The sequence below is a fragment of the Dendrobates tinctorius genome, unplaced genomic scaffold (assembly GCF_039654945.1).
Source record: "Dendrobates tinctorius isolate UK_male_01 unplaced genomic scaffold, ASM3965494v1 ptg000177l, whole genome shotgun sequence".
In the NCBI taxonomy this organism is placed as follows: Eukaryota; Metazoa; Chordata; class Amphibia; order Anura; family Dendrobatidae; genus Dendrobates; species Dendrobates tinctorius.
Genome location: NW_027361844.1, coordinates 6,209,662 through 6,267,500, shown reverse-complemented (window position 1 = coordinate 6,267,500; position 57,839 = coordinate 6,209,662). Strand labels below are relative to the sequence as shown.

Genomic DNA, 57,839 nt, shown 5'->3' with positions numbered 1-57,839 from the left:
CTGTCTTGGTGGTCATACTTGATTCAGAGCTTTCAATCGCCCCCCACATCCGAGATCACTGGTTCGCTCTTGTTATCTGCACCTCAAAGACATTTCTCGAATTCGACCTTTTCTTACTTTCAACTCCGCAAAAACTCTTACTGTTTCTCTTATTCATTCTCATCTGGACTACTGTAACTCTTCTAATTGGTCTCCCTCTTACCAAACTCTCCACCCTCCAATCTGTCTTGAATGCTGCAGTCAGGATCATATTCCTCGCCAATTGTTACACCGATGCCTGTACCTTGTGCCAGTCATTACACTGGCTACCCATCCACTCCAGAATCCACTACAAACTTATTATCCTCACCCACAAAGCACTCCATGGCTCAGCACCACCCTCCATCTCCTCCCTCATCTCAGTCTACCACCCTACCCGTGCCCTCCGTTCTGCTGATGACCTGATGATCCTCAATCAGAACCTCCCACTCCCGTCTCCAAGACTATACACGTGCTGCGCCAATTCTTTGGAATGAAATTCCCAGGTCAATACGATTAGTCCCCAATCCCTACAATTTTAAGCCTGCCCTAAAACCACATTTATTCAGACTGGTCTGCCACCTCAACACACTAACCTAACTATCCCTGTGTGGCACAGTCAAAAGTTTTACCATAACCAGGTTCCCCGCATCATGTTCCCACATGCTTTATGCATCTATTAGCCCTCTGTGTCTGTACTGTTACACACGTAACATTATGGCTGGTCTGAACAATGAAGGCAATTGTTACCACCCACCTTTCCTGTCTACTCTTTTTCCCTCAGATTGTAAGCTTGCGAGCAGGGCCCTCATTCCTCTTGGTATCCGTTACGATCTACCAAGATGTGATTATTGAAATGCTGTAATGTCTATCGTCTGTACAAGTCCCCTCTGAAATGTAAAGTGCTACAGAATATGTCGGCGCTATAGAAATAAATTATTGACACTGTCCCCGATAGGGCCCACAATCTAGATTCCCTTTCAGTAGGTCTTTGGAACGAGGGAGGAAACCCACGCAAACACAGGGAGAACATACAAACTCCTTGCAGATGTTGTCATTGGTGGGATTTGATCCCAGGACCCCAGCACTGCAGTGGTAACCACTGAGCTACTGTGCTGCCAGTATACAGTCATATGTAGCTCCTCTTGTTTTTATTTGTGTTCATTTAAATATATATTTATTGTGCTGTTGTATACATACAGTATAGTTCTTCAAAATTAAGCACACTTTTTATGAGTTTCACGAGTTCCTGGGACGGACATACTAGTGCAAAGGTATATACCCATTTATGGTTACTTGAGTGGGTCTTTCATCCATGTCCTTCATCTGGACAAGGTAGACGTGCATACAGTTCCTTCCTTTCAGCCTGAAGTGGTCTCCTCTTTCCATATTTATGATATGGTTTTACCTTCATTCTGTCCTTCTCCCTCTCAACACACTGAGTGATCTTTACACGAGTTGGACCTGGCCAGAGCTGTGCATCAATACTTGTAGGTGAAAACTCTTTCATACAGATATTCAGACTCTTTGTAAGCTCTGGAGGTCATCATAGAGGTCTCACCACCTCCAAAGCTACCATCGCTCGCTGGATTCGTTCCATTCCATTTTGAAAGCGTATCTGACAAAGGACATGGCGCCCCAATTCTGGGTTGCTGCTTACTCCACGCAGGCAGTGGGGCTTTCCTGGACTATTTACCATCAAACTTCTGGTTTTGTAGATCTGTAAGGCAGCTACCTGCTCCTCTGTCCACTTATGACTGCAAAAGGAGAACTGTAGGAATATCCATTTAGTCATTTATCTGCTCTCAGCCAGTTAGCATCAAAAGGAATGGTGTCAGCAGTAACAATCGGCTGAGAGCAACTAAGTGACAGTCTCCTCTCATATGTCCTCTTCAGCTGGCAGACAGTCACTATGTTACCACAGCCATACTGGTGAGAAACAACGGGAGATAGGGTTCAAACCCCAACCCCAAATTTATCCTCTGCTTCTATGGAGAAAAAGATTTTTGCGACCAAACCCCCCCTCACCCCCAATTACATGCATGACCAACTTACCACATATTAAAAATGTGACTTCTCTTGTCATCACTTCAGTGTCCATTGCTGTCCACCAAAAGGATTACAACTATGCATAAAACTGGTTTCAATGCAATTTAATACACATCACAAACAATATTACAGAATATACAATCTTCTACCATAGAAAAATTTATCCATCTGATTTACCCAACAGACAAGAACCTCCATATTTGCGGATAACAATGGCTGACACTTAGGTTTACCCACTAAAGTTGGAGGACTGCTTAACACTGCTGCCTCCTCACTGTTCTCTTCCAATGGCAGCTTGTAACAGCCTCAGACTGCTGTAAAATTAAGTGATGCTGCAATCAGAGGTTGCTGGTGCCACATCTAAACCTGACCAGGAACGTGCAGTTCTCGTCTCACTTTAGAAGGTTATGTCTGTCGTCTCTTCTGATCTGGTAACACAAACTCCATCATGTCCACCTTAGTGTTCAGCTCATCCTCCGTCGCTTTCTAGAATAAACATTTATATGTATGCAAAAAAAAAAAAAAAAGTGAAAGAGCTGAAAACATGATTCTGCAATAAATGTCGATAAAATGAGTTTCAGGTCCCCATAAACACAGGATTATCAGAGGCACGTTGTAAAGCACCCATGGATAATATATGATACTATGCAACCACTAGCAGCACTAGAATATATAGTGAACTGTGACTTGCATCCAGCTGAAAAGGAATTGAAAGGAAATCATTTCTTATCACTCTGCCAATCAGCATCACCAGGAATGGCATCAGTATTAACATTTGGTTTAGAGCAAGTAACAACTCCCAATGTTCCTATCATATATCATTTTGAGCTGAATGCCAGGCACAAATAAGTACATCTTGTGATTTTAGCAGCTTCAGTGTAAAATGACTGTACATATCAGCCACAGCTCCACACTGCTGACATACTGGCGAGAAAGAATGGGAAACAGAGGTAAAGCCCTAATCTAACATTTATCATCGGCCTTGTTGATAAATGGTATGCTTTTTTCAGTTGTATTAATAAAATATAGTAGCACTCTGTATAGTTATAGCATGCAAACATGAAATGTGAATTGCATTACTGCCCTAGAAAATATGAAAAAAATGAGAATGCTTAGTGCATAATTTGGCCGATTCATGTGTGCCCAGCAGCCGCAATAAGGTGATTAACGTAACTGGGACCTATCCTGTGGGGACGCCTCATCAGCTGACGCCTCATCAGCGGCCAAAACCGCTGCGGAACCGCAGCAAAATCCACAGCGTGTGCACACAGCCTTATATTGTTATTCTCACCTTCCGACGTCCCGCGCAGCCTTCCCGCCTCTCTCCACGCTCCCAGTCCCAGTAATCCTTTGCGACAATTACCACGATGACGTCCATTCTCGCGGGATCGCGACGTTTCGCGGTCATTCGCGAGGACGCCGCGAGACTTCGCGATCCCATGAGAACGGACGTCATCGCTCGCAAAGGCTTACTGGGACCGGGAGCGTGGAGAGAGGAGGGAAGGCTGCGCGGGACGTCAGAAGGTGAGAATAACAATATTTTTTATTTTAAATTCTATTTTTTTTTTACAGGGATATGGTACCCAAAGCCCGGAGGACAGTCTCCTCTCCTCCAGACCGTGGGTACCATCCGCAAATGTTCTGCTTACTTTTCGCATGGTGTGCACAGCCACATGCGGAAAGTAAGCAGAACAATGCATTCCTATGGGTGCGGGATCGCCGCGATTCCGCGAAATTAATGAGCATGCTGCGTTTACCACGAAGCAATTCCGCCACTGTAAAAACCGCAGCATTAGCACAGTATTGCGGAATCCCATAGGAATGCATGGGATGCTTATTTTTCACATTTTCGCAGCAAAATTGCGCGATTAAAACCGCCGTGGAAACGCGAAAAAAGCCACGTGTGAACTCAGCCTAACTCCAACCCTAACGTCAACACACCCCCTAACCCCAATTCCAACCCCAATTCCACCCCCAACGGCCATGGCTGGATTGTAATATTTCATCAAATTTCATTGATGAAATATTACTATCGCTCTGATTGGCTGTTGGAAGTGAAACAGCCAATCAGGGCGACTGCAGCCACGGGGGGGGGGGGCGAAGCAACACCCCCTGGGGTGAAGTACAAGGCCCCGTGTACCTGCGGGTCGGGTGACCTTTCATTGACCCTGGTCACCCGATCCGCAAGGGGGCTTTCAAGTCATGACACAGGATATGAGTCATTGGTCAGATTGGCACCGACTTTCATGACGCATACTCTGTCACTGGTCGGGAAGGGGTTGAAGTGATTTCCCAAACAATCCAGATTATTTATCAACGCATTTACCAAAAATAACCAATCGCTGTTCTCTGCCATCACTCCATAGACAATTAAGTGAGCGGAGCTGCAGAGTCCTTTTATTATAATTGGTGGGACACCAAGAGGTCAGACCCCCAGCAATCAGCAAATGATCACCCATCAAATAGATAAGAGTTGGTTATTCCTCTAGGAAACACCTTTAAGGGCCCCGTCACACGTAGCGACTCACCAGCGATCCCGACAACGATATGAACTTGTCAGGATCGCTGGTGTGTCGCTACATGATCGCTGGTGAGCTGCCAAACAGGCAGGTCTCAGCAGCGATCAGGACAGCGACACGCTGGTAACAAGCGACGCACGTCGCTTAGTTACCCGCAGTGCACGTTAAGATACCAGCGCGCTGGTGCAGGGAGCCTGTAACCAAGGTAAACATCGGGTTTCTAAGCGCCGCCCGGCGCTTAGAAACCCGATGTTTACCTTGGATACCAGCTCCCTGCACCAGCGCGCTGGTATCTAACGTACACATCTGGTTTCTAAGCGCCGCGCTTAGAAATCCAATGTTTACCTTGGTTACCAGCTCCCTGGTATCCAATGTACACATCTGGTTTCTAAGCGCCGTGCGGCGCTTAGAAACCCAATGTTTACCTTGGTTACCAGCTCCAGCTCGCTGGTCTCCCGCCTGCCACACACAACGATGCGTGCTGGCCAGCGGGAGACCATCAAAAAAATGCCCAGGTCATTCGAGCACAATCAGCGATACCCGGCAGGGGGGCCGGTCGCTGATACCTCTCACACACAGCGATCTCGCTGGTGAGATCGCTGTTGCGTCACAAAACTTTAGTCTATATAAACTACTAGATTATGGCCCGATGCTATCGCATCGGGAGGATGCGATAGCATCACACCTCTTGCCATGTTAACCCTCAACACACACTCCTCTCACCTTTCACTCCACATACGACCCCTTCTCTCACTCCGTCTCTCATGCTCACGCCGTCATCGCCGCTGCTCCACGATCCCCGACATCATCTTATGCCGGCGCCATCCTGGATCCAGACGTTGTCCACGCCGGCGACGCCATCTTGAGTATCGTGAAATCCCGCGATAATCAAGATGGCGTCGCCGGAAGAACATGTCGCCGGAGTGGACGACGTCGGGATCCAAAATGGCGTTGGCGAAATCTCACGAGTTTTCGTTGACGCCATTTTGGATCCCGACGTCGTCCTCGCCGGCGACATGTTCTTGCGGCGACGCCATCTTGAGTATCGCGGGATTTCGCCGATCCAAAATAGCGTCGCCGCAATAACATGTCGCCGGCGTGGAGGACGTCTGGATCCAGGATGGCGCCGACGGAAGAAGATGTCGGGGATCGTGGATCAGCGGCGATGACGGCGTGAGTATGAGAGACAGAGTGAGAGAAACGGTCGTATGTGGAGTGAAAGAGTGAGTGGACGTGAGTGGAGATGGTGAAAGGTGAGAGGAGTGTGTGTTGAGGAGGAGTGGTGTGTTGAGGGTTAACATGGAAAGAGGTGTGCGGTGACGTCACCGGTTACAAATGGACGGAAGTTGTTACAACCGGAAGCTGCTTAGGGCATTTATTATTATAGATTAAAAAGGTGACATCTCATGTCATCACTTGGCTGCTCATAAGTGTCTGTTGAGGTAGCTTTCTAACATGGATAACATTACTACTTACAAGCTCTCGCTTTGCTTCCTCGATCTTCACTTTCACCAGAGAAGGATTCTGTAAGATAAAAATTCAGGTGAGACAACAGTGTAGTGGTAGCGACGCTGAAACAATTCAAAAGGGCACCAATGTGTTGCCCTCTAAAGCTGAATGTGGGTGGGATAGTATTGTGATTGACAGCTTCTCCGTGTCAAATCAAGCCAAATTATTATTTTTGCCCATCTGCATTTTAGACGCCTTAACTTTACTGCTGTGGCTGTATGAGCGACAAATGAGAGCCAGCGATCAAATGTCGCGTGCCTGTCGGCACAGCAGAGCTGTGGGGTATTGGGTATGCACGTGACTGTAATAACCTGGAAATTTAATTAAAATTTTATTTGGTGTTAAATGTGAACAGAAAACAAAAATAATTTAATGCTAAACCAATTTTTTTATTTTGTATATTTGAGTAGAAAAAAAACAAAAAAAAAAAAAAAACAAAACACTCCGCACCAAACAATTTAAGAGGAGCTGTCACCAGGTACAAAGTGGCCAAATTTGGCACCCCACTGTTCCAAAGTTTTTGTTTTCCTCGTTTTATAAAACGAACACAAGGTTCCAGAGATATGGGACTTTTCATTTTATGCTGATTGTTTTGGTCTTCATCCAGGGGGCCGTGACTCATAAGGTAATTGTGCAGCCTAATGACACACCCCAGAAGAACCATGTAAACCATGCCCCCGTAGTCAAAACCATAAAAACTTACACTAAATGGCAAATTTTTAAAAAGTAAAAATACAGAATACAGAGAACAGTGGGAATAAAATAAGAGCCACTTTGCCCTGGTGACAGCTCCTGTTTAATTTCCTCAGATGTATTTTTCTCCCACTTGACTCAGTTTTTGGTTTCCTTCAATGCTTTATTGTTCACATTTAACATCAAATAACCTGTTTAATCAATTCTCCAGATTAATAGTCATGTCTATATCCAATTTGTCTGCTAGAACACAACAACTATGCTTGCAGACACGCAACGTGACAATTCGATCACATGGTGCTAGAAGAAGCATCGGTAGTGCGGATCCTTCTCTTCACTGTATAGCGCTCAGTTATTGCTATGATACAGGCAAAAGACAGAATTGGCAATTAACCGTTTCTATCTTCTGTTTAGCCGGGAACCCGACCTGCTCCTCTAAGATTGTAGAAGATTTACTCTGGCACTGCAAATTTACAAACGGGTGCAATTAAAACCGAGGACCAAGTGCTCTAATTTTACAGCATTTGGTCATTATCAAGTAAATCAACAGAGAAGCCAGCAAATAGAAAACATTACTTACAGGAGCCAAGTCCAGATAAGACTTCAGCTTCTCCTTTGTGGCCGTGGATTGCTCCTGGAGTTCTGTCAGTGACTGCGAAGATAAGAACCGACAATTAGTCAGTAAAGGTACTGTCACACTAAGCGATATTGCTAGCGATATCGCTGTGTCTGATACTTACCTACGACCCGCTCCCCCCGCTGGTTATCGCTGATCGCGCAAGAACGTCCAGGACGGCTTCTCGTCGTCAGCTTCCTGCGGCGCTTCCTGCTGTGACGACAAGCGACGCGTGGAGCCGGGCGGGAGGACGCAGGATCGCCTGGTGTGACAGGTAAGTAGCGACCCCCGTCCCCAGCGATGTCGCTGGTGAGATCTGCCTGTGTGGCAGCTCACTAGCGACCACTTAGCGATGTACCAGCGATCCTGACCGCGTCATATCGCTGGTCGGGATCGCTGGTACATCGCTAAGTGTGACAGTACCTTAAGCAACAAAATCTTCAATATCTCCTGTAAACCCCCCAAATCACATTGCAAATACCTACCTCACACAAAGACACCAGAGACCGATGAGTTAACGAGTCCTCCATCCTCGCTGCTGACAACTCATCCTACAGAAGAATTGCGTATTATATTGGTTCACATAAGTTAAATTTACTAAATAGGCGTATAAAAATTATTTGACCAAATATTAGATGTATACAGATGCCTCTGTAACTATATCTACCCACAGGTTCCATATTTTATACTGAGCTGTATACAGTATGCCACTGTATAGAACAGCACAACAGACTTAAGTATAAAAAGAGACACAAGTGTAAGAGAGGCCAAATGGACATTTTCCATAGGGTGAAAGACCCAATGGATACACTTGGCATAAGTACTGGGGGTTTCCATGATGCATTGGGTAATGCACAAAAGAAATGCAGTGTAAGAGCACCATAAAAGGGGTTCACCAGGCTTGAGGTTAAATTCTGGAGCCACGCTCTGACACTGCAGATTTTTGAATCTTCAGAGCACAGGGCATGCTGTCAGGATTTTCCAGTGCCAAGTGGTCACATGACTGCAAGTCCGCGATTTGCATGCATGAGGTCACGTGCCGACTAGACATGCGCAATCTCGTTCAATACAAGTGAATTGAGCAAGGCCAGGCACCTCTAGTCGGAATGTGGGTGAAATTATGAAAATTGACTACATACGATCATGTGCCTGGCCACTCGCAGTGCTGTGAAGGATTTAAAAGTCTGCACTCACGTCCAGTGAACGCAGACTGACCTCAAGCTGGCGCAACCCACGTAAAAGGGTCCGTCCCCCCCCCCCCCCCCCCCCCCATCTTCATAGATGGACAATACCAAATAGTTCTTCTAAAAACAAGAAATTTTGCAATTTACTGTTCATTAAAATTTGCAGCCATTTGAGACATTAACTTTTTTTTTTTATTACAGGTCATTGACTTGGAGACCGACCACTGCTGTCGTCTAGCTGGTTGGACATTAATAGGAGGGCAACATTGCACTCCAGCGACCCTGGCCAGTTTCAAAGCAGCGCTTACAAGTGTAATAGAGAACAGCTTGTAAGCACTGGGCATGTTTTCCAGGTCTAGCAGCGGTGGTCGACCCCAAGTCAATGAGCTTTAAACAAAAGAAAATATTCATAACTGAAGAACGGCTGAAAATTTGAACATGCAGTAAATTGCAACATCTCTTGTATTGCTATACAGTTAGACATTACCCATTCATTAAGAGAATAATCCTTTAAGGACGCAATGTCACTAATGCCCAGAGCACACCAACCTGACAGAGGACTCAACGCAACTAGTAGTGCCAGAGGGTCCTCCACTGAATTCTGTACTTCCTGCATCGGAATGTGACCGCAGCTGTAGTGACGCGGTGTTAATATTTTTAAAAACCTAAAATTTTAAGACAGGATTTATCAGAGGGACACTGTGCTAACCTTAGCAGTTTGGATCTTGTACTTATATTCCTCCGATTTAACTTTTAGTTTTTTCAGGTTTTGTACTTTAACTTCTACTTTGGCTTTCTCCACATTGCACTGCTCCTCCGCCTTTTTGAGATCCCTATTTAAAAAAAAAAAAAAAAAAAAACCTGAGAAAATAAAACTGTCAGATGAAAGCTGCTTTAACCATTTCATGGCAGATTTAAGTGCAGATTCCATTTTGGACAATATCTACAGCAACTCGGCCACATCTCTGAAGACCACTTACTGTTTCAGTGATTTTTCCATCAGTATGGCATTTGTTAATTTCTTCTTTAAATTTCTCAGCTCTGACTCCAACTCTTGATTTCCGGACTCAATTGCCACCAGTTCGGCACTCAGCTCATTGACAGCAGGAATATAACTGGAGGGTGTTGGGGGTGGGGAGACAGGACATCAATGTTGTCAGTAACATTCAGGCTGGAGTGAGACAAACTTTTGGCCACCCTACGAGACTGAAGAATTCACTATGCAGCATCGCAGGGAGCGAATAGCAAGTGGCCAAGATGCACAAGAATCTAGGTTTTCTAGTCCAATTGCTACTACTTTCGAATGTATTATCTCAACCATAATTCACAGCTACATTACTCACTACTGCTGTATAATGGCCTCTTAACATGCTCTATATAGAGACAGGAGAGCAGGAATCCCTCAAGTCTTTGTGTACTGTGCATGGGAGACATCATAGCTGCTATTCACCACTCACTAGCTCAGACACAACTGAAAATTAAAAGTAGAGCCTACAAAGGGGAAATGTTTGGAAAATGCAGGATACAAATCATATAATGATCATCAATAGTGAAATTCCTCATGTATGCACTCAACAGCTGGCTCTCAAAGATCATCCGTAACGACAAGTACTTTTATTCTTAGGTCAGCAGAATTATGAATGTAGCTCTGAAGCATAAAGCTGCAGTTTTAGGAGTATCAACCATTCCATCACACATTTGCCTATGTGATTATAGAAGTACACAGAATCCGCACAAGGTCAGTCAAGCGCACAGCAACTGCACATTCTGTAATTAAATAGCAGATGAAGTACAAGTCACCCCCACAACCACTTGTACCTGCACAGTGACGAATCCTTTACTTCTAGTGTCATGCAGCCATCTACTAGCTGATTAAGGTAAGTGTTGCCCATACGAGACAGGTCACCATAGGAGGGGCCCAGACTCTCTCTCAGAAGGTTCTGTATGCTTTGAGCTGGAGGAATAAGACAGAATATATAGGAACGATCCATTAGATGGCAGAGGATTTAAAAAATAAACATTTCCAGGATCAATGAGAGGCCATATGGCTGGGAAATGATTCACAGGACCTCACTGATCCTGAAATTAGGGGCCGCAGCGCTGACTTTGCATTGGGTTGCCTTCACAGCGGCTCATTTGCCAGCTTATTCAGGTGAATGAGGTTTTGTTGCTGTGATGGAGAAACCGGTGAAAGTTCCCAGAGAACAGACCCAATCGACCAAAGCAATTGCACATCATACATACAATCAGCACTAAGTAAGAGCATTACCACTCAAGACCAAGGACAAAATTGGTGCTTAATTACTGAGCAGATGCTGGCTGTAATTCATAACCAGCATCTGCCTGTAACAGCAGTGACCTGAGCCGATGGAAGCATTTAAATGGGAGCGATCGCCAGTGACTCATCCAGGGCTGTGGAGTCGGTAAGCCACAGTTGCGACTCCGACTCCTGGATTTTATCAGGCTCTGACTCCGGCTCAGACTCCTTCATAAATGGCCAATTCATAACAACAAATTTACTGTTGTAAAATATTAAACATCGTGCTTATTCAGTTTCTCACCATCATATAAGTAATCAGACCACTTAGAGCAAAAACTACATTTATTAGAATACAAATAGAATATAGCAAATAACTTTTATAAACTTTTATAAACTGTAAGTAAATATGCAATAAACACTTTTATGCAGTTAAGAAGAAATCTATAAATTTGTCCTCAGAAAAAGTATTGCCTCTGTCAGATCCTCCTTCATGGATGCCCTCAAATCTGATCTAATTATTTTGAGAGCAGAGAACAACCTCTCTACACTAACTTGTGTTGGTGGCAAAGCAGTAACCACTCGGGCAACATCTCTGACAATGTCAGGATACAGAGGAATCGCTTGTTGCACTGTTATTTTTGATGAACGGTCAAATTTCTCAATTTCTTTTAGTGCACATGAAAAATTCTGCTGAAATGTACTGGCTGTGTTCCTTGATGGGGATGACTCTTCTTCTATGCGGGAACACTTTGCACGGTCCTTGTGATCCAAATAGTTTTCGAAATTAAATTCTTCATCAGTTGATGAGGGTGAAGATGTGGCAGGACGACCAAATTCTTCTTGTTCCTCCTGACTGTTCTGCAACCCTTTCATCCTTATTTCTATTTCAAACAGAGCTTCTTTTGCTTTACTTAGCTGTTGATCATCTAGAAGAATCCGATGCATTGGGTCTACATAAACAGCTGCCAAAAGAATGTTTTTTTGTAATAGTAGCTCCTCTCTCCGTTTCATTCATGTAGCAATGCCACTTGCAATTAACCCTCCTCTTTGGGACAGGCGAAACATCAGGTTCTTCCACTCCTTTAAGAAAATACCTGGAGTTAAGTCCTCTGCTTGTAATTTTTTAGTCACTGTAAATGGGTGCTCTAGCAATTTTTCCAGCTCAGTCACCTGATTCCACTGACTTTCATTTAGCGTCAGTTGAGGGTTAGCCATGTCTACAAGAAAGGTTTTCAGTTCAACCAAGCGCTGAATCATTAAGTACTGCCCCATCGTGTGGCTTGATCAATAATTGCCCCTTTTCCAGCACGTCTCTTCAAAATTGAGTCAACTTTAGGGGTTCTGGCAACAGTAGCCAATTTTCTCACCTTGCCAATCAGTGCAGCAGCATGTCCTTCTTGCAGACTGTCTCTTATAGCCAGCTGTAGCGTATGCACAACACAGCGCATGTGATGAATGAAAGAACATATTGACACAGTTTCAACAAGATCATCTAAACTATCATGTTGCTGTTCATCTGAAGCAACTTCAGTTTGCTCCTCATTTACAATACTGTGTTCCTCTATTTCAAACATTTCTGTGTCTGTGGACCCAAAATGTTCTTCTAGCTGCTGGTCACCATCATTACTCTCATTCATTAGCTTAATAGTACTTATCATATTTGAAGCATTGTCAGTTACGACAGAAAGAACTTGCTCTTTTTTAAGTTCATAGTCTTGCAGAACCTTTTCCACCAAGACCTGGAGAAACTCACTGGTGTGATGAGCTTTGGTGTCTTTTACGGCCAATGTCTTGGTAACTATTTCATTTTTGTCACAAACAAATCGGACATTGATGGCAAAATAGTTCACTCTGTGACGTGTGCAGGCATCCCTTTTAAGAAACAAAAAGCGTCCCTTGAGAGTTTTTTAAGTTCTTCCTTTTGTTTAAAAGCTTCTTTGATTACTAATTTTCTAATACTCTCTCTCTCTCCAGAGAAACACCAAGCTTGCGGGCCATTTCCCCATTCAGACACATAAAAGCTGGTCGTGAAAATAATGAAATAGGCACACTATCCTTTACAACAAGCTCTATGATCTGTTTTTTAAATGTATCTACTGTCATTGTCACAGTAACTTTGTCACTGACAAAATATCTTGCAACTGATGGCTGCAAAGTTCTCTGCTCCTTTGTTTGGCTGGAAGAGCTGGGCACTGGTTCATTGGTTTGGATGCAGTCTTTCTCATCCACTGCTTTCAGTACTTCTGGATGAAAGCGCTGTAAATGTCTCTTTAGATTAGAAGCTCTGGTAGGAGCATTTTTATCTTTGCCTGAATATGCACTCATCTTGGCTTCACAGCATTTGTTTTCGTCTGGATCATTTGTCATACACTGACAGACATAATGTTTTCTATCTTGAGTGATGGTGAAATGTTCAAATACAGCTGATTTAATGTGATGCTTCTTTGACAGTCTCAGGTTTTTAATTCTGCATTCACAATCCAAATGACAATTGTTTTTCCTAAAAACAATTGTACAAAATTATTGCCAGGTCGTACAACTGATATAGTGGTCAGTAATACTGTTATTATTCCTCATGTACTCACAGTTAACTGATGCAAAGTTTGTTGAAAGGATAATACTTCTTACAGTCTTCCTCTTCTGAATAGCAGGCAGCTGTGAGATGCTTGGAAGGCGCACACCTAGTATGATCTAGTCTAGAGGAGGAGCTTTACTACTAAGAATTTGCAACACATTTTCACTTTCAGTTTCATACATTGTAAGTAGGGGGGTTGGGGCAGCATGAGGTTAACCAAGTATAAGATTAGATAAGGGCAGTGGAGAACAGTGACACACAAGAAGTAAGAAATGTCTCTATCTCCAGCAGAACTGCTTATCACTGTTGTTCATAGTTTGATAGAACATATATTTGAGTAACATTTATAAAATTCATATGAAAGTTCAATTATGAAATATTAATACATTTTTTTTAAAGCTGGAGTCGGAGTCGGTACATTTCTACCGACTCCAACCAAAACTAACTCCGACTCCACGACTCAGACTCCGACTCCACAGCCCTGGACTCATCACTGGGTGAAATGGGTCACAATGGCCGTCAGAGGAACGGTGAAGGCCTGCATGGCTGCCATCTTGGCACTCCTGTGAAGTTCATCCACAGACTGGACTAATAGGAGACCATCATTTACACTATTTACTGTAATACTATAGGATTACATTATATAGTATATTATATTATATAGTACTGAAAAAAAAAAGTATAAAATAGAAAAAACAGTCTAAAGTCAACCCTTTTTCCTAGTACAAAATGTAAAGAAATTAAGAAACATATGTGGTATTGTTATGTCTGTAAATATCTGACCTGTCAAAATCTCCAATGTTTAACCCTGTCACCCTGCACCTGTTTTCAACTTCATGACCAGACCAACAATTACAACTCAAATAATTTAACCCCGTCACCCTGCACCTGTTTTCACCTTCATGACCAGGTTTTACAACTCTGATCAGTGTCACTTTGAGGTAATAGCTATGGAACACTTCAATAGATCCCACCGATTCAGAGAAGGTTTTCTCGTGACATTGTACTTCACGATACCGGTAAAATTTCTTCAATATGGCTTGCGTTAATTTGTGAAAAAAAATCGGAACATTGGTGAAAATTTAGCAAATTTTTAAACTTTTAATTGTATGACCTTAAATCAGAGAGATATGTCACACAGAGTTCATAAATAACATTTACCACATGTCTACTTTACATCAGCACGATTTTTGAAGCAATACTTTTCGGTTAGGAAGTTATAACGGTTAAAAGTTGACCAGCAATTTCCAACTAAAATTACAAATTATTATTCTTTTTCTTTTTAGGACCAACTCACATTTGAAATGACTTTGAGGAGTCAATATGACAGAAAATAACCAAAATTGACACCATTCTAAAAACTGCACCCCTCTAGGTGCTTAAAACCATAATTCAAGAAGTTTATTAACCTCACGAGCATGTAGACACCACATATGTTGGGGGAAACTATTGTTTGACTGGACAATAGGGCTTGGAAAGGAAGGAGTGACGTTTTGAAACACAAACTTTGAGGGAATGGTATGCGGATGCCATGTTGATCTGCGAAAAAATATATTTTTCATGCAAAACTTTTGTTTTAGCCCCAAACTTTTTCAATATCACAAGGATACGAAATATTGAACCCCAAAAATTTGTTGTGCAATTTCTTTTGAGATTTAAGTATTTGATCCCTCTGCCAAAAAAGACCTAATACTTGGCGGCAAAACCCTTGGTGGCAAGCACAGCAGTCAGACTTTTTTTTTTGCAGTTGATGAGGCTTGCGCACATGTGAGGAGGAATTTTGTTCCACTCCTCTTTGCAGATCATTTCTAAATCATTAAGATTTTGAGGCTGCCACTTGGCAACTCAGAGCTTCAACTCCCTCCATAAGTTTTCTATGGGATGATAATATTAATTTATTATTATTCACACACACCGTATATACTCATGTATAAGCCGACACCCCCCTAGTTTTGCCACAAAAAACTAGGAAAACTTATTGACTCGCGTATAAGCCTAGGGTGGAAAATGCAGCAGCTACTGGTAAATTTTAAAAATAAAAATAGATACCAACAAAAGTAAAATTAATTGAGACATCAATAGGTTAAATGTTTCTGAATATCCATATTGAATCAGGAGCCCCATATAATGCTCCATACAGTTCATGATGGCCCCATAAGATGCTCCATAGATTATGCCCCCATATGCTGCCCCATAGATTATGCCCCCATATGCTGCCCCATATGATGCGCCATACATTATGCCCCGATAAGATGCTCAATACATTATGCCCCATATGCTGCTGATGCAAATAAAAAAAAAAAAAAAAAAAAAAAAAAATGTACATACCTCTCGTTGCTGGGGGCCAGGTGTCGGGCCTTGAGCAGGCAGGGACGCCAGCGCGCTATGAGGGACAGGTGCCGGTGTCACCGTTGGCTCAGGGCCTCGGCACTGGCGATATTCACCGGTCCCCGTTCCAACGCTGCTTGCTGCAGTCTGCCAGGTCCCTCTGTCAGTGATGTTCAGGCAGCAGAGGGCACGGCGCACACTAACCATGTCATCGCGCCCTCTGCTGTCTGATCATCACAGACAGAGGACGCGGGAGGACAAAGCGGCGAACAGCATTGTAACGGGGACAGGTGAATACTGTATATACTTACCCCCTCCTGGCGCGGTCTCTGCAGCCCCCCCTGCTTCTCTCACGGTCTCCGGCAGCTCTTCCTTTAATGAGCGGTACCAAGGGAGAAGCATGAGAGCTGTAGAGATGCGCCGGGGGGGTGAGTATGATCGTATATGACTCGCATATAAGTCGAGAGGGGGACTTTCTGCCCCAAAAAATGGGCTGAAAATCGACTTGTACGCGAGTATATACGGTGTGTAATATATATATATATATATATATATATATATATATATATATATATATATATATATATATATACACACACACATACATACAAAAAAAAACGACCCGCACCTCCTAGTGTGAACACGCGCAAGCTGCAAAACTGCAGAATATAGAGGAAAAAGGATACAGCAGCACATGTACATGAATCTAGGCCATGTGAAAACACAGAAAAACATTAAAACCATTCAATTTAGACAATCCTCAAAAAAATTTTCAAAAATTTTTTTTTTTTTTTTTTTTTTTTTTTTTTAACACTTACAGTAAGATGAAAATGAAGGTTCTTAGTGCACAAATTGGCCAATTCATGTAAGCCCATCAACCACGGCAAGGCGACCTCCCCTGATGGGTCCCTGCTCTACCGTACATAAGCCACTTCTGGGCCACCATTCTACAATTTTGGACAAACATGTCACTACCGGGCTAAGCCTACAAAGTATGGGCAGGTAGACCTGATTGCGGCCACCTGCAAGGCCAATGGGAGGGGCGCAAGATCAGACTGGAGGCAGCTAGCATCCAGCAACTAAGATGAGCTTACATGAATTGGCCAATTTGTGCACCAAGAACCTTCATTTTCATCTTACTGTAAGAAAAAAAAAAAAAAAAAAAAAAGAGGATTTTCATCGAAATTGAATGGTTTTAATGTTTTTGTACATGTGCTGCTAATATATATATATATATATACACACACACACACACACACACACACACATATTAACCCCTTCATGACCATGGACGTATCCTATCCATACATGCAGGTTGGCTGGTAATTACCGACCTTGGACGTATAAATACGTCATGGCAATTTTGCGCTCACATAGGCTGGGTGCATGTGATCGCCATCGGGTGTCGGCTGATTTTAACAGCTGACACCTGGCACTCCTTGCAGAAGCCGTGCCCACACCGCTCTAGTCACTTTTGATCACAGCATTTAGCAGGCATGCAGAGGGAGGGAGCCCCCTCTGCACTCCGAGCGGTGCACCCGTGAAGTCATCGCGAGGGCCTGATCAATGCCATGGGGATATCATTTCGTCATGACGACATCAGATACTAGCAAGTTAGTTAGCTCATGTTTCCATGCATGATCTAACCAACTTGTGTCAGTGCAGCACTGACAGTTCTAGTGCATTGCAAAGCATTTGAACTGCGATCAGACTACAGAAAGTGAAAGTTCCATGGAGGGATTTTCATACGGACCCGAATAAAGCTGCCTTATGCCATGTGCATACGTTGCGGTTTCTGCTGCGGATCCGCAGTGTTTTTGGCCCTGCGGAACCGCAGCAGATTTTGCTGCGTTGTACAGTACCATTGTATTCAATGGAAATTTAAAAACACAGTGCACATGTTCCAGATTTTTCCGCGCGGATTTGCTGCGGTTTCAAATCCGCAGCATGTCAATTCTTTGTGCGGAATCTGCAGCGGTTTAACACCTGCTCCATTGTCCAGGTGTCAAACCTCAGGGGAAAACCACAGACTAATCCACAGGTCTTTTGACCTGTGGATTTTTCCAAATCTGTGCGGAAAAATCCGCAGCACCTTCCACTACGTGTGCACATGGCCTTCTAAGTTTTACCACATGCGGAACGGCATTAACCACTTTCTGACGTTTGGCAAAATAGTACGACCACGTCGGACACTCTCCCTTTGATGTGGGCTCTGGCGGTGAGCACACATCTTTCCCAGGACACGTCAGCCGTTTTGAACAGCTGACATGTGCACGGAATAGCCACTGGTGGAATCGCGATCCACCCGTGACTATTAACCTGTTAAATACCACTGTCAAACTCTGATAGCAGCATTTAATGCGCACTTACAGCCATCGAGCCGGAAAGCCGCCCACCGGTGACCCCGTCACGTAATCGTGGGTCACCGATGGGTTGGCATGACAACCAGAGGTCTCTAGGAGACCTCTATGGTTGTCACTGCTGGTGTGCTGTGAGCGCCACCCTGTGGTCAGCACTCATAGCAAGAGAGTAATTCTGCTACATAGAGGCAATCTGATGATCGCCTGTATGTAGCAGAGCCGATCGGGTTATGGCAGCTTCAAGTCTCCCATGGAGACTATTGAAGCATGCCAAAAGTTATAAAAAAAAAAAAAAAAAAAAAAAAAAAAAAAGATGTTATTGAAAATATACACAAGTTCAAGTTACCCCCCTTTCACCCCATTCAAAACAAAACAAAAATTACGTTCAGAATTGCCCGATCAATAAAAAAAAAAAAAAAAGGATTAACTTGATCGCTAAACAGCGTAGCAAGAAGACAAGTCAAAACGCCAGAATTACTATTTTTGGTCACCGCGACATTGCATTAAAATGCAATAATGGGCGAGCAAAATGGTATCATGAAAAACGTCAACTTGGCACACAAGAAATAAGCCCTCACCCAACCCCAGATGACGAAAAATGAAGACGCTACGGGAATCAGGCTACTTTCAGATTCGCGTTCGGAGGCGCAGCGCCGCCGTTAACTCCGCCCCCGGCCGTGCCTCCTCTGGTCAGCTCCTCTTCTGATCGCACAGTGTTGCATTTTTGTGCGCTCGGCGCAGCACCAAGAGGGCACAAGCGCCGGCAAGAGTGTACCAGCGCACGACCAGCGTACCCAAAGTTAAATTATAGGGTACGCTGATCGCATGCAGCGTCATGCGATCAGAGATGACCGGAGGGGACGCGGCCGGGGCAGGGCTTAGCAGCAGCCCTGCATCTCCGAAAGCAAATCTGAAAGTTGCCTCAGAAAATGGCAATTTTTTTATTTTTTAAAACAAAGTTTATAATTTTTTTTCACCACTTAGATGATAAAAAAAAAAAAAAAAAAAAAAAAAAAAAAAAACACACTAGACATGTTACATAGACTGTGTAACTTATCTTGTGGAAACTGAGCGTCTCCACAAGATTAATAGACATGCTGCGGTCTATAAAGACACGCCGCATGTGCGTATACGCAGGACTGCCACCTGCGTCTTTGAAAGCATAGTGGAGATGCGATTTCATTAAATCCCCTCCACTATGCTGTAACATCTGGCCGCTGCGGCTGTTCACAGCATCCAACCCACAGCGTTTCCTGACCTTGGAAACATACCCGTAGTGAACCTAGTAAAAAAGCAAGACAAAAAAAGTGTGGGATTGCACTTTTTTTGCACACTTGAAGTTTTTTTCCCCGTTTTTGAGTACACGATCTACTAAAACCAATGGTGTTGTTCAAAAGTGCAACTCGTCCCGCAAAAAAGCTATAAGGCTAGTTTCACACTAGCGTTTATTCCACACAGCGCACGGCGCCGCTAAGTCCTGCCCCCTGCAAACCCCATCCGGTCATCGCCGCCTACTATCGCACATGGACGCTTGCGATCTGTGCACCCTATCTTTAGCATAGGGTGCGCAGATTGTGCGCTGGCCGTGCGCTAGTAAGATTATGGCGTATGCTGCGCACTTTTGAAGGTGCGCCGAGCTCACCGAAATGCAACATGCTGCGTTCGGCGCACCTTGAAAAGTGCGCAGCGCATGCCAAAATCCTACTAGCGCACGATCTGCGCACCCCATGCTAACGATAGGGTGCGCAGATCGCAAGCGTCCATGTGCGATAGTAGGCGGCGATGACCGGATGGGGCAGGCAGGGAGCCGGCAGGGGGCGGGGCTTAGCGGCGCCACGTGGAATAAACGCTAATGTGAAACTAGCCTAACATGGCCATATTGTCAGAAAAAAAAAAAGTTACGGCTCTGAGAAGGGGAGCAAAAAACGAAAACCGAACATACCTCTGGTCATGAAGGGGTTAAAAAAATTCCTGCATTGTTGGCGTTTTTTCATTCTGCCTCACAAAAATCAGGATAAGATCAAAAAAGGTCATGTGCCCGGAAATGGTACCAATAAAAACATCAACTCACCCCACAAAGAACAAGCCCTCACATTACTGTCAGATGAAATATGGACAAATTATAGCTCTCAAAATATGGCGAGGCTTTTACGAAAAGAAAAACGTTTAGTATTGGACAGCAACCAAACATAAAACTTTATTATAAATCTGGTATCGCTGTAATCGCACCAACCCAAAGAATAAAGTCACTTAATCACTTTTACCGCACGAGAAACGGCGTAGAAAAAAATAAAATCAATTCTTCATCTGCTGCTGTTCTGTTCATTCTGCCTCCCAAAAATCACCAAGGCTTTGCTCATATTCATCCACCAATCTGTGCTGAGCGCCTACACTGAAGTTCCTGTGTAAATCTCTGAAATACGAGATTCAGACAGAACCCCTGGTAGAAGATTCCCTGTAATGAGGCAGATGAAGGAACTGTTTTGACACATGTCTGGCCTGTGATCCAGGGATGTCCAGCTTTTTAGGCATGCATACAAGCACTGTCTGCCACAGTTTTGTGCACCTCTTAAAAGGACAGCGCAGAACAGAGGCCAGATGGAGTCCAGAGTAACTCTGCTTCTTCATTATAGTGAAACAGGAAAGATGTATATCTTTGTACAGTGTTAGCCAGTAGATAGAAAAATAGAATTGAGAGTCCTCAGTGGTTGATACCTTTTAATGGCTAACTGAAAAGATGGTAAACTGCAAGCTTTCCAGACTACTCAGGTCTCTTCATCAGGCTAGACTAATACAAAATCTGAAGAATCACATTTAGGCTGGAGTCACACTAACCTGCGCAAAATACGGTATTTTACATGCGTAATACGGATGACAGACCCCTAAACAGTGCTCCGTATGTCATCCGTAATCAAGGTGTGGTCGCGTATTTTGCGCATGTCAGCATCCGTATGTAATCCGTATGGCATCCGTATGGTGAGATTTTCTCGCAGGCTTGCAAAATGGACATATAATGGAGCCCTATGACAGTTTTAATAAAGAAATGAAAGAATAGATATAGACACATAGAATACACACACACATATATTATAAATATATATATATATATATTCTATATGTATTCTATGTGTCTATATCTATTCTTTCATTTCTTTATTAAACCTGTCAGTGTGAGTTTACTGTATAGCGCACTGAATGGCCGGCTTTGCTAAGAGACACCTGGTGCGTATTTCTCGCAAGTCACACGTGTGTTCCGTGTGTAATCCGTATTTTTTGCGCACCCATAGACTTGCATTGGCGTATTACGGGCGTAGTACGCTGACAATCGCAGCATGCTGCGAGTGGCACGGAGCGTAGAATACGGATGAGAAATATACGGCTGATGGGAGCAAACCCATAGAGAATCATTGGTCCGTGTCTAATGCGTGCTTTTTGCGCCTCTCACTCTCCCGTATTCCTCGCCAGTGTGACCCCGGCCTTATGCACAAAACAGCACAGAAATAACACAACAGATAAGACAAGTGACGTGAAGCAGAATTAGAAGGACACAAGATAAAGGGCACAGCTGAAGGGCATATAACATCAGAGATTAAATAAACAGGGGTGCTGCATAATGCAGGGAAAGAAACAGAACAATTAGAGAAAAAGATCCATGCACAAAAAAGCGCACACCCAAAAGTAAAAATATGTATAGACCATGATACGCAAGAAAGTGTATAAACAATTTTTCTTAGTAGACAAAAAAAAAAAAAAAATCAATTAAAAAGACAAAACACATCACATAGGTCCCATAAAGCAGCAATATAGCACACCACAATATAATATGGGTGAAACAAGAATCCCCAAGACAAAGTAGTATATATATGAATCCTGAATACTTGCAGAAATAGTGCCAATCTGGGCGTCCCCAGAAGGCAAAAAAAAAAAAAAAAAAAAAAAAAAAAAAAAGAGAGCCCTGTATGAGATCAGAATATTTGCATGAGATACCTGTAAAGAAGGTGCCCCTATGAAAAGGGAGCACCCGTAAAGTGAAAATAACCTGCATAGAAGAAAGAACCAAGGTAAGGCTAGGGCTAAAATAGTCAGCAAGTCACCAAACAGGAGAGCACATGTCAGGGCGTCGGGGATAGCAAGGCAAATGGGACAGTGGTCCCAGGACCAAGGGTGATGAGGGGAGCCCCACGCGTATCGCTGCTGGCCGCACCTTCGTCAGGGGTAGTGTAACAGGAGGGGGAACAGCAGTCATTAAATAGCCTATTAGATAGGATAGCTAAATGATGTGTAAAAAGCAACTCTTAGGCCATGTGCACACGCTGCGGTTTTTGCTGCGTTTCTGCCGCAGTTTTGACCGCAGCAGTTCTGCAGCCAGTGTACAGTAGCATGTTATCCTATGGGATTAACATTCTGCTGTGCACATGCTGCAGATTTTTACCTGCGGAAAAGCTGCGCTTGTTTTTTCTGCAGCATGTCAATTGTTTCTGCGGATTCTGCTGCGGTTTGCCACCTATTCCATTGTCCAGGTGGCAAACCGCAGGCCAATCCGCAGGAAAAACCGCAGGTCATTTTACCTGCGGTTTTACCTGCGGATCCGCAGACGAATCTGCAGTGTGTGCACGTAGCCTTAGTGGTACATACCAGAGAGGTTATCCTGGCCAGGATAAATGCAGGCGCAGATGGAGGTCACTGGAGATAAAAGGGGTAAGTAACACGAGTCAGTGCATGTGTGATGAGACCAGAGCAGAATACAAAAAAAAAAAAAAAAAAAAAAAAAAAAAAAAAAAAGGGGGCAATAGTGTGTGAAAACAGGCACACAGCGGCATCAGTGGACAGACCATAAAATGACGCCTGCGCAGTACAACATAACCACAGGAGCCAGAAGATAAGGCTCCACAGTGAGGAGAGCAGGCAGAAAACAGCAGCGTCACTGTAAAGCTGTAATAGCAAGGAGAGAGAGTGGCACCTGCACAGAAAACACCCAGCCATAGGGACAATGCTGGCAAGAGAAAACTGCGCAGCAAACGGGCGTGACATGAAAAAAATCTTTATATCCAAGAAGCTCAAAGACAATGAAACAAAAAATTTTACATCAAATTACCCTCTGACCCAACCCAAGTCTTTGCGGATAAATCTGACTCTTTAATGTGCCGTGCCTTTGATTACGGCATTATCAATCACAATACCAAAAAATCTCTTTAGGTTGAATTTCTGGTCATTCCCACCTTTTAATCTGCTTCCTAAAGTCCACAAAAGTCTAAACACACCCCCTGGACACCCTATAATGTCCAGTATTGGCAGCCTTTGCGAAAGGGCCAACATCTACGTTGACTTTTCTCCTACCACTCGCCACCACTTTGCCATCTTACGTTAGGGACTTGGCTCATTTTATTCGTATTTGCCACAACATTTCCTGTAGGGAACAGACCTTATTGGTCACCTGCGACGTCGAGTCCTTCTACTTGAATATTAGCCATCATGATGGCTTGGAGGCAGTCAGCTATTTCTTGAACAAATAGAGTACCTTGGACCGTTTACATCAGGGTTCCCCAACTCCAGTCCTCAAGGCCCACCAACAGATCATGTTTTCAGGATTTCCTTAGTATTGCTCAGGTGATAATTGCTTCACCTGTGCAATACAAAGGAAATCCTGAAAACATGACCTGTTGGTGGGCCTTGAGGACTGGAGTTGGGGAACCCTGGTTTACACGATTCCTTTTTGATATATCTTCTCAAATTTATCTTGCAACATACTGTATATACTCGTGTATAAGCCGGCCCCCCCCTAATTTTGCCACAAAAAACTGGGAAAACTTGACTCGCGTATAAGCCTAGGGTTAAATGCTGGCCCAAGAAGACGCTCCATAAATACCCCCCATATGCTGCTGCACAAGGGTTAATGCTGCCCCATAAATACCCCCCATATGCTGCTGCAATATAATAAAAAAAAAAAAAAAAAAAGACACTCACCTCTTCGTCGCTGGGGGCCAAGTGCCGGCGTCCTGAGCCCCTGGCACCGGCGATATTTACCTGTCCCTGTTCCATTGCCATCCACCGCTCTGTCTCCCGGCTCTCTGCAGTGACAGGAGAGGGCGTATACTGACTACGTCATCGCGCCCTCTGCCGTCAAAGCAGGAGGACCCGGAGACACAGCGGTGCAGGGCTTGGAACGGGGACAGGTGAATATTACTCTGCCCCCGTCATACCTCTCCTGGCACTTCTCTGCTCTGCAGCCCCTGCTTCTCCTCTGCCATCTGCTTCCTGCATTCAGATGGTCACGTGGTTGCTCTCATTAAATATGTGCATATTCATGATTTAATGAGCGGTACCACGTGACCGCTGAATGCAGGAAGCAGACGGCAAAGGAAGACGCAGGAGCTGCAGAGAAGTGCCAGGAGAGGCAAGTATGATCTCTGACACCCCCGCTCCCCCACCGGTATATGACTCGCGTATAAGCCGAGAGGGGGACTTTCAGCCTAAAAAAATGGGCTGAAAATCTCGGCTTATACACGAGTATATACGGTAATTATTTTTTTGTTTGATCGGTCCTTTTTCCGGCAGGTTTCAGCAGTGGCGATGGGCGCACGCTGTGCTCCTGCTTTTGCCAACATTTTTCTTGGTTGGTGGGAGGACACCGTCGTCTACAACTCTGACCTCTTCAAAAGACATGTTCAACAATGGCACCGTTACATTGACGATGTCTTCTTCACATGGACTGGTACTGAGCAGGATTGCTGGGCATCCAAATGGACAGGTTTTACATTTCTTCTGGTTGCAAGGAATGGTTCCTGCAGCTGTTGGTGAGGACAGGGAGCTTCTTAAATTTGGGGGCTGTCTAAAACACAGCAGTGAGGGGTCTGGAAATATGGATTGTAATCTGGCATCTTTTTGTAGTAAAGGTTGTAATTGCCGTGCAGCTCCCCTTAGCACCTCCAGATTTGGATTGTAGATGACCATTAGAGGCAGGAACCTTTCCTTGCAACCAGAAGAAATGTAAAACCTGTCCATTTATAATGACCACGGACAAGATAAAGATCCCCAATTCACATCAGGACTACAAGATCCCAGGTACTTTCAGCTGCATCATATCTAATGTGGTGTACTTAATTATTTGTACTAAATGTCCAACTGGGGGTCTGTATGTGGGGGAGACCGGGCAAAAACTGAGAACAAGGAAGAATTCTCATTGCCACACAATGAGAAAAAAGAATGGATCTACCTGTGGCAAAACATTTTTGTATCCCCGGTCAGAGCATGATGGACATTAAATTACATGTATTAAAAGGTAACTTCAAGTCTCAGAGAGACAGGAGGGTCTGGGAGTATAAATGTATGACAACCTTTGACACACTCAGTGCAGAAATGAATGTGTCGCATGGATTTATGTCTTTTTACATCAATTAAGGAATTTGCTCTTCAGACCTTCTGGGGTCATCACACAACACAAAACCAGACCCCAATCAGAAGACAATATAACTTACACGCTTCTTATCTATGAACTGTTCCAATATTTATGTTTATCCCTCTCCCATAATGACAATTCTGCTTCACGTCACTTGTCTTATCTATTGCGTTATTTCTGTGCATATATATGTGATTCTTCAGATGTTGTATTAGTCTAGCCTGATGAAGAGACCTGAATAGTCTTGAAAGCTTGCAATTTGTTACCATCTTTTCAGTTAGGGCCCCGTCACACAGCGAGATCGCTGATTTTGTGACACATCAGCGATCTCTCCAGCTATATTGCTGTGTGTGACGGGGATCAGGGACCAGCCCCCCTGCTGGGTATCGCTGATCGTGCACGATCGTCCTGGGCCATTTTTTGATTGTTGGACTCCCGCTGGCCAGCACGCATCACTGCGTGTGGCAGCGAGAGACCAGCGATCAGCGACGCTGGTTTCCAACGTAAACAGCGGGTATCCAAGAGCCGTGCGGCTCTTAGATACCCGCTATTTAAATTGGAAATCAGCTTGCTCGCTGGTCCTCATCGCTGGAGGGGCTGTCTAGGTGACAGCTCACCAACTATCAGCCTAACGATGTCCCAGCGATCCCATCCATGTCGGATCGTTGTTGGGATCGCTGGGACATAGTTATGTGTAACGGGGCCTTTAGCCATTAAAAGGTATCAACCCACCAAGGACTCTCAATTGTAAATATTTTTAATTATATTGAATGGATCCTTCAGGGATTTCATCTGAATAAGAGATTTAGACTGAAACCCCAATATAAATGCTCAGCGTAGTGCGCTGGATAAAAGTCATCTAAAATGTTATGTAAAATGATCCCAATAAAAGCCTTAACTCAATCCATAATGAAATCCACTCAGGTCTGTTAAAGAAAAAATACGGGGGTTTTCCAAGTTACTGGTAACACAAAAGCTCTGGAATAGCACTATGCTCCCAGCCACCCTCCCTGAAAGAAATTCAGCACTCCCAAATGCAAGTGTACCCCTCCCGTCTGAGGCCCACATTGTGCCCAAACCATATGCATCCACACGTTGGTCAGTACTGTAACTATGAGAGCCCATCTAATTTACAGGTGCATGTCTCCAGAAGCAAGAGCTGGGCACGATGTACGGGCACTACAATAACAGACTTGCAGTATGCAATCTGCAACATCTATTACTGTTTGTTTCTGGAAAACATCTATGGAGTCAAAGTCACCACTACACCTGTAGATAAATTCCCAAAGGGGTGCAATTTCCAAAATGTGTTCAACTTGAGGGTTGGATTCCGCTGTTCTGGAACTTAGGGGCTTTGAATTTGGAGTCAGCAAACTATTCTACGATACTTTCTTCTCCAAAGGCCAAATAGCACTCCATCTCTCCAGAGTCTCGCCGTGTGGCTAAGAAGTACTGAACAGCCACATATAGGGTATTTCCACATCCATCAGAAATTGTGCAACAAATTTTGGTGACAGTTTTACTGATTTACCAGTGTGGAAATGTAAAATCTGGGACTAAACCAACATTTTTGCATCAAAAAGGTAATTTTTTTTTTCTTCCCAGCCAAATGGTATACAATTCTGTGACACGCCTGTGGTGTTAATATGATCACTGCACCCTTAGGTGAATTCATTGAAGGGTGCAATTTGTAAAATGGGGATGTTCTGCTGTTCTGGCACCTCAGGGGCTCTGCCAATGTGACATGGTACCCACAAACCATAACAGCAAAATCTGCACTACAATATAGCGCTCCTTCCCTACTGAGCTTTGTACTGTGACTCAAAAGTAGTTTGACAACATATGGGTTATGCGCACAATCAAGAGAAAACAAATGGCGCAATTTCTCATATTACACTTGTGAAAATGAAACATTCTGAGCTAAAGCAACAGTTTTTTGGAAAAAAAAATGTATCTCTTATTTTCATGGTTCAAAAGTTTCACCAAGAGATCAAGATGCTCTTCACACCACTATATAAATTCCTTGAGGGGTGTAATTTGCAAAATGGTGTCACTTTTGGGGGATTTCCAAACATGACATAGCATCTGCCATATATTCCAGCCAATTGTACATTCAAGAAGACAAATTGTGCGCCTTTCTTTCTAAGCCCTGCCGTGAGCCCATACTATAGTATTCTACCAGATTTGGGCATCAATGTACTCAGGAGAAATTGCACAACACATTTTGGAGTCCTTTTCTCCTGTTACCTTTATGAAAAATTAAATATTTGGGACCAAAACATTTTTGTGGGAAACATTTATATTTTAATGTTCCCTTGCACATTGCTTTAAATTTCTGTGAAGCACCTGAAGGGCTAATATGCTTCTTGAATGTGGTTTTGAGCACCTTGAGGGGTGTAGTTTTTAGAATGGTGTCACTTTTAGGTATTTTCTGTCATATAGGCCCCTCAAAGCCACTTCAAATGTGATATGGTATCTTAAAAAAATGGTTTTGTAAATGTTGGAAAATGAGAAATCACTGGTCAACTTTTAGGCTAAGTGCACACGTTGCAGAAAATTTCTGCTCAAAAACCTGAATCCCTTCCCAGAAACCGCACCTATTTTTCCGCGGCGGTTTTTCCGCGGTTTTGATGTGTTTTTTTCCGCAGCGGTTTCAAACCACATGGAAGAAGCCAAAACCGTGGAAAAATCCGCAAAATTAATGAGCATGCTGCGGTTTTTACCGCGATGCGTTTTTTTTGCGGTAAAAAACGCATCAATGTGCACAAAAAGTGCAAAATGTATAGAAATGACTGGGAAGCTTATTTTTAGCTGTTTTATAGTGAAAACCACGGTAAAAACCGCTAAAAAAACGCTGTGTGAACACAGCCTTAACCCTTCTAACGTCCTAACGGAAAAAAAAATGTTCAAAAAATGATGCAGATTTAAAGTTGGCATGCATAAAATGTGATTTATCTGTTTTGTATGTCATAACTTTCTCATTTAAGAGCATAAAAATTACAAGTTTATAAATTGCGAAATTTTTGCCAAATTTGAGATATTTTCACAATTAAACGTAAAAAATAATTACCTAAATTTACCACTATCATGAAATACGTGTCACGAAAAAAAGAAAATCTCAGAATCAGTGGGATCTGTGAAAGTGTTCCAGAGTTATGGTATTCCCTCAAAGTGACAATGGTTAGAATTGGAAGGTTTAGCCTGGTCATGAAGGTGAAAACAGGCTCAAGGGTGAAGGGGCTGAGCCACACACCCACATTCTGTGTCCTGTCTCCCACAGATCGTGATCTCTGTATCTATGGGGGAACGGGACATCTGCTCCACCGATGTACACATAACCTGTCACCTTCAGTTTTAATCTCAGCAGTCTTCAGTTTATGATCCTCCAGGACAAGGGATAAATCTTTATTGCGCATTTCATTCCACTCCATCAGCTGATACAGAAGCTCCACAGTGTGGAAGTTCACCTCGTAGGGCACCAACCTGTTCCCAAACACTGCTTGCAGCCACATGTCAATCTATCAGAATACAAAAGGAAAGTTCAGCTCTCTATAACAAAGGATTATTCAACTTTTCATTTTGTGCCATTCTTGAGATCTCTGCTGTCGGAGAATAAAAACATTGCTCATATCCAGAGACTGAAAAAAACAATTCTAATATGGATAGCAGCTGAGCAATTATTACAATTGTATCCAGTCTAGACTAGGCACAATCATCTCTTGTCCTGACTGTTTGCCACAATGTATCAGTGCAAGCAAAATCTATCAGTTTGGACATGATTTAGTTTACAGAGGATTTTCTAGGCTGGACAGAATTGTACCAAATCCTCAGCTGTTCAGGATATGAATAGCTTCAGGGTTTTTTGTTTTTTTTTTAACTGACATCAGGAGCTTTTGGCTAAAATTTACTTGTAGCTGTGGCAAAACATACGTTGGTACGATGGATTTTTCGTCTTGACACATGGTCTCCCCATGGTTTGTATGAACAACTTATAGTTGTTTCTTATAGACATATTTGCCCAGTTGATATATAGGTTATATATTTTCTATTCCATGTCCTTAACTTCAGCGTTTTATCTCCCTCCTGCCCCTCCAAAAAAAAAAAAAAAATCCTCCCTCAGTTTCCGTATCCTTAACGCAAGTTATTTCTATATCCTATTTGTGTCATCCTCTCTGCGTCTCTACGTCTAGCTTCTAAAACTGGCAATCATATGATCAACCATGACCTCATGAATATTTAATTGGTTTATGTCACTACTATACCCAGATTGTATCCAGTCCCTTTAAAATACCATTCCTCTAAATCCCCATTGTTGGGCTTAAACCAGGGCTGTGGAGTTGGAGTCCATTTTGGTAGAGTCGAAGTTGATATAAAACGGGGCGAATCCTAACATATATAATACATTGGATACAGTAGTACAAGATGTGAAGTAAATGGTTTCATAATAATTTGGGAAAGTTATAAAATGTCCTATAAATGTCTGTTTCGGCATTTAGTTGAGATGAATTTGTGCTGCACTTTATGTACATGCTCAGTGGTAATGCAGTGCTCTAGAGTCAGGGAAATTCAAGAGTCTGAGTCGGTGGTTTGTCTCATCGACCCCACAAACCTGGCTTAAACGTACAAAACAAATAAGGTGACAGGCTTTGCCTTTGATTTTTAGCTTTGCCACCTGGGATATACTACATATTTGTTTCTCTATATAGGAGCATCTTTGGTATATCCCCAATCAGTGGTATTTGGTTTCTGTTGTCATGGGAGTGCTTTATGCTCCATTCTCAGGTATCACGCAACAATGCCTTAGTTCTGCGATTCACTAGCAGGAGACCACATCACCAGGGGTGGGGGAGGGGGGGTGGCACTCATACGTCACTTGACACCGGTTACCAACTCTGTGTGCTCTGCCCACGACCCGGAGTGGACGCCACACGATGATGCGTGTGCTCCAAGGTCTAGAGGTTGTGGTCCACTGACCGGAAGTGACAGCACGTGACCAGAAATGACACAATATGATGGCGCGTGCACCCCAATGCCACCAGGGGGCCAACGACAGGAAAGAGCGTCAGAAGCCTGAGTTGAGCACACCTGTCTATAAAGTGGCACATAATATGGAGCGCTTTGGACAGACCTCTGACAACTGGTCAGACCTCACATTTAGTTCCTTGCCACTACAGGAGCTTTTCTCCAATTAATCACACCTGTATATTCTTTATACTCCCCTGATGAATCCTCCACACGGAGGAGGAAACGCATAGGCTGGTAACATTTTCATGGGTAATACCAAAGCAGCTTCACACTTGGGAACTGTCCTTATGAGGGTGGGAGCAATGCAAGGGTACACCAGAGGAGTGTAGAACTGAACACACACACAAACTTTCTTTCTGCTCCTGTGCCACAGGCTTGCTGATGGTAGAGTGATTTTCTAGACTGGTGAGACCAAACCATTTTGTATTTGAGCACTGGTTTATCTTGAGCATTAACACTTTATTATGTTATATGTGGGCTGTCATGTGGCTTTTATATCCTAGGCTTTTATACAGGGATATCAATAAAGGTTATTTTTTATTTTAAGAAAATGCACTATGCCTGCTGAACTTGATGATCATTCTGCAGCCAGCAAAGTTGGGAAATAGAGATGGTAAAAGCACAACAGTGCAAAATTATATATTAAAAATAAAAAAAAAAAATAGAATTAGACCTACTGGTAATTCTGTTTCTAGGAACCTTCCACGACAGCATAGGAGGTTGTCTCCACACGCTAATGGGGGACAGAAAGCACAAAGAGGTTAAAAGCCCCTCCCACCTCTTACTCGCCTGTGACTTATAACGAACACCATAGCACCGGTTACCTTTAGGCTCCCAGAAATTATCCAAGGAACATAAGGAGGGAATTCGTGCTGTCATGGAAGGTTCCTAGAAACAGAGTTACTGGTAGGGCTAATTCTATAGTCTCTAGTCACCTTCCACGACAGCATAGGAGGAATACCAACCAATTCTGCACTGGAGGAGGGAAGGGGGGGGGAGACAACGGCCTGGAGTACTTTTCGGCCAAAGGCTAGATCCCTATTGGACAATAAGTCCAAATTTATAGTGCCTGGTAAAGGTATGTAGTGATGATCATGTTGCAGCCCTGCATATCTGCTCGGTGAATGCGCCTGCTCTCAGCCCAGGAGAATGAGGTAGATCTCATAGAATGGGCCTTGACCCTGGTCAGGATGTCATGTTCTGAGCCAGATCTGTTTCGGATATGGTCCTCTTGATCCAATTCGCGATGGAACTCCACCACCTTTTTCCCTTTATTTCGACCCAGTGGTTGTACAAAAATTTTGGTCTACTCTCCAGGAACTGGTTTGTTCTAGGTAGCGCAAGATTGTACGCTGAACATTGAAGGTATGGAATTCCTTCTCTTTTGGGTTTGCTGGATTCTGGCAAAAAGAGTGGCGGATGATGTCTTGTGACCGGTGGAAATCAGACACAACCTTAGGAAGAAAGGTCGGATCAAGACGGAGAATTATAGAGTCGTCTCTAATTATTAAATAAGGTTCTCTTATTGATAAAGCTTGCTACTACCCTATGCGTCTTGCTGTAGTTATGGTGACAAGGAAGGCTGCTTTGCATGAGAGGAGTTCAAGAGTACAGGAAGACAGAGGCTCAAACGGTGGACCTGTGAGACCTTTGAGGACCAAATTTAAATCCCAAGAAGGGACAAGAGTCTGTTTTCTGGGATGCAGTCTAAGGGCTGACACCATGAACCTTCTAATCCAACGATGGTCGGCTAAGTCCTGATCGAATACGGAACCAAGGGCAGAGACTTGAACCTTCAGAGAACTGGGTTTAAGGCCTAATTCTAGCCCTTTTTGTAGAAAATCCAATATTTGTGAAACATTTGGATGGAAGGGATCAGGTAGATTAGGAAGGCACCAGGATAAAAACTTCTTCCACACCTTATTATAAATAGCATTGGTGACTGGTTTCCTAGATCTCTGTAAAGTACTAATTACCATGTCCGAAAGTCCTCTAGCACGAAACACCTGGGCTTCAGTAACCAGGCAGCTAGATTCAGCATTTGGGGATTCGGATGACAAAGTTGCCTCTGCAAAAGAAGGTCTGCGTCCACCAGTAAATAAACTGGCCCGTCTATTTGGAGCTTGACTATGAGGTTGAACCAGCTCCTCATTAGCCATACAGGAGCTACTAGGATGATTAGTATCTGATCTCCCGGATCTTCTGAAGAGTTTTTGCCAGCATTGCAATCGGAGGAAACGCGTATGCCAACCGGAAGCTCCACTTTTGAGCAAAGGCATCCACTCCCATGGACTTGTCCCTGGGGTTTAAGGAAAATCGTAGTTACTTACCGATAACGGTATTTCTCTGATCCCATGACGGCACCACGGAGAGAGGGATCCGCCCTCAGGGACAGGAAACCTACAGATGAAAAGGGCAGTAACTCTCTCCCACATCAGTTGGTTTACAGAGAATTACACAGAACTTTCAACTGCAACTCTAATGGTTATAAAAATCCAAAATTAATCAAATTAAGCTTAATAGAGGCAGCGTGTGGCTAAGTACTAAAGCTAACTAACTCACTCTAAAGGTAGTGTCACACTTAGCGATGTACCAGCGATCCTGACCAGCGATATGACACGGTCAGGATCGCTGGTACATCGCTAAGTGGTCGCTAGTGAGCTGCCACACAGGCAGATCTCACTAGCGACATCGCTGGGGACGGGGGTCGCTACTTACCTGTCACACCAGGCGATCCTGCGTCCTCCCGCCCGGCTCCATGCGTCGCTCGTCGTCACAGCAGGAAGCTGACGACGAGAAACGGTCCAGGACGTTCTCGCGCGATCAGCGATAAGCAGCGGGGGAGCAGGTTGTAGGTAATTATCACACACAGCGATATCGCTAGCATTATCGCTATAACGTCACAAGTTATAGCGATATTGCTAGCGATATCGCTTAGTGTGACATGCCCTTAATGTGCACACCTGTGTGTGAAAGGGAGGGGATGTACGGGTGCCGTCATGGGACCAGAGAAATACCTTTATCGGTAAGTAACTACGATTTTCTCTTTGCCCCATGACTGCACCACGGAGAGAATTACAAAGATTGTACATCTAGGGAGGGACCACCGCCTCCAGAACCCTTTTCCCAAAGGTGAGCTCTGAAGAGGAGGTTAAGTCTAGACGGTAATGTTTGAAAAATGTAGAGGAGGAAGACCAAGTGGCAGCTCTACATATCTGGTCTATTGAAGCGCCCGTTTTCTCCACCCAGGATGATGCCACTTCCCTGGTTGAGTGGGCCCTTACGTCCTCTGGGATGACAGCCCCACAAGAGGAGTAGGATAGGGTGATGGCCTCTCTTATCCACCTCGCCAGTGAGGCCTTCGATGCTTTTTTACCCTTCCGAGGACCCTGAAAACAGAAACAGAGCCCTATCCTTCCTAAACTCCCTCGTGGTTGTCAAATATTGGACCAGGCATCTTTTTACATCTAAAGCGTGTAATACCTCTTCTGTTTTGTTCTTGGGATTGAGACAGAAGGAGGTTAGGGAGATTTCCTGGGTCCTTTGAAACTGTGAAGACACCTTGGGGAGATATGCTGGGTCGGTTCTAAGAATTACCCCATCATCCAGAACTTGCGTGAAGGGTGAATGGGCAGACAAAGCTTGTATATCACTAATGCGGCGGGCAGAAGTTAAGGCTAAGAGGAGGGAGGTCTTAAGGGACAATATTTTTAAGTGACCCTCCGCTAGGGGTTCAAAGGGAGATTTGGTTAGTGCATTTAGCACTAGGTTTAGATCCAAGGGGGGGGGGGGGGTGCGTAGGGGGATCGGCCTGGATCTACTTGAGGCTCTAATGAATCTCATAACCCATTATTTTTGGCTAGGTCATGGTTATACAAAGCTCCCAAGGCCGCCACCTGTACTTTTAAGGTGCTGGTAGCTAACCCCTTTTCCAACCCCCTCTGTAGGAATTCCAGAATCTTGTCTATCGGGATTTCGCCCGTTGGGTCGGAGTCTGACACTGACATGAGTTTTTTTTCCACACTTTGCCATACGCTTTAATGGTTACTGGCTTTCTGCTTTGTAGTAGCGTGGTTACCAAGTTTAACGAGAAGCCCTTGTTAATTAGGAGCTCCCTTTCAAAAGCCAAGCTGTCATGTGAACGTTTTTTATGTGAGGGTGATACACTGGTCCCTGGGATAGCAGGTCTGGAGTTTCTGCGAGAACCCAGGGATCCATTACGGACATTCTTCTCAGCCAGGAGATCCATATTCTCCGTGGCCAGAAGGGCGCTATTACCACTACCGTCGCCTTGTCCCCCCGTATTTTCCTCAGTACTAAGGGGGATGTGAAATATTGGGGGGAAAGCGTACGCCAGATGATAATCCCAGGGTATCGTGAAAGCGTCTAGAGCTACTGGGCCCCACCGGGGATTGATTGAGCAGCAGGTTTCCAACTTCAGGTTCTGACTGTTCGCAAATAAGTATTTCTGGCTGGCCACAGAGTTTCACGATCTGGTTGAAGACTAACTGGCTTAGTTCCCACCCCCCGTTTTAGACGTGTCCTGCTTAAAAAGTCCACCGTTCAATTTTCTGAACCTTTTATCTGAAGGGCTGTCAGGGATTCTAGATTGTGTTCTGCCAGGTGGAAGATGGACTTTGTTACCTCCATCAGTGGTCGGGATCTGGTGCCCCCCTGGTGGTTTAGATATGCTACAACTACCTGGTTGTCTGAGAAGACCCTTGTGTGATGGGAACGAAGTGAATCTAGAAAATGAATGAGCTAGTTTTACTGCCATCAGCTCCTTCATATTTGAGGAAACAAACTCTCTTCCCTGGGTCCAGGGCCCTTGTGCCACCTGGTTGCCTAGATGTGCACCCCACCCCCAGGGGCTTGCGTCCGTAGTTAGGATCTTTGTCGCATGCAATGCCCAAGGAACCCCCTTGGCTAGGTTGGCTGGAACTGTCCACCACGTTAAGGAATGTATTGTCTCTGGTGAGATGTTTAACTGCATGTCCAAATTCCCGTGTAGGGAAACATCTACGTCTAATATCTCCCACTGTAAATCTCGAGTATGGCTCTGTGCTCACTCAACTGCTGGCATGCAGCCTATCATTGACCCCAATAGTGACATTGCTTTTCTCAGGGTAGTGTTTCGGGAAGCTATCATTTGTGACGCCATTTGTGCCATTTTTTGAACCTTCGCCTGTGGAAGATAACAAAACCTGACTTGGTACGAGTCTGGACTTGGGCAAGTTCAGCATCCAACCTAGACTCAGTAGAGACCTCATGACCATGTCGAATTGTTTGCAGTGGTGAAAGGTGACCCCTATTATTAAGAGATCATCCAGGTATGGGACTATCAATGTTTTGCTCTCTTATGTGGGCCATTACCTCTGACATTACCTTTGTAAATACCCTTGGAGCAATGGCTAGCACGAAGGGGAGGGCTCTGAACTGATAATGTTTTATCTCCCCCTGGATTGTCACCGCCACCCTGAGGCATTTCCTGTGGTCTCTGAATAGGCACATGGTAATATGCGTCCCTTAAGTCTAATACGGCCATGAATCAAGATGGGGGAAGCATTTTTATACAAGATTTTATTGTCTCCATTTTGAAGTGCTGAATTTCTAGGAATTTGTTCAGCCTATTTAGATTTATGATCGACCTGTAAGATCCATCTGGCTTCTTGCGAAGGAAGAGAGGGGAGTAGAAGCCTTTGCCCCTGTCCTAGTAGGGGGACTTCTTGTAACACGTTTTTCTCTCTTAGATTCGTCATTTCTTGTTGTAGAGCCAGCTGCTCGTGTGATGTCCTTTGGGGCGTTATCACAAAAGAATCGTTTGGGAGGGTAATGAATTTTAGCCTCAGACTTTCCTTTATTATGTTTAGTATCCATGAACTCGGATATTTTTTCCCAGGCCTGGAGAAAGCCTTTATTCTTGTTCCTTCTATCCTCCCATCCTTCTTTGTTCCCTTTTGGGGGGCTTCCTCCGCATAAACCTTCTGTTCCGAAAAGGCCGTTTGTATGGCTGGCTGGGGAACCCGGGAAAGGATTTCTTCTTGTCCCCTGCTTTGTCCAAGATGTCGTCCAGCGTTGGGCCAAATAAGAATTCCCCCTCGCACAGGATTGCGCACAATTTGTCTTTTGTCTACAAATCTCCCAGCCAGCATTTCAGCCATAAGGCGCGTCTTGCGGCATTTGAGAAGGCCGCTGTCCTGGCTGCCAGCCTGGTTGAGTCTACCGACGCATCCGCCAGAAAAGCTGCGGCTCCCTTCATTACCGAAACTGATCTGTGTTTCTCTCTGGACTTTCCCCTTTATCTGAGAATCTAAATGGTCCAGCCAGACCATCAGGGCATGCCGTACACGTGGCTGCTATGGCTGGCTTTAGCCCCCGTCCTGCTGCTTCCCAAGCGTTTTTTAAAAAGTTTCAGCTTTTTTATCCATTGGGTCCTTCAGGGTACCCATGTCGTCAAAGGGCAGGGCAAATTTTTTTAGAAGCTTTTGAGACCGCTACATCTAATTTAGGTGCTTTGCTCCATAAAGGTGCAGGCCAGGTCGTTAAAGGGGCATTTTCTCTTTGGTGTTAGGACTTTTTTGTCCGGCTTTTTCCAATCTCGATTGATGAGGGAGTGGATTTTCTCATTAAATCGGGAAAGCCCTCCTTTTTTTTGCTCTAGCCCTCCGAACATTATATCTTGGGCCGTTTTCTTAGGGCGTTCATCTACCAGTCCCATAGTTGTCCTCACAGCTTTTACCAGGGCGTCCGTCTCCTCAATGGGAAAGCAGCTGCGTCCCCCTTCTGAGGATGACGAAGAGGACTGGGAGGATGATGAATTACTTGAGTCGGATAGTTCACGTCCCGACTCACTGACGCTTGACTCTGGGGATCTATGCCTGGACCGGCGCTTCTTCTTTGAAGTTCTGGCGCCCTTAAGGGCGTCTTCAACCTGGGTTTTTATTAATGTTTTGAGGTCTAAAGCAAACCTCGGGGATTCCTCCTGTATGGTCTGCTCTATGCAAGAAGGCACAGAGCTTTTTCTCCCACGCAGGGGGTAGCTCCTCCGTGCATATAGCACATACCATGTGTTTAGATTTGGTAGTGCATTTACGCCCCTGAAAAAGAAAAATTAATAATCGCAAATTAACGAGCGGGCATTCACGGAGATCACTCACCCCCCTGTGGAACGAACGATACCGTCTCGTGCGTAGGAAATATCTCCACTCCTGAATCCACTTCTGGCTGTGCCGTCATGGTGGAGCTTTGGCTGCGCCGCGATCCCGTATGACCGCTGCTGCTGCGCTGCTGGGAAGTCACGTTGGCGCTGTAGGTGCTGGTGCGGTTCCTGCATTTGCTGTGGTCCCTTTTTCGGTGACCGCCACCGTGTCTCCTTCTCCCTCTGCGGTTTCCCACTCATGGTGACCGCTTCCTTCTCCTTCAGCGTGGCTTTTTAAACCTTATTTCCCCTTTTTTTTCTTAAATTTGCCGCCACCACCCCCTTCCCAGGGATCCATGCGCCCCGCCAGAAGTCCCGCCCCCCGCCAGAAGTCCCGTGCCCCCCTTTTTTTAAGGGAGCTGTAATGGCGCGCGCATCCAACCGGCATTCGGCGCCGTCTCCTGCGCCCTCCCGGCGTGTCCTGTACTCGCAGCTCCGGTGGCCGCCGCCCCTGCTCTGCGCTGTAGTGGCCTGCCCGCCTCGCGGCTCCCGGTGGCCGCTGCCGCCTCCCCCGCTCCAAGGTATGGCAGTCTCTGACCTGTGGCCCTCGGTGACCGCCGCCACCTGCACAGACTGTCTTGTCCGGCTCGCCAGAGCTCTCCTGTAGTTACCGCCGTCACTATACTGCAGGAGGTAACCCCCTTTTTTTTTTTCCATTCTTGGGATAGGCAGACTTCTCCTGGCTTCTTCACTGCTTCTCCCCACTCACACTCAAGGCCCGCCGACCCCGGTGGTGGTGCTTCGGGGGGGGGGGGGGGGAGCCTGTTCAAGGCCTCGACTCAGCTGAGGCAGGGAGCCCCGCTGCCTATCACCGGACTGGATCAGTCCCCAGAATCCTGCGACGACTTGTCAGGTACGTGCTGTAGGTTCCCCTTTAGGGACAGGAAACCAACTGATGTGGGAGAGAGGTACCGCCTTTTTCATCTGTAGGTTTCGTGTCCCTGAAGGCGGATCCCTCTCTCCGTGGTGCCGTCATGGGGGAAAGAGAAAAATAGGCTTTGACCTGTATATTTTGACTCAAAGCGAGTAAATCGATTTCCGGTAGGTCCCACCTGTCTACCAACGTCTTGAAGATTCCCTTGTTCAGGCTCCATTCTCATGGCTGTATGTCCAGACGGCTCAGGAAATCTGCCTGAAGGTTGGAGGACACTTTTAAATGGGACGGCTGTCAGGGAGAGATGTTTTTCGGCCCAACAGAATATTCGGCTTGAAATGCCCTTTAGACTGTTGAACCTCATGCTCCCCTGAAGTTTGAGGTGGGCTACTGTAGTCATGATGTCTGAATACACTCTGACATCCAGAGATCAGACTGTTTGCCACCAGAAGAGCTTCCTCCACCGCCTTCAGCTCCCTGAAGTTGGAGGATCTGGCACTTTTCTTCTGACTCGTGTGTCCCTGGAAAGGAGTATGATACCATGGCCCCTCAGGCTCTCTTGCTGGCATCGGATGTTAGAGGAGACTGAGACCAGCTTACACCTCTGCAAAGATTTTTAGGGCTCAACCACCAAGCCAGGGAGGCCCTTACGCGCCCTGCAGTTAGCACTCTCTTGTTCAGCGAGCTGGGATTCCCGTTCCAGTTTTCGAGAATGTGGGCTTGAAGAACTCTGGAGTAGGCCTGAGCCCAGGACACTGATTGAATACAAGCCGTAAAGGAGCCTAGGACCGACATGGCTGCCCAAAAGGTAGTTGACTTCTGTTTTCGAAATCTGAGATCTTTGCCATCACAGCCAGGCGATGATCTTCTGGTAGAAAAGACATCTGTTTCTCAGAGTCTAGAAGGACCCCCAGAAACCTTGTTTTGGAGGGCTGAAGCGGAGATTTCTTTAAATTTGGGAGCCACCCCAGAGATCGCAGAAAATCTAGAGATTTTGCCATGTGACTCCTGAGGATCTTAGCGGGAGGCCCTATGACCAGCAGATCGTCCAGGCACATTGCGGATGCCCTATCTCCGAATATATGACACAGCCTCAGTGTTTGCTCAGGAGGGGCCTTTTTCCTATCAGTGGCTTTCTCCAGAATTTCATCAAGAGCTGGCCCAAAGATATATTCGCCTTTAAAGGGGATGGAGCACAACTTAATTTTAGAGGTGACATCCCCCACTCCACATTTTGAGCTAGAGGGCTCCTCTGGCGAAGTAGTTAGATTGAACCAAGGACCCGGCAGCGATACGAATCCACTCCATAGATGCATTGGCCAGGAAGGTAGTCGCCCTCTGGAGTAAAGGCAGAGAGTCCAACAATTCTCCTCTTGAGGTTCCCTGGGATATGTGATTTTCCAAATCATCCAGCCACCGGAAAAGGGATCTGGCCACACAGGTGGACTATGTTGGACTTTAGTGCAGAGGTGAATGTTTCCCAGGATTTTTCTTTAGCAGACTTTCTATCCATTGGATCCTTCGGCTGTGAAGAATCCTCAAAAGGGGAGTGCAGTCTTTTTCGATACTCTCGACACCTGTACATCCACCTTAGGAACATCCCATCTAGGAGAGTCACCCTCCAGAGGAAACCTATGTTTAAATTCTGAGGGGATGGTCAGGCGTTTCTCTGGAAGCTCCCATTCCTGGGAGATCATATCCAGGATGTTTTTATGCACCTGGAAGCCAGTCTGTCTCACTGTTTTTAATCCACCAAACATTTCATCCTGAACAGACTGGGGGACCGACTCCTCCTCCAATCCCATAGTGCTACATACTGCGCTCAACAGCTCCTCTATATACTCTGAGAAAAAAAAAAAAGATTTTCTAGCCTCCAAAATATTAGGGGCTATAGAATCTTCCCATTTCCCAAAAGATGAAACATATGAGTGTTCGGACTCTGAGTCCTCCATTTGGATTTTCCTCTTTTTAGAGGTAGACAGTCCCAGAGAAGGAGGTGGCGGAGGTAAGGCCATGTGCACACGATGCAGATTTGCAGCGTTTCCGCAGCGGATTTTACCGCGCAGAAACGTTGCATATCCGCATTGTGATGTACAGTACCTTTAAAATGAATGAAAAAAAAAAAAAAAACGCTGTGCAGACGCTGCGGATTTTTCCGCGCGGTTTTCCTGCGGTACAAAATCCGCAGCATGTTACTTCTTTTGTGCGGTTTTCTATCTCCCCTGTCACCAAATCCGCAGGGGGAAGACCGCAATGGAAAACCGCACAAAAACCGCGTGAAAAATGGAAGAAATCCGCAGGAAAAATGCAGGTCATTTGACCTGCGGTTTTCTTCCATTCTGCACGGAAAAATCCGCAGGGCTCAAAACTCCGTCTGCACTCAGCCTAAAGGCGGCTAAGGAGGATTGAACCTCCTGCTTAACAAGGGTGCAAATTTTGAGGAAAGAGGGGTGTTCTGCTCTAACCATTTTATCCATGCACACTTGACAGAGAGTCTTTTCCCATAGCGAGGGAAGCTTCATATTGCAGATAGCACATTTGGGAGTCTTTTTGGCAGGGACTGTATGAGCAGACTGGTCTCCCTGAAAGAAAGGGAGAGAAGTGTAAGCAGAGGGACCATCTAACCCCATGCCCAGAACCCTAGCCTAGGACCCACACCGCACACAGACTTACTGGGGCAGCGCTGGGCTCTGCAGGAGCAGGGCAGGAAGCACCATTAATAATGAGAGATCAGTCTTAACTGGAGGTGTTTTCTGGCAGGTTTACCGTATATAGAAATAAACCCTGCCCTCAGTGCAAGTGAACGTTCCCCTCCTCCCCAGATCCCGAGAAGGCTGCCGCTTGGCCTCTGCGTGAGTTCGGCGATACAGAGGTCGCAAGAGGCCGAAACCGGAAGATCATGCGTTCCAGCGTGGAACTCAAGGCCCGGAAGCGACATGCACCATTTGATGACGTTACTTCCGGAACGCCGAACAGCACGTACGGGAAGAGGAAAGACCGGAGAGAGCTCAGGGAGGCCTCTGGTATGGGGATTACTGGCCCACTTTACCCCATGTGGGAACGCAGAAGGGCCAGGAAGGTCCCAGAAACCACCGACCTACGGGGAGACGGGAGCAGTACAGAGGAGGAAGGCAGAGCCCTTGACCACCACTGCCCGGCTACTCTGCTACTTTTTTTTTTTTTTTTACCAAGGTAACTGCAGTCGCCGGCCACGCAGCATACATGATAACCTCTCCATGCCCCATGGGGGACAGGAAAGACACCTGAGAGTAGTAGGGGCTTTTAACCTCTGTGTGCTTCCTGACCCCCATTAGGGTGTGGCGACAACCTCCTATGCAGTCCTAGAAGGTGACTAGAGAAAAAAAAATGACAATATATATCAATTATTTTTAGCCCAATACACATGTGCTTAAGTTAAAAAAAAATTATATACCGTGTATATTTTTTTATTATGAGTTTTTTGCTTGCAGAATCTACAGTTTTATATTTTTAGAAAAATATAATCTCTCTTTTTCTATGAAAGAACAAATGGAAGTGAGAATGGATGTTTTGAGTTTTGCAGGTTTTTAGGCTCTGTATGTCAAGAATGGTCACATTCACTGACAGCAAGTGATCTAAAAACCATACAGAAACTATAACAAACTGTTACAAACTTACAGAACTTCAGATTAACCAATTCCTGAGTAGCGACAATCATAGTGTGCCAAAAGGTTGCCACTGCTGCTGTCACTATCATCTTGATACACCAGTGAAGCCCAGAGATAGGCTGAACTTCCTAGGAGGCAGTGCGGTTTCCCATAAACTAATAGGGTGTGCACCACCAATATAATACATGGAGATCAACCCAAAGCAATTTACAATTTAAAAACATTTAAAGTAGCCCATAGGCCACATGATTACACCAACTCAACTCTAATGAGAACCGAGCCATTCCCAAGCTAACAATGAAGAAGACAGGTACAAAATAATGGGATCAACAACCTAATACACGAGAGAGCTCACAAAATCACTTTGAACAACATAGCATGATATTTGAGGAATACCTGCATTGTCCATACAGTTATAGAGAGAAAGCGACCCCGTGCACAGCTTCATCGAGGTAAATTATATTTTCACCCCTGAAGCCAAACTTCACATGCCAGACATGCAAGCTGTTGGACGAAAAGTTGCAAAATCTAAAAGAGGTTAGCTACATTGAAAATCATTAAAGGGAAGGTGCCATGAAAAAAAAAAAAAATTTTCAGCAATTGAAAACATTTTAAAGAATTAATGTTTAAATTTTCTTAAAAAATATCATTTGTTTATAATTTAGCAAAACATGAAAAATAATTTTAAAAAGTTTGGCATTTCCACTTGTTAACACTAGGGGGAGCAGCTACTGAAATTTGACACAAAAACCTAGTGTACACCTAGCTCACATTACTGCCCTGCAGTAATTATGGGCGGAGTCTGCTGACATGGGTGTGATGTCACTCCTCTCCCCCCCTTCTGGGTGTTTGCTAAGGGAGAAGAGAGGATGACATCTAGGAACACAGTGAGTAGACATTTTGAAGGTGACAGAACAGTTATACTGACAAGTAGACAGTCACTGAGGATGGCAGGCAGAAAGGATTCTGAGAGCAGGGTGACAGCAGCACAGAGTATTTCAGGAGAGCAGTGTGCTGGTCTATGGGGAGGCACAGAGGGAGATATATGGGGGATGGAGCAGGGTGACAGCAGCACCGAGTATTTCAGGAGAGCAGTATCACACAGGATAGGATTAGATACACACCTCAGCAGTCAGTATCACACAGGATAGGATTAGATACACAGCTCAGCAGTCCGTATCACACAGGGGAGGATTAGATACACAGCTCAGCATTCAGTATCACACAGGGGAGGATTAGATACACGGCACAGCAGTCAGTATCACACAGGAGAGGATTAGATACACGGCTCAGCAGACAGTATCACACAGGAGAGGATTAGATACACGGCACAGCAGCCAGTATCACACAGGAGAGGATTACATACACGGCTCAGCAGACAGTATCACACAGGAGAGGATTAGATACACGGCTCAGCAGTCAGTATCACACAGGGGAGGATTAGATACATGGCTCAGCAGACTGTATCACACAGGACAGTATTACAGATATGCCCACACTGGTGAAACTTCCAGCGCCCCCCCTCCCCAATTATACACTAGACTATGGGCTGTATATGTCACGGTCCTCCTCAGACAGCCATAAAAGCTGTCATAAAAGAGAAGGTGTCAGATCACCAGAGATCACTGGGGCTGTGTGTGAGTGAGGAGGCGGAGACAGAGCAGGAGGACAGTGGAGCTGGAGCAGGAAGCACAGTGCCGAGCCTGGAGTAAGCAGGACAGAGGAGCATAGAGGCAAGTCACCCACACTCGCCACTCTCCATCCTTCTCTCCTCTGCTGACCACCTTCTCCATATCTACAGCCTCTCCTCACAACACAGGACCTGTTATGCCACAAGTGGTCCTGTGATAGAGGGTAAGTGGAGCTCAGCACATAGCACTGGGCTACAGTAAAATGGCGCCCAGCCACACCTACAGCAGTGAATGGTGCAGCCCAGGGCTGTGGAGTCGGTAAGCCAAACCTGCGACTCCGACTCCTCAATTTCCCTTACACCGACTCCACGACTCCCACACATATTGCTTATATTTAAGTGAAAAATTTATTGTAGTACAATGTGAACCTCAGACATTTAATCATTTTTATGATCCAATAATCAAGATATTTAGATAGAACAGAATATATATTGGCTGTACTACCTGGTTTTCATTCTTTTTGGTACAGATACGATATGGATAGACAGATATGGATAAATGGATAGATAGACCAGATTTCTAATCTGCTTTTGCTATTGAAAACATTATCTATGAGCTCAAAAACCTTTCAGGTGATGCAGTTTTTTAAAAAGATGATCAGCTTTTGCAGCTGAAAAACGTATCCTCAAAAAATACAGGAAAAACGCTGTGTGTGAATGTAGCCTTAGATCAGGAATATAACAGCCATTTATAGGACATTTCATAACTTTCCCAAACTCCTATGAAAAAAATATTCAGCACATCCTGCATTGAATTACTGTACCCAATTTATTATATATTTTAGGAGTCGAGTCGGTCCATTTTATACCGACTCCACCAAAATGAGCACCGACTCCACGACTCCGACTCCACAGCCCTGGTGCAGCCCACAGGGGCGTGCCCAGTATACTGCTAATGAGGCTGCAATGTTAAAGATGGGGTCGGGAACCGACCACAGTCTCCTTTGTCCAGGGACAGCCATATTTGCAGACTGTATGAGTCCTCCACAGATCTGCAAATCAAGATGGCAGCGCCCAGTGGCTACATTAAAACATTATTACAAACAAACCATAAATCCTAGTTAGTACAACATTTGCTCAAATGACATGTTTTGTTACTTACTCTTTTTTTGCAAATTATATAAAATTGTGGCACCTTCCCTTTAAGGAATGTGATATGCAAATTGCCTCTTCAGAGATAAAGAGGACTTTTACTCTACAGCACCACCTATTGGTAGTAGCGATCCTACAAGTCACAATCAACCCTTTAACGAATCTTGTAATATGACTTAGGATAAAAGCCAAATCAGAATCTCAATTTGCAGACAGGGTGTTTCGGGTTATTGGCCCTCGTCAGTGCAAAGTATGAGATCTGATTTGGCTAGGTGAGAGGCTCTGGACTGAGGTCTAAGGTTTCTCCTTGCGGAGAGTGACATACCAGCTCTGGCTTGTCAAGGTAAGGAGGCTTATTCGCCGTGCAATGCTCCTCTGGGAAATTTAATATGCAAATTGCCTCTTCAGAGAGAGAAAGAGGACTTTTACTCTAAGGTTTCTCCTTGTGGAGAGTGACATGTGAAGCGTTCTTAGGCTTGATTCACATTTGCGGTTGTGTCCACAGCATTTATGCCGCATTCATTCGCAAGCATCGTGTTTTCTCATCTATAACGTTGTGGACGCAGGTATATGCGTTCGTATGCTTTCAGCCGCGTTTCACTACACATGCGTCGTTTTGGTTTTTGCGGCGAGGCGCGGCTAACGCAACATGTTGCAATTTTTTAGGCGGCAATTTGCCGCTGCCATACACATGAAGCCGCTTGCGGAATGAATGCGTCAAAACAATGCATTACAGTCTATGAGAACGCATGCTAACGCTAGTACACGCGTTCGCTAGCGTTTCCGTACGCATGTGTTTTTCCTGATTAAACCTGTCTAGACACTGGTTAGCCACCCCCCACACAAGATAGATAAAGAGGGACTCGGCAGTCATTGTCCATTACTCTCAAGACTCTGGAGACAGCAAGACTTTACATCACCGAATTCCAGGCAAATGTAAGTATACAACCTAATGTCTGTGTGTCTTTTGTAATTTTACTCCCTGGAGTCTGTAATGTTCTGTCTTTCTTGCAGCATTCTTCAGCATGGCCTCTAGCCCTGAGCAGACAGGACAGGATTCTGAAGTGAGTACCTTTGCAACTATGGTTGGTAAGTATCACTGTACATATGTGCCAAAATCATGTTTTTCTTTTACAGAACACTTCATGAAGTGGCCAGGACCCAGACCAGCAGGAGCAGGACCAGCAGAGGGAGGCACAAGGACCGGTGGGCAGACGGTGTGCAAGTTTGTTTTTTTCTTTGAGTGTTGCTATTTTTTCTGTTTTTTTTTTTTTTGTTTGTTTTTTTTTTGGGGGGGGGGGGGGTGGAGGATTTTCCTTGTGTTATCTTGACAACAGTAATGTTTTTATTTCATTTCTAGGTTCCATTACGGGTGGAGGACTACATTGATAATGACATCCTCATCTCCCTTGTTGAGGAGAAAGTCGCCCTGTGGGACACCCGGCATCGTGACCACTCGGACATGGTGGTGCTTCGGCGGCAGTGGAATGAGGTGGCCAAAGAGCTGATGGGATGAATGGGACAATGCAACACCAAGAGCCAGAAAGGCTTGCATCACACACGGTTGTGTGATCCCGGCATAAAGTGCATTATTTAACCCCTTCACAACCCATCACGCCTACGTAGGCGTCATGAAAAGTCGTGCCCAAACGACCTATGACGCATACGTAGGCGTCATGCTATAAATAGCCCCCCTGTGGGTCGGGTGACCGGGGTCACTGAAAGGTCACCCGACCCGCACACAAGGGACACTCCCCGGTTAATCCCAGGGGGCGTGGCTTAGCCCCCACATGCCTACGATCGCTCTGATTGGCTGTTTCACTTTTAACAGCCAATCAGAGCGATTTGTAATATTTCACCAATGAAATTTGGTGAAATATAACAATCCAGCCATGGCCGATGCTGCAATAGCATCGGACATGGCTGGACACCGACACCCGCCCCCCCCCCACACCGACTGGCGGGGCCGATCGTCCCCCGCCACCAATGGACGGCGGCGATCGGTCGCTGCCGTCATCATCTGCTCCCCCTCCCCTTCCTATCACTCCCTCCCACCTTCCGATCCCCCCTGGGACCTCCGATGGTGCTCCCGGTGTCCCGCCGTGGCTCCCGGCGTTCCGCCGTCCGGATCATGGGCGCCGCATCTTGGAAAATGGCGGGCGCATACGCAGTGCGCCTCCCATTTTCCAAGATGGCGGCGCCCATGAATTTGCCGACTGCCCGTTCATTTTTCATTTTGATCACTGTGATACACTCTCACAGTGATCAAAATGAAAAAAAAAAAAAAGTAAATACACCCCCTTTTATCATCCCCATAGCCAGGCGCAAATAATAAAATAAAAAAAATATTTTTTTTCGGGTTAGGGCTGGAATTAGGGTTAGGGCTGGGATTAGGGTTATTATTAGGGTTGGGTTAGGGGTGTGTTGGGGTTAGAGTTGGAGCTAGAATTGAGGGGTTTCCACTGTTTAGGCACATCACGGGGTCTCCGAACGCGACATGGCGCCACGATTTACTCCAGCCAATTTTGCGTTCAAAATGTCAAACAGCGCTCTCTCCATTCCGAGCCCCGACGTGTGCCCAAACAGTGGTTTACCTCCACATATGGGATATCAGCGTACTCAGGAAAAATTGCACAACAACTTTGGGGGTCTAATTTCTCCTGTTACCCTTGGGAAAATAAAAAATCGGGGGCTAAAAAAATGATTTTTGTGAACAAAAATGATTTTTTTATTTTCACGGCTCTAAGTTATAAACTTCGGTGAAGCACTTGGGGGTTCAAAGTGCTCATCACACATCTAGATAAGTTCCTTGGGTGGTCTAGTTTACAAAATGGGGTCACTTGTGGGGGGTTCCCACTGTTTAGGCACATCAGAGGCTCTGCAAACGTAACATGACGCCCACAAATCATTCCATCAAGTCGGTATTTCAAAACGTCACTACTTCCCTTCCAAGCCCCGACGTGTGCCCAAACAGTGGTCTCTCCCCACATATTGGGTACCAGCGTACTCAGGACAAACTGGACAACTACTTTTGGCGTCCAATTTCTCCTGTTACCATTGTGAAAATAAAAAAATTGCGGGCTAAAAAATCATTTTTTGAGGAAAAAAAAAAATTTTTTTTTCACAGCTCTGCGTTATACACTTCTGTAAAGCACCTGGGGGTTCAAAGTGCTTACTATGCATCTAGATAACTTCCTTAGGGGGTCTAGTTTCCAAAATGGGGTGATTTGTGGGGGAGCTCCAAAGTGTAGGCAGACAGGGCCTCTCCAAACACGACATGGTGTCCACTAACGATTGGAGCTAATTTTCCATTGAAAAAGTCAAATGGCGCTCCTTCCCTTCTGAGCCCTGCCGTGCGCCCAAACAGTGGTTCCCCACCACATATGGGGTGCCAGCGTACTCAGGACAAACTGAACAGCAACTTTAGGGGTCCAATTTATCCTGTTACCCTTGTGAAAATAAAAAATAGCGGGCTAAAAAATCATTTTTGAGGAAAAAAATGATTTTTTATTTTCATGGCTCTGCGTTTATAAACTTCTGTGAAGCACTTGGGGGTTCAAAGTGCTCACTACACATCTAGATAAGCTCCTTGGGGGGTCTAGTTTCCAAAATGGGGTCACTTGTGGGGGGTTTCTACTGTTTAGGCACATCAGGGGTTCTGCAAACGCAACATGATGCCCACAGAACATCCCATCAGTCTGCATTCCAAAATCGCGCTCCTTCCCTCCTGAGCTCTCCCATGCGCCCAAACAGTGGTTTCCCCTGACATATGGGGTATCGGTGTACTCAGGACAAATTACACAACAACTTTTGTGGTCCAATTTCTCCTGTTAACCTTGTGAAAATAAAATATAGCGGGCTAAAAAATCATTTTTGAGGAAAAAAAATTTTTTTTTAATTTTCACTGCTCTGCGTCATAAACTGTGAAGCACTTGGGGGTTCAGTGTGCTCACCACACATCTAGACAAGTTCCTTGGGTGGTCTAGTTTCCAAAATGGGGTCACTTGTGGGGGAGCTCCAACGTTTAGGTACACAGGGGCTCTCCAAACACGACATGGTGTCCACTAACGATTAGAGCTAATTTTCCATTCAAAAAGTCAAACGGTGCTCCTTCCCTTCGGGACCCTGCCGTGTGCCCAAACAGTGGTTTATGACCACATATGAGGTATCGGTGCACTCAGGAGAAATTGCCCAACAAATTTTAGGATCCATTTATCCCATTGCCCATGTGAAAGTGAAAAAACTGAGGCTAAAAGAAAATTTTTGTGAAAAAAAAGTCTTTTTTTACGAATCAATTTGTGAAGCACCTGGCGGTTCAAAGTGCTCATATGCATCTAGATAAGTTCCTTGGAGGGTCTAGTTTCCAAAATGGGGTCACTTGTGGGAGAGCTCCAATGTTTAGGCGCACAGGGACTCTCAAAACGCGACATGGCAACCGCTAAATATTCCAGCATATTTTCCATTCAAAAAGGCAAATGGCGCTCCTTCCCTTCTGAGCCCTGCCGTGCACCCAAACAGTGGTTTATGACCACATATGACGTATCAGTGCACTCAGGAGAAATTGCCCAACACATTTTAGGATCCATTTTATCCTGTTGCCCATGTGAAAATGAAAAAATTGATGCTAAAAGAAAATTTTTGTTGGAAAAATTAAAATGTTCATTTTTTCCTTCCACATTGCTTTAGTTGGTGTGAAGCACCTGAAGGGTTAATAATCTTCTTGAATGTGGTTTTGAGTAGCTTGAGGGGTACAGTTTTTAGAATGGTGTTACTTTTGGGTATTTTCTGCCATATAGACCCCTCAAAGTGACTTCAAATGTGAGGTGGTCCCTAAAAAAAATGGTTTGTAAATTTTGTTGTAAAAATGAGAAGTCGCTGGTCAACTTTTAACCCTTATAACTTCCCAACAAAAAAAATTTGTTTCCAAAATTGTGCTGATGTAAAGTAGACATGTGGGAAATGTTATTTATTAACTATTTTGTGTCACATAACTCTCTGGTTTAACGAAATAAAAATTCAAAATGTGAAAATTGCGAAATTTTCAAAATTTTCGCCAAATTTCCGTTTTTTTCACAAATAAATGCAAACATTATCGACTTAAGTTTACCACTAACATGAAGCCCAATATGTCATGAAAAAACAATCTCAGAATCGCTAGGATCCGTTGAAGCGTTCCTGAGTTATTACCTCATAAAGGGACACTGGTCAATATTGCCAAAAATGGCCAGGTCATTAAGGTCAAAATAGGCTGGGTCATGAAGGGGTTAACCCTTTTTTTTTTTTATCCCCCTTCACAGTGACCAAAGTCAGAACCCGGTGGTGGTCAATGAAGGATCGCTTCAATAAGGACCTCAGGCAGGAGAACCAGGCTCGCAGTGGTGGTGGTGCAGCAAGGCTCAGGAAGTACAAGAATCACCATATGCTAGCTTTCCTGAGGCCCATCTTTGCTCAGAGAACATACCGTATATACTCGTGTATAAGCCAAGATTTACAGCCCTTTTTTTGGGCTGAAAGTCCCCTCTCTCGGCTTATACACGAGTCATATACCTGGGGGTCGGCGGGGGTGTCAGAGATCATACTTACCCCCCTGGCACGGTCTCTGCAGCCCCCCCCCCCCCCGCTTCTCCACATTCTCCCTTCCTGCCTTCAGTGGTCATGTGGTACCGCTCATTAAACTCATGAATGTGCTGCAGAGAACGCACCAGGAGGGGGTAAGTATGGCGATATTCGCCTGTCCGGGATCCATTGCTGCTCACCACTGTCTGCTGCATCCTGTGTCAGTGACGTTTAGGCAGCAGAGGGCGCGATGACTTGGTTAGTGCGTGATGCGCCCTCTGCTGGCTGAACAGTCACTGACACAGGAAGAGCAGACAGCAGTGAGCAGCGATGGACCCCAGACAGATGAATATCTCAGGTGCTGGGTCCTGAGCAGGAGAGGTGAGTATGGCATTTTTTTTGCAGCAGCAGCATATGTGGGCATAATATATGGATCATCTTATGGGGGAAGCATATGGGGGCATAACCTATGGAGCAGCATATGGGGGCATAACCTATGGAGCAGCATATGGGGGCATTATTAACCTTTGTGCAGCATTATATGGGGTGTATTTTGTATGGAGCATCTTATGGGGCCCATCATGAACTGTATGGAGCATTACATGGGGCTCCTGATTCAATATGGATATTCAAAAACATTTAACCTACTGATGTCTCAATTAATTTTACTTTTATTGGTATCTATTTTTATTTTTTAAATTTACCAGTAGCTGCTGCATTTCCCACCCTAGGCTTATACGCGAGTCAATAAGTTTTCCCAGTTGTTGTTTTTTTGCAAAATTGGGGGCTTATACACGAGTATATACGGTAAGTATTTTTGTGTTGTATTCCATTGTGTTGTGTTCCCTAATCTGATTTTTTTCTATTCCACAGGAGATGGCGCTTGTACAATTTATAGTTTTGTGGTACTAATGTTTGGCTTTTCTTTTCACAGCAGCTGGAGCAGCACCCTGGAACCTGGTTTGTCCTCTGGAGGTTCCTGCTACATCAAGGCCATCCACCAGTTCACGTGTCTGTTATGTCCAATTTGTCCCTCCCTTCTAATGTGTCTCTCCCGTTCCATGTTTCCACTCCTAATGTGTCCACCTCCATCCTTGATCTCTCAGACCCCACACATCTATTAGCCCCTTCCCCTGGAACCCCTTCAGCATCCACCCCAAGCCAATCATCCCATCTGCACCCCCCCCCCCCCCGTCTGTAACATTTCCCCCCCCCCCCTTCTGGCTATTAAAAAGTTCACACCACTATAATTTTGGTGCTGTTTTTTTTTTTTGCTAAATATATATATATATATATCATCATTTTTGGGCTCTTAAAAGTGATAGGGAAAAACTATGGTCAAAAAGATTCTATGTAATCAAACATGGTACCAATAAAAACAACAGCACGCTGCGCACAAGACGAGCCCAGACAGCTGAGTGACAAACGATAGCTCAGAAAATCTCAGCACAGAAATACAACAAAACTCAAAACGATGGCAGAATTACCCATAAACATTTTACCCCATTAGTTTTTCCCTCACCTTGTACAGTAAAGTAGACGGGGTCATCAAGACCAACTCACCTCACATAAAAAAAAGGCCCTTATGAAAAAGTTATGACAGACAGGGGAGGTGAGGTCCCGTTATGAAGGGGTTAAATTAACAAAAGAACCTGTCCCCTCTACAGAGGCTCTGATGGAGATGCTGGGACTTGTAGTTCTACGCTATCTAATACGCCGTGCTTTGGCCTGTACAAGCGGCACACACAGAGCCTCCTCCTGAAACGAGCTCGGACGCCCGCCCCTCCCTGGTGTTCACCTTCGCGCTCTTCTCGTCCATCTCTCCTTCAAACTCCCGCCACCGCCGGCTGCTTCGCTGACAAAAAAAAAAAAAGACTTGTGACAGGCGGTCGGCCAATCAGCGTTGACAGATTATCACGTGACGACACGCGCGCAGGGTAGCGTCTTGAATGGAGTGGCTGCTGTGAGGAGGTGATCACCGGAAAAGGCGGGGCTTCTTCCTCTATGCAGAGCTGATGGTTGCGGCAGGAGTTCCTCCTCCTCCACACAGGACGTCATCTCCAGCAGCCTCAGCCATGGAAGGAGGAGGCCCCGCCCATCCCTTTGATATCATCCCCTCACACACAGGAGCCGCTCCTTTCTAGATTCTACGTGCTACTGGCATCATGTGACACGTGTGGGGAATAGTCAGGGTTCCTGGCGTGGGGCTGCTTACTGGAGGAAGGCTCAGTGGGGAAGGGGGTGGTGTTACTTGCGAGGGGTTGTGTGTGTAATTAAGGGGGTGATGGGAGTTGTGAGGAATTGATGTGGAGGGGCTGCCGAGTTTTGGTTTGCTTGTTTTTCCTATTAATAGTATGGGGAGACAGGACTTGAGGTTTATTCCAGGCCACTGAGGGTTTGTGCTGACAGTCAGTAATTGGCAGCACATGTCCGCTCCGTCCACAGCGCTGCTGGATATAGAACGCAGGCGACGTGTGATCACTGAACCGTACAAAATCACCGCGTCCTATACATTGTAGGGTGACTTTATCTTGCGGAGTCACCGCGTCCTATACATTGTAGGGTGACTTTATCTTGCTGAGTCACCGCGTCCTATACATTGTACGGGTGACTTTATCTTGCGGAGTCACCAAGTCCTATACATTGTACGGGTGACTTTATCGTGTGGAATCACCGCGTCCTATACATTGTACAGGTGACTTTATCTTGCGGAGTCACCGCGTCCTATACATTGTAGGGTGACTTTATCTTGCTGAGTCACCGCGTCCTATACATTGTACGGGTGACTTTATCTTGCGGAGTCACCAAGTCCTATACATTGTACGGGTGACTTTATCGTGTGGAATCACCGCGTCCTATACATTGTACAGGTGACTTTATCTTGCGGAGTCACCGCGTCCTATACATTGTACGGGTGACTATCTTGCGGAGTCACCGCGTCCTATACATTGTACGGGTGACTTTATCTTGCGGAGTCACCAAGTCCTATACATTGTACGGGTGACTTTATCGTGTGGAATCACCGCGTCCTATACATTGTACAGGTGACTTTATCTTGCGGAGTCACCGCGTCCTATACATTGTACGGGTGACTATCTTGCGGAGTCACCGCGTCCTATACATTGTACGGGTGACTTTATCTTGCGGAGTCACCATGTCCTGTACATTGTATGGGTGACTTGCTGAATCACCGCGTCCTATACATTGTACGGGTGACTTTATCTTGTGGAGTCACCAAGTCCTATATATTGTACGGGTGACTTTATCTTGTGGATTCACCGTGTCCTATACATTGTACGGGTGACTTTATCTTGCGAAATCACCACGTCCTATACATTGTACGGGTGACTTTATCTTGCAGAATCACCGCGTCCTATATATTGTACGGGTGACTTTATCTTGCGGAATCACGGCGTCCTATACATTGTACGGGTGACTTTATCTTGCAAAATCACCGCGTCCTATACACTGTACGGGTGACTTTATCTTGTGGAGTCACCAAGTCCTATACATTGTACGGGTGACTTTATCTTGCGGAATCACCGCGTCCTATACATTGTACGGGTGACTTTATCTTGCGGAGTCACCGCGTCCTATACATTGTACGGGTGACTTTATCTTGCGGAGTCACCGCGTCCTATATATTGTACGGGTGACTTTATCTTGCGGAATCACGGCGTCCTATACATTGTACGGGTGACTTTATCTTGCAAAATCACCGCGTCCTATACACTGTACGGGTGACTATCTTGGGGAATCGCCGCATCCTATAAATTGTACGGGTGACTTTATCTTACGGAATCACCACGTCCTATACATTGTACGGGTGACTGTCTTGCGGAGTCACCGCATCCTATACATTGTACAGGTGACTTTATCTTGCGGAGTCTGAGGAGGCTCAGAACTACATAAAGCCGTGTTGTCCCCATATATGGGCCATATCCTCTCCCCAGACACTATGCAGCTCAATTTTAGCTCCGTGTCCGTTAGAGTCCAATGATAAATTGCTATCCATCAGTGACCAGTTCTACTGACCTCGGCAGGGCTTCCCACCAGGACCAAGAGCAATATAGTAGTTCTGGAACACCGTGGCACCAAAACAGCAGATTCTTGGTTAAGAAAAAAAACCAACTTGTTCTTTATTTCATGTCAATTAAAAAACAGACAAAACACAAGCCGCATAAACACCATCACGTTTCTCAGCGCAAGCAATGACTAGCCAGGTCTTTCCCCGGGAAGGAACAACCACGGGAAGGGCAGTCTCCAATGAAGGAAACCACCTATGCCAAAACATGGTATCCATCCACAAAACAGCTGTTTCGGGGTATTGCCCCTCATCAGTGTGGAGTAGGAAACTGGCCAGTAGGAGCAATGCCTAGTAGAAGACTGAAAAATGAGGATGAACGAACTCATGGAGATCAACATCCAACACTGCGGAGACACCATCACATGTTTCTCAACGCAGTGAATCTAGAGCAATGCCCCCATCCCTTATGGGAAATATGTAAAAACATGCAAAACACATTCTACTAGGCATTGCTCCTACTGGCCAGTTTCCTACTCCACACTGATGAGGGGCAATACCCCGAAACAGCTGTCTGTGGATGGATACCATGTTTTGGCATAGGTGGTTTCCTTAATTGGAGACTGCCCTTCCCGTGGTTGTTCCTTCCCGGGGAAAGACCTGGCTAGTCATTGCTTGCGTTGAGAAACGTGATGGTGTCTCCGCGGCTTGTGTTTTGCATGTTTTTACATATTTCCCATAAGGGATGGGGGCATTGCTCTAGATTCACTGCGTTGAGAAACGTGATGGTGTCTCCGCAGTGTTGGATGTTGATCTCCATGAGTTCATTCATCCTCATTTTTCACAATTAAAAAACAGACCAGAAGAAACAACAGGCAGCGGTATGTATGAATGTTTCTCTGAGCTTGATAAAGGCCTGTTGTGGCCGACACGTTACCTGCAGTGTCTTCCTGTTTTTTGTTTTTTAATTGATATTGAATGAAGAACAAAGATTTGTTTGTTTTTTTTACCAAGAATCTGCTAAGCATTGTTAGGCTATGTGCCCACGTAGCAATTCTGAAGCAGAATAAACCTGAGCAGAATCACACCCTGCTCCCGGGAAAACGCATGCATTTTTTGACGCGCTTTTGTAAGCGTTTGTCAAGCGTTTTTGCATGCGTTTTCCTAAGCATTATTGCCCGCATGCGATTCCGCAAAATTAACCCCTTTTCTACAATGGCCGTAATATTTCGTCCATGTGACCCTGGACCTAATTCCCATGGACTGAATATTACGTCATGCCCTTTAATGCGACATCGCGATTAAAGTCGCGGTGATCGCATTAAAATGCCAACACCATCTTACCTCAGGATAGATGGCCTCGGCATCCTGGGCAGTCTCCGCACTGGCCCGCCCCTCTGTGAGCTGTGATTGGCTGTTCAATTCAGAACAGCCAATCACAGCGCGTCTCTTTGTTTCAGCCAATCAGATTGGCTGAAACAACAGGATCCTAGGCTAGGATCAAGTACCGACGTACTTGATCCTAGGACCAGTGCCTGGCAACGCCAGGCACCAGAGAAAAGCCCCCAGATTGGCGCGATCGCCGATCTAATCGATCACGCCAATCGCAGCGCACAGCGGCGCAATATTGCCGACCTGCCTAGGAATCGGAGCTGTGAGCGCTGATCCTAGGCCATTACCATGGTCACCAGGCAGAGCAGGGATTGGTGGGATCGATGTAATAATTCGATCCCACCAATGACAGGTCACAGCAGTGATGTGACCGCTCTGTGTCCTGCCTCTGACCTGCCTCTGACCTGTCTGCAGGGGTCCTCAATCTAGCTGAGGATTCCTGCAGAGAGGTCGGACGCAGCAAGAGCTCCTGTGCTGGGTATTGTGGTGCCACAGCTTGTAGCATCACAATCCCTGCAGAAGAAAGAACACTACAACTGTTAAGTGTTAATTGATCCCCTGCCCAATCTATCTTCATCCCTCCACCCCCCCTTTTACCCCTGTCGTAGCTGTTTTCATTCTGACCAGTCAGTTCTGCCAGATCACCAGTGAGTCCGGATTGTGAGGTTTTTCGCCCTTTCTGTTGCAAGCGCTTGGAGACAAAGAGACTTCAACACACAAGCCGTGGTCAAATCACTTTATCTGACGTAATGAAATACAAGGAATGTGTCATGATCTGAAGTGATCTGACAGTTTTAAATTGCACTGGGTGAACTTTTTTTACTTTGGAAAGTTCCAAGGTGTCTTGACTGTCCCCGGTGGTGGTTAGTGGTATCGCACTTTAGGTTTTTGTGCACGTAATTATGGATCAGGTGTGACACCCTATAAAGGTGTGCTAGGGGTGTGCAATCACTGCCTGTGATATTGTGAGTTTGTGTTCACTCTGAGTTTGAGAGCCTGGTGGAAGGATGGAGCTGGAGAGGAGTCCTGTGCAGCTTAGCCAGGGGGGAAGAGTGTCAGCTATGGTGTCTGGACGAAGGGCTGGCATGGCGTGGTGGGGTCGCAGTGATGGTGTCAGCGGGAAGTGTCTGCATGGACTGGTGGAGTGGCGACTATGGAGAGTGGCACTCACCATGTGGGACTTGGCCGCTGAGCTGGACTCAAGCATGCTTGACTTCGTGTCAGAAGCTGAACTCATCCTTGGGACTCTGTTACTAAGCAGCTGCAACTGGTGGTGGACTCTGCTCCAAGGCTGCTCTAAGGTGAAGGATCCTGTTATGGTGATGGATCCAGGTGGAGGAGAAGATGCACGCAGGTGGTGGGCTCTGTTGCTAGGAGCATAAGCACAGAGCATAAAGCTAAGTGGTGTTTCCCCTGTATTGTCTCTTTCCTCATGTGTGTTATTAGTGCAGTGGTGGGATTAGTCTCCGCACCGACCTATTCCCTAGTGAGGGTTTAGGTTCAGGGCGAGCAAGGGGTTAAGGTTCGCGTGCGGCGACAGGTTCGGAGCCTGTATAGGGAACGTAAGGAGTGCAGGGACACTGGCTCAGGGGAGCTTAGGAGGTCTCCACGTCCCCCATTCCCTATCGCAGGGCCCACCATTGTAATTGTTTCCCAGGTCCCCCTTATTATTTAAATTCGCCTTACTGGAGGCGGGGTTTCCAGATTGTATGTATAACGTGTAATACCCAAATTCGCCAGGTGGAGGCGGCGTATCCACCTGCACGTTTTATTATTTAAATGCGCCCCACTGGAGGCGGTGTATCCAGGGTCACGTGTGTCACATGGGTTCACC

The 57,839-nt window shown here is 45.3% G+C and overlaps 1 protein-coding gene across 2 annotated transcripts; it reads right to left on the bottom strand.

Annotated features, from left to right (window-relative positions):
- Positions 1-2,156: 2,156 nt before the first annotated feature.
- HAUS1 (HAUS augmin like complex subunit 1) lies at positions 2,157-52,571 on the bottom strand. Of its 2 annotated transcripts, none has more exons than XM_073551513.1 (9): positions 52,388-52,571; positions 28,854-29,025; positions 10,407-10,542; positions 9,569-9,703; positions 9,298-9,421; positions 7,890-7,955; positions 7,369-7,440; positions 6,063-6,110; positions 2,157-2,553 (listed from the first exon to the last, which is right to left on the bottom strand). In XM_073551513.1, exons 1-9 carry the CDS (start codon positions 52,406-52,408, stop codon positions 2,473-2,475), a joined length of 855 nt encoding a protein of 284 aa, XP_073407614.1. In that variant the 5' UTR covers positions 52,409-52,571; the 3' UTR covers positions 2,157-2,472. The 2 variants fall into 2 exon arrangements, with proteins under 2 accessions (XP_073407614.1, XP_073407615.1); XM_073551514.1 differs by lacking the exon at positions 52,388-52,571 and adding an exon at positions 52,153-52,344.
- Between the last annotated feature and the right edge of the window lie 5,268 nt (positions 52,572-57,839).

What these genes read in the sequence shown, in the direction of transcription:
- HAUS1 (XM_073551513.1), bottom strand. Translation starts at nt 52,408, where the DNA reads ATGGACGAGAAGAGCGCGAAG. An exon ending in AAGGATTCGTCACTGTGCAG is followed by an intron (nt 9,704 to 10,406) that starts GTACAAGTGGTT and finishes AACACCCTCCAG; the next exon opens with TTATATTCCTGCTGTCAATG. An exon ending in ACAAGATCCAAACTGCTAAG is followed by an intron (nt 7,956 to 9,297) that starts GTTAGCACAGTG and finishes ATTCTTCTGTAG; the next exon opens with GATGAGTTGTCAGCAGCGAG.